Source organism: Gobio gobio (genome assembly GCF_949357685.1).
Source record: "Gobio gobio genome assembly, chromosome: 6".
NCBI lineage: Eukaryota > Metazoa > Chordata > Actinopteri > Cypriniformes > Gobionidae > Gobio > Gobio gobio.
In genome coordinates, this window is record NC_137102.1 from 51,254,723 (window position 1) to 51,310,316 (window position 55,594).

At 39.7% G+C, this 55,594-nt stretch overlaps 5 protein-coding genes across 6 annotated transcripts; 2 read left to right on the forward strand and 3 right to left on the reverse strand.

Moving 5' to 3' along the window:
• Positions 1–368: 368 nt before the first annotated feature.
• LOC307128243 (E3 ubiquitin-protein ligase TRIM47-like) lies at positions 369–10,202 on the reverse strand. The gene is made up of 6 exons (XM_079819947.1): positions 9,113–10,202; positions 8,607–8,702; positions 8,286–8,519; positions 6,118–6,277; positions 5,581–5,634; positions 369–3,932 (listed from the first exon to the last, which is right to left on the reverse strand). The coding sequence occupies exons 1-6, from the start codon at positions 9,695–9,697 to the stop codon at positions 3,877–3,879; spliced, it is 1,185 nt and encodes a 394-aa protein (XP_079676073.1). The 5' UTR covers positions 9,698–10,202; the 3' UTR covers positions 369–3,876.
• LOC307128242 (E3 ubiquitin-protein ligase TRIM47-like) lies at positions 10,189–15,813 on the reverse strand. Its single transcript, XM_079819946.1, has 7 exons — positions 15,614–15,813; positions 14,867–15,455; positions 14,357–14,452; positions 14,036–14,269; positions 11,862–12,021; positions 11,337–11,390; positions 10,189–10,694 (listed from the first exon to the last, which is right to left on the reverse strand). Exons 2-7 carry the CDS (start codon positions 15,449–15,451, stop codon positions 10,594–10,596), a joined length of 1,230 nt encoding a protein of 409 aa, XP_079676072.1. The 5' UTR covers positions 15,452–15,455; positions 15,614–15,813; the 3' UTR covers positions 10,189–10,593.
• Positions 15,814–16,486: 673 nt separating this feature from the next.
• Positions 16,487–20,755, forward strand: LOC307128237 (E3 ubiquitin/ISG15 ligase TRIM25-like). The gene is made up of 6 exons (XM_079819940.1): positions 16,487–17,133; positions 17,654–17,749; positions 17,826–18,059; positions 18,301–18,451; positions 18,655–18,711; positions 19,685–20,755. Exons 1-6 carry the CDS (start codon positions 16,549–16,551, stop codon positions 20,212–20,214), a joined length of 1,653 nt encoding a protein of 550 aa, XP_079676066.1. The 5' UTR covers positions 16,487–16,548; the 3' UTR covers positions 20,215–20,755.
• Positions 20,756–21,725: 970 nt separating this feature from the next.
• Positions 21,726–31,634, forward strand: LOC307128238 (tripartite motif-containing protein 16-like). 2 transcript variants are annotated; one of them, XM_079819941.1, is made up of 8 exons: positions 21,726–21,849; positions 22,303–22,401; positions 22,499–23,093; positions 23,910–24,005; positions 24,102–24,335; positions 24,509–24,659; positions 29,759–29,818; positions 29,938–31,634. In XM_079819941.1, exons 3-8 carry the CDS (start codon positions 22,503–22,505, stop codon positions 30,453–30,455), a joined length of 1,650 nt encoding a protein of 549 aa, XP_079676067.1. In that variant the 5' UTR covers positions 21,726–21,849; positions 22,303–22,401; positions 22,499–22,502; the 3' UTR covers positions 30,456–31,634. The 2 variants fall into 2 exon arrangements, with proteins under 2 accessions (XP_079676067.1, XP_079676068.1); XM_079819942.1 differs by having other exon boundaries at positions 21,741–21,849; positions 22,314–22,401; positions 29,938–31,628.
• Positions 31,635–34,539: 2,905 nt separating this feature from the next.
• On the reverse strand, positions 34,540–36,771 carry fzd8b (frizzled class receptor 8b). The gene has a single exon (XM_079818418.1). It carries the CDS (start codon positions 36,607–36,609, stop codon positions 34,900–34,902), a length of 1,710 nt encoding a protein of 569 aa, XP_079674544.1. The 5' UTR covers positions 36,610–36,771; the 3' UTR covers positions 34,540–34,899.
• Positions 36,772–55,594: the final 18,823 nt, after the last annotated feature.

Consider the following 55,594-nt stretch of genomic DNA (forward strand, 5'->3'; position numbering starts at 1 on the left):
CTTTTAGGGTTTCAAAATTTGTCTCAGACGGCCAAATCGTGGCCAAAATCGCATAGTGTGCACCCGGCTTAAGATGTGTTCAGCATCCTTTGTTGATCCTGGATCAACATTTAATCAACCAATCAGAAGCCTCTGATGTCATCAGCGTGTGCCGACCAAATGCCATCAGTCCATTTGGAACGTTCTCTCCACCCTTACCTCGACTGACTGACAAAAGGTAAGTTATTTTGTCTGTACTCTTTATTTAACTGTCACTGCAGCCAAAAATATGGCAAAGTATTTATTCACTAAAAAGTCCTGAAATTGAACACTTAAATGGCATAATGTGATGCAACCCTGAACATACACCCAACAGCCATGTGCTGTTTAGCTAATCAAGTCAAGTCAAGTTTATTTATATAGCGCTTTTTACAGTGCAGATTGTTTCAAAGCAGCTTCACAGTGTTAAACAGGAAAATAATGCAACAGAATTTAATTCAGCCGTATAGCCGTTCCGGGGAAAACGGTGATGTCATTGGTTCATTTCAATTATCATACAGTGACAATCTGGGCTTATATCAGTAATTAGATCAGTAATTTAGTTTATATGGTTAATTTAGTTTACTAATTAGATTTATTTGGATATTTAGTTGAAAAATATTGTCCCCAACTGGGCAAGCCAAGCCAAAGGCGACAGTGGCAAGGAAACCAAAACCCCATCAGGTGACCTAATGGAGAAAAATATACCTTGGGAGAAACCAGGCTCAGTCGGGGTGCCAATAGCTAAGCTTACTTTACTCCAATCCCCTAATGGCATTCCTTCTCTCTTACATTTGCACACAAATACACATTTCATATTTAGTTTTAACAACTTTATATATTTTTTTAATAAAGGTCATTGTGGCGAGGTGGACGAGCGAGAGACATGGGAGGAGCGAGCGAGATCGGTGTGCGTGATTGAGAATGAACGTCACCTGCGAGGCACACCGGTCTCGAGTCCTCTCATGAGGGAGCAGGGAGACATAAAAGGACGAGCGACTCAAATGAAGGACGAGAGAGGACCAGGCCTGGATTTTAATTTGTATTTTTATTTACGTTTTGTTATGTGTGTGCGGCAGTCGTCCGTGAGGGGCTGCCGCTTTTACTTTCACTTTGTTTGTATTATTTAATTAAAAGTATGTTTATTGTTCGCCGGTTCCCGCCTCCTTCTTCCCACACGAACAAACATCGTTACAGTCATTAATTCCTGATCTTTAAAACAGACTGCTATGATTTTGGTCAGAATAAAGTGTGCCAAAAAGTATATGACATTTAAAAAAAATTTGTAGAATAATTGATTTTTAATCTGATTGTAAACAATATTTTGATAATTGCTTTTTAATACAGGGTAGATTAATTAATTAATGTTGATCCAGGACCATCATAATCAGTTCAATATGGGGTAGATTCACTAATGTTGATCCAGAACCATCATAATCATTTCAATATGGGATAGATTCACTAATGTTGATCCAGGACCATCATAATCAGTTCAATATGGGATAGATTCACTAATGTTGATTCAGGACCATCATAACCAGTTCAATATGGGATAGATTCACTAATGTTGATCCAGAACCATCATAATCATTTCAATATGGGATAGATTCACTAATGTTGATCCAGGACCATCATAATCCGTTCATAATAATACATTTTATTTGTAACGAACTTTACATTAAACAAAATCTCAAAGTGCTACAGATTTAAAACAATAAAAAATAAATGAATAAAAATAAATCTGAAAAATTAAAGTAACAAATCAATCAAAAGCTCTGCTAAAAAGGTGGGTTTTAAGACCACGTTTAAAAGCATCTACAGTCTGTGGGATCCGCAAGTGGTCAAGGAGAGCATTCCACAGACTGGGGGCAGCTGAGCAGAAGGCCTGATCTCCCATAGAACGGAGTTTGGTCCTGGGAGTTTTAAGAAGATGCGGTGAAACAGAACGGAGATTACGTGTGGATGTTTGTGTGGTGAGGAGTTCCTTGAGGTAGGTGGGTGCGTCACCATGGATGCACTGGTGAGTAAGGAGGGAGATCTTATACTCAATCCTGAGCGAGACAGGAAGCCAGTGGAGTGATTTGAGAATGGGGGTGATATGGTCGTATTTGCGCACCCTCATCAGGATCCTAGCAGCGCTGTTCTGAATACACTGCAGCTTCTGGAGATTTTTGCCTGGGATCCCGATAAGGAGTGCATTGCAGTAGTCCAGTCTGGAGGAGACAAAGGCATGAACAAGCTTCTCCGCATCTGCCAGTGTTAGTATAGGACGAAGTTTGGCAATGTTTCTGAGGTTGAGGAAGGAGGTCTTACACAGGTGTTTGATATGAGCTTCAAAAGTAAGTTGCGATTCCATTCTGACCCCCAGGTTGGTGACTGATGTAGAAAAAGTGGAATGTCCTGATCAGAGAGAGCAATGCTGGTGATAACGGATTTCCGGACCTGAAGTGGAGTGCAGACAAGGATTGCTTCAGTCTTGGAAGTAATCATGATCTCACCATCATGATCAGTTCAATATTGGGTAGATTCACTAATGTTGATCCAGGACCATCATAATCAGTTCAATATGGGGTAGATTCACTAATGTTGATCCACGACCATCATAATCAGTTCAATATGGGGTAGATTCACTAATGTTGATTCAGGACCATCATAACCAGTTCAATATGGGGAATATTCACTAATGTTGACCAACACAATATCAGTCCGCTTCAGATATGTTTCTACATGAGGTCAATGTGGAGTAGCATATCAAATTAATTAAATTATAAACCCTTTAATTTAAACATACTCATGTGAACAGATTTTATATACAGTAGTTCTGTTATGTTTGTTTTATGTTTGTTTCGAGAATAGACATGACTTTGTTTTCCTCACTGGAATTCCTACATAACTTGTAATATTCTAAAACAACATTCGGACGCAATAAATACATGAAGGCAATCCTAAAATGGCATTCTATGCATTTGTCGTGTGTAATAAAGTCTGTCAGTCATCTTTTAGAGCGCCATCCTCAGGCTGAATAATGCAAGAACATTAGAATTCTGTCAAAATTGTGTCTGCTGTGTTCAGCGATTACAATATAAAGCTTACAAATTGGTTATCATAAACTAGCGCTAAGACCCAGAATCTGCCCTACCTAAATTTATGTCCAGGAGCCGCTACTGGCTCTGACCAATTAGATATCTTTGTCTTTGGTTCAGTTGTGGCTGTTTCTCCTCCTCTCTCGTAAATTACATGTTATCTGATGGTCTTCTAGCTTTCCCGCTTTTAGCAGAGTACAGAGAATACAGTTTAGTTTACAATACATTTTACACAGATTTTACTAATTAAAGTCAGACGACATTCACACTGATATCAATCACTCCATGCTTCCATTAAATCATTCAATAGGGCATGAAAAATGCATGAATTATGTGTGATCTTAGCATAATAGTCACACATAGGTTGTAGACATGATGTAGAATTATGCAGTTAAACGATCTTTGATTATAAGTCTGTCTAGCATTGTTTGGGAATGGTCTGATGCATTTTTATATGTAAAAACAGTCTCTATAGTTTTTCTATGGATTTCAACCCCATGTTTGGAGGTCATTCAAAGGTCTTTATGAAGAAGAAGGTCTGTTTTGTATCTCTGGTGTTATCTTTGTGCAAGTCACAATGTCTTGTACTTTTGACCGTTAGTCTTTGGTTAACTGCCTATCGTTGACAAAGTTTTTCCTTTAGGTAGAATCATCTCTTTCAAGCTTGCATGGCCTTACAAGTACCTAGTTGGGGTTTTCTAGACTGAATGGCGTCCCAAATGGAAGATCATCTGATTTAGGGTCCTGTGTGTTGATTCGGAATCCAGGTCTTTGGTCACAGTATGGAAGAATCACTGCAATCTGATTCGCTGCTAGATAGAATGCAGCCAACTAAAAAGAAAAGCCAAACATTAGTTCACAAATACAAATATATTGTTTAAATTGTTAATGCCTTGAGTTATTAATAAATGTAAAAACACTATCTTGATGAAAAGTATACTTGTTTTTAATAAATAGAACATTACATAGTGTAAAAATACCAAATAGAATTGTATTTGGTCTCTCTTTTTTATGTAATGTTTATTTAACCAGGAAAATTAAGTGTAAAATAAATTTTATATAAATAAACACACACACACACACACACACACACACACACACACACACACACACACACACACACACACACACACACACACACACACACACACACACACACACACACACACACACACACACACACACACACACACACACACACACACACACACACACACACACACACACACACACACAAATCAGGCATAACATTATGACCACTGATAAGTGAAGTGAATAACACTGATTATCTCTTCATCACTGCACCGGTTAGTGGGTGGGATATATTAGGCAGCAAGTGAACATCTTGTCCTCAAAATTAATGTGTTAGAAGTAGGAAAAATAGGCAAGTGTAAGGATTTCAACGAGTTTGACAAGGGCCAAATTGTGATGGCAAGACGACTGGGTCATCTCCAAAACTGCAGCTCTTGTGGGGTGTTCCCGGTCTGCAGTGGTCAGTATCTATCAAAAGTGGTCCAAGGAAGGAACAGAGGTGAACCGGCGACAGGGTCATAGGCGGCCAAGGCTCATTGATGCACGTGGGAAGCGAAGGCTGGCCTGTGTGGTTCAATCAAACAGACGAGCGACTGTAGCTCAAATTGCTCAAGAAGTTAAAGCTGGTTCTGATAGAAGGTGTCAGAATTCACAGTGCATCTCAGTTTGTTGCATATGGGGCTGCATAGCCGCAGACCAGTCAGGGAGCGCTATTGTTGCAGCTGTCTGTCATGTAAGAAGCATGATGCATCGCCATGGAAACAATAAGGCGATGCCTTCTAGAATATGTAGCCAGAGAATATGGTCATATTTCTGCTAAATAAAGCTGAAGCTTGAAGCTGTTTTGTAGCATACCAAGAATACAGCCGACTGCTGTTATTACTGTAACTGTTATTTAGTGTTAAATTAGGCCTATTCTAGTTGGGTCAGGTGGCTTTGGTTTTACTGTGAATTTGTTAAGTAAATTGTGTTTTGTATTTATTTATATTTATATATTTAAGTATACTTTAAACTTGTAATAAATTGTTTAATTTAAATAATTGAAAAAAATTCAAATTAAAAGCCATTCTTTAATCTCGTCCACCTCATTTTGTGGCTCTTTTTTTATTTTTTAAGTTTCGGTTCAGGCACCTTTTAGGCACCAGTACCGTTTTAAAAGTATCGGTCTGGCACCGGTATCGAAAAAACCCAAACGATACCCAACCCTAATGACACCCCATGAGAGACAGCACTGAATGTGTCTCTCGTGTCTCGAATTTTGAAAAAACTGACAATAGTCAGGATTTTATTTTTGTCTGGGTTAAAATAAGATGGCATATTCATTCCGAAACCCCTGGACATTATATGTTTAAATTTGCTGAAACACTATAGAAACTAATAATCTGCTAATGAACTGCCTCATAACCTGATTAAAAAAACGTGTGTGTGTGTTTTCATAGTGACTTACATGGTGGAATCCAAGACTTGGCTTCAATGCTGGAAATGATGTTGATGTTTTTTACTAAGAAAGTAAACACGTAATTAGAATAGTTATAAAACGTACTACTTCAGACTTATGTGCCATCCAGAAGCTTGCATTCTGCAAGTGAAGCAAGCAAGCTTGTGGTGCCATCCCAAAGAGGCACAAAATCACTTTCATGGACCTGTTCCCTGCTGGTGGAATAACCAGCGTAACTTAACCCGAGTCTTTAGCCATTTTTAAGACACGACCAAATACTTTTCCGTCAAAACTTGACCCGTTAATGCTAACATTTAGATAATCTATAATTAAAATAAATTTTATTTCTATTTTTTCGTCTTTTTTTTTTTACTTGCTATGTGTACTCTGCTAGACTAACTGGGACTTGTCACAGGACTTACATGTTGGATAAAATCATCTGCTAAATGATTTAAATGTAAACATGTATTTTTAACATGCTCAAGCTTCTTGTCCCTTGTTACATAATGTTATTAATTTCTGAAGTAACTGTTACTGTCACTTTACCTCGACCAGATATTTTTTTCTTCTCTTCTTTACAGAACTTCTCCAGTTTTTCTTTCAGTTGAGAGACAGGTTGTCTCACATCTTCATAAGAGAGGGCAGAACTGACAGTAACTCTGGATACATCTGTGGATTCCAGAGGTTCAGAAAGAGACTGGAAGCTCTGGAGAGAATTAAAAAACAGAACACCCCACTTTACATATCAAAAAATGTGTCTGTAGAAAATCACCTATTGTACCTTTAAAGTTGGAGTATGCAGTTTCTGCACTACTAGTGTCACTAAGCGGAACTGCAAAAATAAAGCATGTTGTCAAATAACCTTTGCAAACAACCCTTTCGAGCATCACACAAAGCTCTTAATGGTCTGTAAAAGTGAAGGCATGTCTCAACAGGTAAAAGAAGGCTACTTTCAGTAAAAGGTGCAACATATTAGGAATACTTTAAACTAGAAGTTTACCTTACCTGTCGATATAAACTGATTGTTACTATTAAGAATTTATTCTTACTAGTAAAAATGTAATTGTTGAGCACTACCTCATTATGATAATCGCGCCTCATGCATATTCACACAGAATGGGTGACTGCACTTCTTTAAAAAAAAAAAAAAGAATAACAGCTCTGAGGCTCTAATCTGTTAAAGTAATACTATTTGTTTGTGTTGATTAAATTGAAATTGACATTATAAATTGATTATGCTTTATAGAGAATAAATATAGTTAGGCTACATACTTTAAGTTAAATGTGAATTCACACTCGCACAGAAAAGGTGCATACAGGGCCTAAAACTAACTTTTTTTTTTTCCAACAATGGCTGGTGCCTTAAAAATGTATAGGACATGACTACTTTTTACCAGCCATGAAACAAACAAACAAACAAACAAAACAAAAACGGGCAGTTATGATGACCAAATTTTTTAGATACCAGTGAATTTTCAGGTACAGAAATTTAATCAAATGTAAAATAACACATACCGGTAGTCTTCAATGTATAAATTAAACATAGATTGATCCTTATTAAAGTTTAAAAAGTTCAGTCAAGGGCAGTGAGTGAATAATTATAATTTTTTTTTGATCAGGGCCGGAGCTAAGGGGGAAATTCGTGGGCCATGCCCCCCCAAACGAGTTACTGTGCCCTCCCTAACTCCCTCCCTCCCCACTGAACGAAGAGAGGTGGTTTTAACATTAAGTGACATGGCATCTGATGCACAGGAGCCAATGGCACATGTTGCTTTGCTTAGTGGCACATCCAATGGCACATCCGGTCTTCAATGACATGTGTCACTTAAAACTCGTGACGTGTGCCAGTGGATAGTGACATGTGTCACTGAAATTGTCGCGAAACACTGACACTGAGTCGCGGAACATGTAGCCGTATGTTGTGACACCTCCAGTAGTGACTGACAGATGAGTTGAGCAGCTATACTGACGTAATTGTAACACAAAATCCTAAATAAATAGCCTAATTTAGTGATATTTTAACACTGGCCAGCACAATAACCGAGTTTCTTGAAAATCATTTCTCACGTGTCCAAAAAGGATTACATGCTGAGATACTTGCAATCGTCTTTATTTATACAAGTGCAAAAAAGTGCTCTGTGCATTTCAGTCACGTGGGACCTTCCTCAGTATAGCTTTAATATTTCAAAAAATGCTTTTATGGAATTATGTAATAAATAAAATCCATTTGTACAAATTAACTCCACAATGTAATAAATCATGTTTGACAGCAAAAAGCTAAGTGTTCCGCGACAATGTCAGTGGGACATGATGCAATCCATTGGCACGTGTGTCACTACAACTGACATGTCTCTTTCTGTTGTGGCACCTCCAGTATTGCACCCACAGCTGTCTGCCGGAGTATAATGCAGATTATATATGCACTTAATTGCAGAACGATATCTTTAATTAATACATTGCTGCCAAACGTATGATTTATTATATCACACTCACTCACAGTGTTATTGGATGGTAAAAATATAAGTAACTGGTATCAGACAAAACGTGAACTGGTTTTGATTTTGACTACCAGACAAAACAGATATCTTCTGACAGAATCTGGTAAAGCAATTGAATCTAACAGATGCTATTATTTTATTAGCTTATAGTTATCACAGTGAAATTAGGAGGGTTGTTGCTTATGACAACAGTCCAGTTACTCAGATCTCAGTTACCTGCAGGTAATGTATGTGATCGTCTGTGTGTGAAAGCTGCTCCAGGTCAGCGTCTCTCCTGCTCAGATCTTCAATATCCTGCTCCAGTTGCTTCAAGTGTCCTTCAGCTCGACTCACTTCAGCCTTTTCCTGATCTCTGATCATCTGTGTCACCTCAGATTGGCTTCTCTTAATGGAGCGGATCAGTTTAGTAAAGATCTTCTCACTGTCCTCCACTGCCGCCTGTGCAGAGCGCTGTTAGGACACACACACATAATCAGATGGTTCAGTGGGATGGGAAAGTAGCCTAGCACTGCGCTCCTTAGTGAAAAAACATCTCACCTTGTGAGTCTCCACAGCCTCTCTGAGCTCCTGAAGCTCTTTCTGTCTCTCTTGGACTCTCTGCTGGAATTTTTCTTGTATCTCTTTAACCTGTTTCTAGAGGAGGAAAAAATCAGTTTGTTTGAATTGTTTCTATTGCAACTATCTTAATATTAATTTCAACAATACACTCTAAAAAAATGGTACTCTATGGAACTAAAAGTGGTTCTTTGGCTCGTGATCATAGGGGAAACACTTTAAGTGCTGTAGGATAGCACCAAATCTTGGTTCTTCAGCAGTTCTTTAAATGACTGAGGTGCTATAGCACCGCTACCATATACAGAACCTGTTAAGATATGGTGCTATATAGCACCAAAAGTGGTTCCCCTATGATTACGAGCCAAGAACCACTTTTAGTGCCTTATAGCACAATTTTTGAGTCTAATATTATTGTGTGATAATGTCATCATTAACAGCATAATGACTGCAAGAATCAGCATAGTTTATTTTTATGTGCTTTCAGTTACCTGTTTCTCGGTCCTCTCTGCTTCAGCTGGAACAGTATCGTGTTTTTTGTGTTCATCCATCACACACATCAAGCAAATACATCGCTGGTCAGTGCGACAGTAAACCTCCAGCGGTCTGTCATGTTGAGGGCAGATCATGTCCTGGATTCGTCCAGTGGCGTCGGTCACTTTGTGTCGTTTCCTTAAAGGAGATTCTTCATGACATTTAAAGTGATTTTGACAATAAGACTCCAGACACGTCCGACAGGACTTCACAGCTTTGCGTTTCCTTCCGGTACAGAAGTCACACTCCACATCTCCAGGTCCAGCGTAACTGAGAGCAGAAGCAGTTTGCCGTTTTGTCTTCACTTTCTCAACAATTTCAGCAAACATCACATTTTTATACAAAGCAGGTCTTGGAGTGAAGGTCTGTCTACACTGAGGGCAGCTGTAAACTTTCTTCTGATCTTCTTTATTCCAGCAGTCTGTAATGCAGCTCAAACAGTAACTGTGTCCACAGGGGATGGTCACTGGATCCTTCAGTAGATCCAGACAGATCGAACAGCTGAACTGATCCAGAGTCCATGAAGTACTGGCATCTGCCATTTCACTGCATGTATACACAGACAGAAATAAATGTACAGCCGCTTATACTATGAGAAGGAAACCAGGAAACGAATAAGGTTTCGTTTTCTCTGTAATGAATTTGGCTAGCCTGGATGCCAGCCGAACTTAGCCCCGCCCACAACATTTTTACTCGGGCAGTTCGGTCCATGACAAGACCAAGACCATTAAAATATGGTCAAGACCGAGTCCGAGTCTTGAGTATTACAACACTGGCCAAAACTTCATTTTGATTTTATTATAAAGATATCTTATGTCATTTTACTTATCTAGTGAATGCATCTTGATTTAAGATTTTTTTATTATTATAGATATTTAGACAGGAAACAAGACAAAAATACTACATAAAATATTGTTTGCAGCGTGGGTAGGTTGGTACACTTTCCATATCAGGTGGTACAACTACAGGACCTCATACATCTACTTGGTTGTACCACCTGACATAAAAGCGAATAAAAAAAAAAGAATTGAAACACTTTGAAAAACTATTTAATAACTGAAACTTGTTTAAACATTGTTCATCACTCAAAAATATGCACAACATCAGTTTTGAAAATATTTTTTATAAACCACCTTTTTGGGTGCTTTAATTGTCAATGACCTAAAACTAAAATATTATTAACTAAAAATAAAAAAATAAACGTATTTCATTACGCTAGTATGAAATGAAGAATTTAAGGTACTTTCGATATTTGATGTTAATAATATGGTTTATGAAAAAATGCATTATCTACAGGACTGTAACGGAAAAAAATAATTCAAATTTAATACAGAGTTGATATGGCAAAATGGTTTCTAACTTTCTAATAAAAAAAAATCTGTGCATTTTCATAACAATCAAATTAAACTTTAAAAAAACCCTCAAGATTTCATTATAGCTATTTAATAGCACATTTATTACGCTTAATACAAATAATCTGTTGTTGCAGAAAGGCGTCTTCAGGTCTGTCGTTGTCTGCAAAAATCTCCAATACGGGACCTGCACAGAGCATTCAATACACACAAAAAACACCAGAAAAATAACAGACACTCCAAGGTTGGAGCTAGCTCTAATCTAAACAAACTGATAACATGTGCTTTCTCTAAGTAAGAGGCACAGAGAATATTCATCTGCATACTTTAGTGTTTCAGTAAAAGAAATATGAAAGGAATAAAATATAATATAAAAAGAAAAGAACAATCCATATTTCCTCTCTGGAAGCCAGGCTAAATGAGCAATCACTGTCACTGCACTTCTGGCATGAGCCAGACCCTCACTCACTCATGTTATTTTTTAAGTTTCGGTTCAGGCACCTTTTAGGCACCAGTACCGTTTTAAAAGTATCGGTCTGGCACCGGTATCGAAAAAACCCAAACGATACCCAACCCTAATGACACCCCATGAGAGACAGCACTGAATGTGTCTCTCGTGTCTCGAATTTTGAAAAAACTGACAATAGTCAGGATTTTATTTTTGTCTGGGTTAAAATAAGATGGCATATTCATTCCGAAACCCCTGGACATTATATGTTTAAATTTGCTGAAACGCTATAGAAACTAATAATCTGCTAATGAACTGCCTCATAACCTGATTAAAAAAACGTGTGTGTGTGTGTGTGTGTGTGTTTTCATAGTGACTTACATGGTGGAATCCAAGACTTGGCTTCAATGCTGGAAATGATGTTGATGTTTTTTACTAAGAAAGTAAACACGTAATTAGAATAGTTATAAAACGTACTACTTCAGACTTATGTGCCATCCAGAAGCTTGCATTCTGCAAGTGAAGCAAGCAAGCTTGTGGTGCCATCCCAAAGAGGCACAAAATCACTTTCATGGAGCTGTTCCCTGCTGGTGGAATAACCCGCGTAACTTAACCCGAGTCTTTAGCCATTTTTAAGACACGACCAAATACTTTTCCGTCAAAACTTGACCCGTTAATGCTAACATTTAGATAATCTATTTTATTTCTATTTTTGTCTTCTTTTTTTTTTTACTTGCTATGTGTACTCTGCTAGACTAACTGGGACTTGTCACAGGACTTACATGTTGGATAAAATCATCTGCTAAATGATTTAAATGTAAACATGTATTTTTAACATGCTCAAGCTTCTTGTCCCTTGTTACATAATGTTATTAATTTCTGAAGTAACTGTTACTGTCACTTTACCTCGACCAGATATTTTTTTCTTCTCTTCTTTACAGAACTTCTCCAGTTTTTCTTTCAGTTGAGAGACAGGTTGTCTCACATCTTCATAAGAGAGGGCAGAACTGACAGTAACTCTGGATACATCTGTGGATTCCAGAGGTTCAGAAAGAGACTGGAAGCTCTAGAGAGAATAAAAAAACAGAACACAAACCCACTTTACATATCAAAAAATGTGTCTGTAGAAAATCACCTATTGTACCTTTAAAGTTGGAGTATGCAGTTTCTGCACTACTAGTGTCACTAAGCGGAACTGCAAAAATAAAGCATGTTGTCAAATAACCTTTGCAAACAACCCTTTCGAGCATCACACACAGCTCTTAATGGTCTGTAAAAGTGAAGGCATGTCTCAACAGGTAAAAGAAGGCTACTTTCAGTAAAAGGTGCAACATATTAGGAATACTTTAAACTAGAAGTTTACCTTACCTGTCGATATAAACTGATTGTTACTATTAAGAATTTATTCTTACTAGTAAAAATGTAATTGTTGAGCACTACCTCATTATGATAATCGCGCCTCATGCATATTCACACAGAATGGGTGACTGCACTTCTTTAAAAAAAAAAAAAAAGAATAACAGCTCTGAGGCTCTAATCTGTTAAAGTAATACTATTTGTTTGTGTTGATTAAATTGAAATTGACATTATAAATTGATTATGCTTTATAGAGAATAAATATAGTTAGGCTACATACTTTAAGTTAAATGTGAATTCACACTCGCACAGAAAAGGTGCATACAGGGCCTAAAACTAACTTTTTTTTTTTCACCAATGGCTGGTGCCTTAAAAATGTATAGGACATGACTACTTTTTACCAGCCATGTAACAAACAAACAAACAAACAAAACAAAAACGGGCAGTTATGATGACCAAATTTTTTAGATACCAGTGAATTTTCAGGTACAGAAATTTAATCAAATGTAAAATAACACATACCGGTAGTCTTCAATGTATAAATTAAACATAGATTGATCCTTATTAAAGTTTAAAAAGTTCAGTCAAGGGCAGTGAGTGAATAATTATAAAAAAAATTTGATCAGGGCCGGAGCTAAGGGGGGAATTCGTGGGCCATGCCCCCCCAAACGAGTTACTGTGCCCTCCCTAACTCCCTCCCTCCCCACTGAACGAAGAGAGGTGGTTTTAACATTAAGTGACATGGCATCTGATGCACAGGAGCCAATGGCACATGTCGCTTTGCTTAGTGACACATCCGATGGCACATCCGGTCTTCAATGACATGTGTCACTTAAAACTTGTGACGTGTGCCAGTGGATAGTGACATGTGTTACTGAAATTGTTGCGAAACACTGACACTGAGTCGCGGAACATGTAGCCGTATGTTGTGACACCTCCAGTAGTGACTGACAGATGAGTTGAGCAGCTATACTGACGTAATTGTAACACAAAATCCTAAATAAATAGCCTAATTTGGTGATACTTTAACACTGGCCAGCACAATAACCGAGTTTCTTGAAAATCATTTCTCACGTGTCTAAAAAGGATTTCATGCTGAGATACTTGCAATCGTCTTTATTTATACAAGGGCAAAAAAGTGCTCTGTGCATTTCAGTCACGTGGGATCTTCCTCAGTATAGCTTTAATATTTCAAAAAATGCTTTTATGGAATTATGTAATAAATAAAATCCATTTGTACAAATTAACTCCACAATGTAATAAATCATGTTTGACAGCAAAAAGCTAAGTGTTCCGCGACAATGTCAGTGGGACATGATGCAATCCATTGGCACGTGTGTCACTACAACTGACATGTCTCTTTCTGTTGTGGCACCTCCAGTATTGCACCCACAGCTGTCTGCCGGAGTATAATGCAGATTATATATGCACTTAATTGCAGAACGATATATTTAATTAATACATTGCTGCCAAACGTATGATTTATTATATCACACTCACAGTGTTATTGGATGGTAAAAATATAGTAGTAACTGGTATCAGACAAAACGTGAACTGGTTTTGATTTTGACTACCAGACAAAACAGATATCTTCTGACAGAATCTGGTAAAGCAATTGAATCTAACAGATGCTATTATTTTATTAGCTTAGATAATAGTTATCACAGTGAAATTAGGAGGGTTGTTGCTTATGACAACAGTCCAGTTACTCAGATCTCAGTTACCTGCAGGTAATGTATGTGATCGTCTGTGTGTGAAAGCTGCTCCAGGTCAGCGTCTCTCCTGCTCAGATCTTCAATCTCCTGCTCCAGTTGCTTCAAGTGTCCTTCAGCTCGACTCACTGCAGCCTTTTCCTGATCTCTGATCATCTGTGTCACCTCAGATTGGCTTCTCTCAATAGAGCGGATCAGTTTAGTAAAGATCTTCTCACTGTCCTTCACTGCCGCCTGTGCAGAGCGCTGTTAGGACACACACACATAATCAGATGGTTCAGTGGGATGGGAAAGTAGCCTAGCACTGCGCTCCTTAGTGAAAAAACATCTCACCTTGTGAGTCTCCACAGCCTCTCTGAGCTCCTGAAGCTCTTTCTGTCTCTCTTGGACTCTCTGCTGGAATTTTTCTTGTATCTCTTCAACCTGTTTCTAGAGGAGGAAAAATCAGTTTGTATGAATTGTTTCTGGATATTGCAACTATCTTAATATTAATTTCAACAATACACTCTAAAAAAATGGTACTCTATGGAACTAAAAGTGGTTCTTTGGCTCGCAATCATAGGGGAACCACTTTAAGTGCTGTATAGCACCAAATATTGGTTCTTCAGCGGTTCTTCAGCAGTTCTTTAAATGACTGAGGTGCTATAGCACCGCTACCATATACAGAACCTGTTAAGATATGGTGCTATATAGTGGTTCCCCTATGATACCGAGCCAAGAACCACTTTTAGTGCCATATAGCACCATTTTTTTGAGTGTAATATTATTGTGTGATAATGTCTTCATTAACAGCATAATGACTGCAAGAATCAGCATAGTTTATTTATATGTGCTTTCATTTACTTGTTTCTCTGTCCTCTCTGCTTCAGCTGGAACAGTATCGTGATTTTTGTGTTCATCCATCACACACATCAAGCAAATACATCGCTGGTCAGTGCGACAGTAAACCTCCAGCGGTCTGTCATGTTGAGGGCAGATCATCTCCTGGATTCGTCCAGAGGCATCAGTCACTTTGTGTCGTTTCCTTAAAGGTGATTCTTCATGACACATAAAATGATTTTGACAGTAAGACTCCAGACACGTCCGACAAGACTTCACAGCTTTGCGTTTCCTTCCCGTACAGAAGTCACACTCCACATCTCCAGGTCCAGCGTAACTGAGAGCAGGAGCAGTTTGCCGTTTTGTCTTCACTTTCTCAACAATTTCAGCAAACATCACATTCTTATATAAAGCAGGTCTTGTAGTGAAGGTCTGTCTGCACTGAGGGCAGCTGTAAACTCTCTTCTGATCTTCTTTATTCCAGCAGTCTGTAATGCAGCTCAAACAGTAACTGTGTCCACAGGGGATGGTCACTGGATCCTTCAGTAGATCCAGACAGATCGAACAGCAGAACTGATCCAGAGTCCATGAAGTACTGGCATCTGCCATTTCACTGCATGTATACACAGACAGAAATACATTTACAGCCGCTTATATACACTATGAGAAGGAAACCAGGAAACGTATAAGGTTTCGTTTTCTCTGTAATGAATTTGGCACCAATGTCTGGTGTTAAAGCAACGTAAGCAAAACGTGTCAGGTGTGACTTACCTGTATTTTACTGCAGGTGAAAAAGAACATCCACTATGTGTAAATCTCACAATAGAACCAGGGCTTTTTGATGGGCTGTTACTGATGTTACATATAACACTGAAACTTCAAAGCTTGTATTGAGTAGACTATGCAGAGCAATTTCTCGTGAAGCTCCGTGCCAGAGCACATAATGTTTTCAGAGAAACCCTACCCACACTGTGACGCAGGCAAAACAGGTAACACAGTGGAAAACGCCCCTCTGTTTATGGCCTCGCCCACTGATCTGGTAACTCCTTTTACTTTCCTGCAGAGACCACTTGAAAAACGAAGCTTCACTTTTGGAATGACGTGAATGCTTCACTTTGCCTGTATAAATGTTTGAATCCAGACCACTACTATACTGGTTTAAGGAAGCTCAGGTCCATGTATTAACATTTAAATTACATGATCATATTTTTCCATTTAAACAGTAAAAACCATACAAGCTCTGTCACGAGATCCAGCGCCATTAAGGTGGAAACGGGACAACATAGACTGTTCGATTACACTTGAATTACTTCTAAACAGGGCCTACAATTCACTTTTTAATTGAGGTGAGCAGTGACCTAAGAAAATGTACCGCCCTAAATATTTTTACTGGCCATGAAACTTATGACAATTCTCTATTCCAATTTTGATACGACAGCTAAAATTACTTAGCCTGGTCCTACCAGACTTTCGTACTTTTCATTTGTAGGCTACAGAGAGTCTGACCACTGACAAGCATTAACTTCCTTGAAGGCGGGTACTCTGCTGAAGTTTAAAGTTGTGATCAAAAGGTGAGTCACACCTTACAAACACACCTGTTTTGCACACGTCTCTATAAACAATTCCCAGTTGAGAGAAATCGAAACTTAAGTGTTGTTCAGTTGTTGTTGTTGTAGCCTGTGTGTTCTGTGTGTTCGTGCAGTGAAATGGCAGAAGCCCATATTACACTGGCAGAAGATCAGTTCTGCTGTTCGATCTGTCTGGATCTACTGAAGGATCCAGTGACCATCCCCTGTGGACACAGTTACTGTATGAGCTGCATTACAGACTACTGGAATAAAGATGATCAGGAGAGAATTTACAGCTGCCCTCAGTGCAGACAGACCTTCACTCCAAGACCTGCTTTAAACAAGAATGTGATGTTTGCTGAAATGGTGGAGAATCTGAAGCAGACAAATGTCAAAACAGCTCGTCCTGCTCTTGCTGGACCTGGAGATGTGGAGTGTGACTTCTGCACTGGAAGGAAACGCAAAGCTGTGAAGTCCTGTCGGATGTGTCTGGAGTCTTACTGTCAAAATCACTTTAAGTGTCATGAAGAATCACCTTTAAGGAAACGACACAAAGTGACCGACGCGACTGGACGAATCCAGGAGATGATCTGCCCTCAACATGACAGACCGCTGGAGGTTTACTGTCGCACTGACCAGCGATGTATTTGTTTGATGTGTATGATGGATGAACACAAAAATCACGATACTGCTCCAGCTGAAGCAGAGAGGACAGAGAAACAGGTATGAGCTGTTCTGAGGCTCGTAATCATAGGGGAACCTTTTTTAGTGCTATATAGCACCAATTTTGGTTCTTCAGCGGTTCTTCAGAGGTTCTTCAGCGGTTCTTCAGAGGTTCTTCAGCGGTTCTTCAGAGGTTCTTCACCGGTTCTTTGACTAAGGTGCTATATAGCACCTCTGAACAACCGCTGAAGAACCACTGAAGCACCAAAATTGGTGCTATATAGCACTAAAAAAGGTTCCCCTATGATTACGAGCCTTTTTTTAGAGTGTAGTATAGTATTTTATTAGCACTTTAGTTCTGGCTCTGGGTTATTTGTTGTGTGTTTATTCTTCTAGTCCTTTATCCGAGCAATGGAAAGTTGAACAAAAGTAATTGTTTCATAAAATACTTAATGCAATTCCAGTATAAAAATATCTAGATGTAGTGTGTGAAATCCTATTGAGTCCTATTGAGAGATTTTAAGTTCCTTGAGGAAACTGAAGTCTTCAAATGTTTACAATTACTTGTTCATTCTCTCAGAAACGGGTTGGAGAAACTGTAATAATATTACAGAAGAGAATTCAAGAGAGGCAAACAAAGCTCCAGGAGCTCAGAGAATCTGTGCAGACTCACAAGGTGAGTTTTGAAAAGAGGAGAAAAATAACAGATTGGACGGACTGATTCTAGTAATTCTCTGTGTGTGTCCTAACAGCGCTCTGCACAGGCGACAGTGGAGGACAGTGAGAAGATCTTTACTAAACTGATCCGCTCCATTAGGAGAAGCCGATCTGAGGTGACACAGATGATCAGAGATCAGGAAAAGGCTGAAGTGAGTCGAGTTGAAGAACGACTTGAACGACTGGAACAGGAGATTGAAGATCTGAGAAGGAGAGAAGCTGAGCTGGAGCAGCTTTCACACCTAGAGGATCACATCCATTTCCTACAGGTTTAGAATGATTTTATTATTACGGCTTATTTACTGACATTTGATTTGTATTAGATCAGGTATTCCCAAACTTTTCTGTCAGCTGAACCCTGTAACATAAAACATTGACTTGCAACACATGTTCATGGTTCTCTGTGTCAGAAGATGGTCACATGACATGCAGGTAAGCAAATAAGATGTTTCATATTTACACTGTGTGATTCATATTTACCATATGTCTGTTTGTTTTTTGTATATGTAGAGTTTCCAGTCGGTTTCTCTCCCTCCTGCATCTACAGACAGCACCACTGTCCATTCTGTCTTGACTTATGATGATGTGAGAAGATCTGTAGCTGAGTTAAGAAGTACATTTGAGAATTTCTGCAAAGAGATGGAAAAGTTATCTGGTAGAGGTAAAGTACCAACTCATCTTATTAAAACACAGTACAACAAAATGTACTTATAAATATTGTGTGGATGTCAATACAAATAATAATTATTAACAACAAAATATTGTTAATAATAATTCATACATTATTGTTATTCAAATAAATACATATTATGGATACTTTTATCAGCACAAATCACACTTTAAATATCTTGTTTGTTTCTGTAGCGAAATACATTGAAATCGGCATCACTGAACCCAGAACAAGGGAGGACTTCTTACACTGTAAGTGTTACAATAATACAAATAAAGCAAACACAGACCAATATACATACTTAAAGGTGTAGTGTTTAATTCCTGTGTCACTATCAGCATCAAACAGAATTGCAGTGATCTGACATAGCAGCTTGAGTTTAAGGTTTGGATTATAGCTTCTCCAAAGAACGGCAGACAGGGGGAGTGTTTGACATTTTTGCACCAAGTGTTAATAGCAATAGATTCTATTTCCACTATAAGTGAAAATAGCTGCATTTCTTAGCGATCTGCTATTTACACTAGTTAGATGATATTTATACTTATAAATAGTGGTAGATACTATTTGCACCTCAGTGTTGTTGTGCATTAAACAGTATGTAACAATAAAATTGTAGTAATTACAAAAATGTAACTGATTATATTTGTTAAGATTGTTAAATGAATGCCGCCGTATTCGAACAATAAAGCCATACCTAAACCTACCCCTGACCGATAAACACAGGCTAGACACTTTATTTCGACTTTTCCAACATTTTCTTCCGTTTTATGAAAAATATGCCTTTCCGATCTTATATGTGATGGGAAAAGGGATTAGAGCAAGTTTGGCAAAAGGCGGATTCGAACTTCGGGTCGATTTGCTTCAAAACATTCTGCTGCACGCTTTACAGATGCTGTTCACAAATCAGTGTCTTCCGTCCTTTTGTCTGGTCCAACCAGACATCAGTGGGCGGAAAATAGCATTTGCCAACAAGGCAGGCTAATTGCACTTAAATAGACACTCTGGGAATGTTTTATGAAAGCAGTCATTATTTTCCAATTCTGTCTCATAGTGGCCAGGAAAGTACAATTTACACATTAAATAGGCCTTAACTAAACTTCTAATAAAATCATTTCACTTGAAAACTTGCAGAATAGATCAGTGATCTTGTTGCTACCTTTATCTTTATCACTTAATGCTTTGGGGTTATTTCAACAAATGCAGATTGTGTTTTATTACCATCAGATTCCCAGCAGTTTACTCTGGATTCAGTTTCAGCCCATGAAAACTTCTGTCTGTCTGAGGGGAACAGAGTGGCTACTTGCACTGCCACTATCCAAATGTATCCTGATCATCCGGACAGATTTGATGGTCTGCTTCAGGTGTTGTGTAAAGAGAGTGTGTGTGGACGCTGTTACTGGGAGGTGGAGTGGAGCGGGTCTCATGGTGTGGGAATATCAGTGTCATATAACAGCATCTGCAAGAAGGGTGAGGGGGATGAGTGTAAATTTGGATGTAATGATCAGTCCTGGAGATTGTTTTGCTTTTCCTCTGGATACTTATTTAGTCACAATAACAAAAAATCTGAACTCCTAGTCTCCCCCTGTAGAATAGGAGTGTATGTGGATCACAGTGCAGGAATTCTGTCCTTCTACAGCATCTCTAACACAATGACCCTCATCCACAGTGTCCAGACCACATTCACTCAGCCGCTCTATCCGGGGTTTGTCATAAATCCAGACTCATCAGTGAAACTGTGTCATCTAGAAGTTTAGATCATACAGAGCTTCTACAAATCATTACAATCATATTACAGTTAGTCTCTTATGGAATTAATTGATTAATTCATAATTGATTGTAGTGTAAAAAATAATGACAGTAACATTATATCTGTCAGGGATGTTCAGTCATTTGCTCGTTTAGTTTGTTTGTCGTGGATTTTTAGTTTGATTCTCATTATTTCCTGTTGTCTTCATTCATGTTTCCAGCCATCATATAGTTACTATGCCAATTCATCTGATCTTCAAGTATTTTAGTTTATTATCAGTGTGTATTTAAGGTCCTAGTCTCTCTGCCTGATCATCAATTATTGTTTGATTAAATACCTCTATTTTTTAATTAATCTTCTTCTGTGGACCTTATTCCCTGCCTTCATGACAATATCAGTACCTGCTGTATAATTTTTAACATTAAATATCACAAGTAGGCCTAACTTAAATTCTCCATTTCACCTTAGCTTAATGAAATATATTAAATAATTCTCATTATATAGGCTACTTTTTCACTTGATATGATTTTCCTACATTGCACTTACACAAAACATTAAAAACAACTTGAACATTTTGAAGAAACATCTCTAGATTACATGTAGGCTATTATTAATGTTTGAGTCGTTTAAAAAGATCAGTCGCTATAAAATATTGCAATAAATGTTAACAAAATTAAATCTATATTATTTTGAACTGTTTTGAATTAGGCTATTTTTTGACCACTCGGTATGAGTTTACACTTTCATATGTCAAGTATGACATTCTACAGTTCAACCCCTTAAGATTTGATTGTGGTTTGTAAATGAATCAAATGTGTCGTACTTTATGGTTGAATATATTTAGATTTTTTTTAAAAAATACTGATACTTCTTACCAAAGAAGTGTACTGTGAGCGCCCTCGAGCGGCCAATGTTAACTTTGCATTTTCACAAAATAAGTTTAAGTTTCTCAACGCATAACCAGGAAGGTCAGGTAAAGAGTTGTTTTATTTATATCTTTATGACGGAAAATCTGTTTGACTGTCTGTCAATCTCTGACTGTAGGGCCATTAAAGCGTTTGACTTTGAATCTCAAGTTTTTTTTTAAGATTTTAGGTACGATCAAACAATGCCTGAGCGAATCTCACTTATTCCCTACATTACTCCACTAGTCCACTTGAAGGAGTGAATAAAAACGATTGAGTGTGCCGGAAGGGCTGCCGCTTTTGCATAGTTTGCTTGCTGTTTAATAATCATCTAAAACTAAGCAACCTGACAGTTCCAGTAAAGGATTTATCTCTTTCATGTAAACTAGAATGTATAAACTTTAACCAAAAAAAATAATATATCAATTAAAAATGAATTTATGCCAGCACGGTTATGGTTATCGTGGAGGAATTTAAATTGACATTTTTATATTGACAGACATAGACATCAAGTTAAACCACGAACTCTTAATTTGTTACCATTAATAAAAAGTTATTTGTGTAGGTCACGCATGCGTGTTTAAACTTCCATGACGTAATCGAAACCTACTACGGCGCATGCGTGTTCAAACGGCGACTACGTCACGTGTTTTGATTTATCGTTCGCGCTACCTCTGCGTCGAGGACCTCTGGAAGAGGGCAACTGTAACTATTGAATGTCCAATAAAATAAAAGAGGTACACTTTAAGATTCTACATAGTGTCTATCTCCAACCAACTCCAAATTGCTTCGTTTGTTCTTGATCTCTCTATCTTATGTGTGTTTGCAAAGTTGAGCAAGTAACGTTGCTTCATTTATTCTACCATTGCAACCAGGTTAAATCTCTTTGGTAGAGCTTAAGTTGTTGGAATGTATAAACGTTAACTAGGGTGACCAAACGTCCTGTTTTCCCAGGACATGTCCTGTTTTCAAGTCCCGAATATAACAATTTTATATCCATTCAGAGGGGGCATACTTTAAATGTATTGAAATTAATAAGGAATCTTTGAGTATCTCATTGTCATTGCCGGGCCGAGTGTCCTGTTTTCGGTAATCAAAATATGGTCACCCTACGTTAACCAAATGATTGGCTGTGCTATTGATCTTGTGTTGCACTGTACATTTTTTATTCACAAAACTAATTTCTCCAGACTTTGCCTAGATTTTATGATCAGGGTTGGAGCTAAACTCTGCAGGACAGTGGCCTTCAAATACCAAGTTTGAGGAACCCTCGTGTAGTTAGTCTGCAGGTGAGTACAGCTTAAAACAGACCTGTTTTGTATACCTCTCTTAAGCTCCATACTTGAGGGAAACTGAAACTGTCTCTTTCTTTCTGTGTATGTGCAGTAAAATGGCAGAGGCCAGTATTTCATTGACTCGAGAGCAGTTCTGCTGTCCGATCTGTCTGGATCTACTGAAGGATCCAGTGACCATCCCCTGTGGACACAGTTACTGTATGTGTTGCATTACACACTGCTGGAATCAAGAAGATCTGGAAGGAGATTACAGATGCCCTCAGTGCAGACAGACCTTCACTCCAAGACCTGCTTTAAACAAGAATGTGATGTTTGCTGAAATGGTGGAGAAACTGAAGGAGACAAAAGTCCAAACAGCTCGTCCTGCTCTCAGTTACGCTGGACCTGGAGATGTGGAGTGTGACGTCTGCACTGGAAGGAAACGCAAAGCTGTGAAGTCCTGTCTGACATGTCTGGAATCGTACTGTCAAAGTCATTTTGAGTGTCATGAAGAATCTCGTTCAAAGAAACGACACAAAGTGACTGATGCGACTGGTAGAATCCAGGAGATGATCTGCCCTCAACATGACAGACTTCTGGAGGTTTTCTGTCGCACTGACCAGCGATGTATTTGCTTGATGTGTGTGATGGATGAACACAAAAATCACGATACTGTTCCAGCTCAAGCGGAGAGGACAGAGAAACAGGTATGAGCTGAAAGCACATATATTCATTTGTGCAGTTATTGTACCCAAGTAATTATTGAAGGTAGTGTAGGCAATTTTGGAGAGGCAAGCAATAGTGTCTCCAAAACCACGCCTCCTCCAAAACACATGAACGCGAGCCAGAGCAGAGTCTACAAATCGTCCCGACAGACAACGTTAAACTACCTCATATCTCAAATCACATAACATTACAATAATGATGCACGTAAACAACTTGCAGAGCTCTGACTTGTACCACGTGACTGCTGCTGATTCATTTCGGCATGGAGGACATGAACAACTCTGAGTAGAACGTCACGGGTTGCCATATCTTAAATATGGTAATTACGACATGGCGTGAACACAGCATAAGCTCGTTGTCTTGGTTCAGGAGGAACTGAAACCTGCATACTGCACACACTACAACTCTGCATAACCTTATGGAACATGCTGATGATTTTTGCGCACTCAGGTGTGCAGAGGTATAAAAATGAATATGTTGAAAGGACATAGTATCACTGCATTCGGACCAACATTTTTTGGTCCTTAGACTTCAACAGAAGATATATACATATTTTAATATTTACACCATTTCTATTATTGATTGCTATCAGGATATGAAGAGACTTTTAGTTACTTTAACAAAAAGTGTAAAACCTTGCCTATCCTAGCTTTATTTATGAGATTTTCACACAGCAATCTAAATATTGACATAATATTTGCATCATCCAGAAACTATTTAAACAAGTAGGTGAAAATTGTCCTCACCGAGACATTTAATGTTAAATGTTTAAAGTAGTTTGTTATCCCTTTTTTCAGAAAAAGGTTGGAGAGATACAAGGAACATTCCAGGAGGAAATCCAAGAGAGAGGGAAGAAGCTTCAGGAGCTGAAAGAGGCTATAAAGACTCACAAGGTGAGACCCAGGCTAACCAAGTATCCTACTCTAACCAATCATTTAGGAGCTCAGTGAGTGAAATGTCTGATTGTGTGTGTGTGTGTGTCCTAACAGACCTTTGCACAGACCGCAGTGGAGAACAATGAGAGGATCTTTACTGAACTGATTGGCTCCATTGAGAAAAACCGATCTGAGGTGACACAGATGATCAGAGATCAGGAAAAGGCTGAAGTGAGTCGAGCTGAAGGACTCTTGAAGCAACTGGAGCAGGAGATTGAAGATCTGAGGAGGAGAGACGCTGAGCTGAGGAAGCTTTTACACACAGACGATCACATACATTACCTGCAGGTAACTGAGATCTTAATGATATGATCAATCCAAATTTGATTTGAGCCACCAAAACATCTGCAAGCATTAATGAAAGTATAATTGGCAGTTGTTCTGCTTTGTTGAATTGAATAGCAATTACACAGAATGTTTTATCTTTATTGATGATCTTTATTTTGTATGTCTATATGTAGAGCTTGCAGTCTCTCTCGGTCTCTCGTGGATCTACAGACAACATCAGTATTAGTTTTCTCTCTTTTGATGATGTGGCAACATCTGTCGCACGGCTAAGAGGGAATCTGGAGGATTTTTGTGATGAGGAGATAGAATGTATATATGAGAAAGGTAAAGTACTGGAGATTATTTTTTACGAATGAGTCCTAAACCAAATGAATTAAATTAAATGTCATTGCATTACATTATACTGTACCTTGACATTTTGGAGTATAATATATATATATATATATATATATATATATATATATATATATATATATATATATATATATATATATATATATATATATATTATATATATATATATATATATATGACTTTTTGGAACTTTAGCTTATTCACTGTATCCCCCAGAGTTAGATAAGTCCATACATACCATTCTCATCTCCGTGTGGTCTGACGCACCCACCGCTAGCCTAGCTTAGCACAAAGACTGGAGGTAAACGGCTCCAGCTAGCCTACTGCTCAATAAGTGATAAAATAATACCAACATTTTCTTATTGACATGTTGTGATGTGTATAGTTACATCGTGTACTAAGACTGACGGAAAATGAAAAGTTGTGATTTTATAGACTTATATGGTTAGGATCTATACTCTCATTCCTGCGTAATAATCAAGGAACTTTGCTGCCGTACCATGTGTGCAGCGGCGCAATGATATTACGCAGTGCCTGAAAATAGGCTCACTTCCGTCAACATAACCAACGTGACGACCTGCTTGCACAGAGAGCGTGCTGGGGACTATTTTCAGGCACTGCGTAATATCATTGTGTCGCTGCACCCATGGTATGGCTAGGGTGGCCATTTGTCCAGATTTTGGCGGGACAGTCTGGATTTTAAGCCCACTGTCTGGCGTCCGGCACAGCCTCAAGCCGGACACTCATTTGTCCTCCTTTTTGGAGTTGCGCTGAATCTGCATACAAAACCCGCTCTATAATCTTTATTGGGATGTCTAATGCCGTAAGATCTCTGGTCAAACAAATGATTGGCTGAAAGCGGTGTCAAATAAATATCTGATATATCATTGGTTAAAAACATAAACAAGCCTCCACGACGTGCTGGCTACGTCATATCATAACGTTAACATGCCTAAACGTCAGACCTCATTAATCCGGAATGGACAAAAGAGCACAAATTTATATCAAAAAGCACACGTGTCGCTTTGTGGACATGCCAGCATGGAAAAACATAAAAGTTACTGATGAGCCCCAGGTACGTCTTCCCTTAGGTCATTTTTTCTTGAAGCATCATCACCTCAGGATGATAAAATCTCCGCTGCAGAGCTTTGTAAAGTCTATCATAATCATGCAGTCAAGCATCACCAGTCATACTGTATGAAAGAACTGCGTAAATAACCATATAATCTGGCACAGTACCAGAAAACATAACATTTCTGGACTTCTGGAAATAACAAATAATGAATGCGGAAAATAAATAAATACACATTTCAGTTCTTAACAAAGAGCTGCCTGCTGCAGAGGCTGAACTTCTTTGTTAAAGGGGGGGGGGGGCACTCAGTTTCAGTCAGTCTCATGTCAATCTTGAGTACCTATAGAGTAGCATTGCATCCTGCATATCTCCGAAAAGTCTTTATTTTTATTATAATTATAAAAGAAAGATGCGCTGTTCCGAGTCTTTCCGAAAAAAGCCGTGCGGCTGGGGGCGTATCGTGTGGGCGGAGCTAAAGAATGTCGAGCGCGCGCCGCTGTTACTGTTTTGAGTGCGTCTGAAAGCTGCGTCATCCCTAAAAGCGGGGAAAAACTTTATTCAACATAAAAAATGGCTTTTAATCAGATACAGCCATACATCTATGATCCGGAATCAGACCCAGAGGCTGAAGTTGAACAGGAGCAGCAGCAAAAACGACTAGAGCAGGATGTCGACTATGTGGTATAAGTTACACTAACTATATAATATGCTTAGCGGCTTGTGTTATTTAGAACACCATGTCAAGCGCGAGTGTTACAATGTGTGTGTGTGTGTGTGTGTGTGTTTACGCGTGGTTTGTGTAGACATGATTTGTAGTAAGCGGACTGGTTTTTCGCGTCAGGCTAGTGTTTACATAGAAAGACATGGAATAGTAGCGCATTTGAATGAAGAAGCGCGCTTATTTAGTTCAACATATTTCCCCACTCTTTGTGTATTGTTGTTTGGAGTGCTTTTAAAATACACAAACATACACATATAGTGGCCAGCTAAACAAATGTACACACACTATACATCGCATGCTCCATTGATCAATACGTGATCATGTTTGGGCTACTTGATGGGCATAGGCAAAAACAGACATTTGAAGCAGTCAAACCTGCGGTTCCAACGTTGGGACCTTTATCGTTGGGACCGCTCCATCCTTCAGTATTAGGCGATCTGAAAATCCGTCGTCGAACTGGGCCTTGTTTATAAAACAATCGGCACCGAAATGCAGGGAACAGACATAAATATTTGCGCAACTCAGTTGCTGATCCGGAAAAGCAAATTCCATCTGTACGAGCCAGCGCTTTGGTGGGCGTAGCCTATTGCTTTCACGCTCTCTCTCTCTCGCGCGCGCTCTTCCGGTAGAATTGTCCGTACGGCCCATACAAGGAAATTCTGCCCTGTTGACGTCAAGCGGACCCATGATCGAAAAAAACTTTCCGAAACTTATGACTAACAGGAAGTACTAATTTTGGCAAAGAAATACTCCCATCAAACGTCCACCTTAGCTTTTGAAACTGTGTCCATGTTTAGCATGGGAATCCAAGTCTTTAACAGTGCAAAAAGATCAGTATGCATGAAACAGCATTTCACCCCCCCTTTAAGAACTGAAATGTGTTTTTATTTTTTGAATTCATTATTTGTTTATTTATTTATTTCTGTTATTTACAGAAGTCCAGAAATGTTATGTTTTTAGGCATTGTGCACTTTGCAAGACAGGTTCATCTCAGTGGTCAGTTTTTGAAACTTTGTAGTTTTGAACTTTTGAAGTTTTTGATCAGGAATGAGAGTATAGTTTCTAACCATATCGGTCTAGAAAATCACAACTTTTCATTTTCCATCAGTCTTAGTACACGATGTCACTATACAAATCACAACATGTAAATGGGAAAATGTTGGTATTATTTTGTCACTTCTTGAGCAGTAGGCTAGCTGGAGCTGTTTACCTCCAGTCTTTGTGCTAAGCTAGGCTAGCGGCGGGTGCGTCAGACCGAGTTATGGCACGCACGGGGATGAGAATGGTATGTATGGACTTATCTAACTCTGGGGCATACGGTGAATAAGCTAAAGTTTCAAAAAGTCGCCGTGCTCCTTTAAGACACTTAAAAATGCATAATTGCGTTGGATAATAAAATATCAAACTAAGTAGCATTTATTTTAAAGAGAGTGCACAAACACTTTCAAGCTAAATATTTCACAGAAATAATCTTATTTTGATTTTACTTTTACTTTTAAAAATTACTGTTCAAAATTTAGACAAAAAATATTTAGATTAGGGCTGTCAAAATTAACGTTAATTTTGCCATAGATTTTTTTTTATATATATTTAAAGGGTTAGTTCACCCCAAAATTTAAATTAGCCCTTGATTTACTCACCCTCGAGTCATCCTAGGTGTATATGACATTCTTCTTTCAGACGAATACAATCAGTTATACCGGTATTTAAAAAAGTCTTGGCTCTTCCTAGCTTTATGGCTCTTCCTAGCTTTATAATGGCAGTGAATTGTTGCTCTGTTTTTGAAGTCCATAAAAGTGCATCTATCAATCATGGGCTAATTTTCATTTTTGGGTGAACCATCCCTTTAATAAATGATAATAAATAGATCTAATAAATAGAAGGGGCACAGTGTCATGCACACAAATACATAACACCAACATGGTATTCATTTAACAACATAAGAAGTAACATAACACTAATGTACATAAATGATAAAAAAATAAGCAGAAACATCATTCATACAATTAAATACCATCAAATATGAAGGATCACAGGGAATTCTCTGGGACACTAGGGTTAGGAATTTTAATATTTGTCCGTGGAAATTCAAGAGTTTGTTGGGAAAAAATATGTTTTTATACACTAGTGCTATTGCATGGAATACATTACCAGTGTCAGTAAAAGGAGTTGTAAAATATTGGTTAAAATAGCCATTTAGTGATGCTAGTTAGGTTGTTTTATGGGTGTAAATTGTTAATAGGGATTGTATTGTTTAAATAGGAATTGTGTTTAATGTTTTAAAATTAGTATTTGGTTAGGAGATACTGTTTTTCTGTCACCACTGTATAAAGCCTATATCCTTTATTAAAGGGATAGTTCACCAAAAAATGAAAATTAGCCCATGATTTACTCACCCTCAAGTCATCCTAGGTGTATATGACATTCTTCTTTCAGACAAATACAATCAGTTATATTTAAAAAGTCCTGGCTAATCAAAGCTTTATAATAGTAGTAATTGTTGCTCTGTTTTTTAAGTCCATAAAAAAATGCATCTGTCCGTCGAATAACGTGCTCCACGTGGCTCTTGGGGTTTAAAAAAGGCCTTCTGAAGCGAATCGATGCGTGTGTGTAAGAAAAATATGAAGTAAAGTTCCAGCCGATCGTCTTCCGTGGAAAAGTGTTGAAAGTGCCTACGAGGTGCGTACGAGACGTCTGACGAGTGTACCTGGTAACGGAAGCCTTATGAACGGCAGAGGCACTTTCAGCACTTTCTCCATAAATTGCATATGGAAGGCGGTTGGCCGAAACTTTACTTAATAAAGTTGTAAATATGGTTATTTTCCTTACACAAACGCATCGATTCGCTTCAGAAGGCATTTATTAACCCCCCGGAGCCGCGTGGAGCACGTTATTTGACGGACAGATGCATTTTTTATGGACTTCAAAAACAGAGCAACTACTACTGCCATTATAGAGCTTGGATTAGCCAGGACTCTTTTAATATAACTCTGATTGTGTTCGTCTGAAAGAAGAATGTCATATACAGGGTGAGTACATCATGGGCTAATTTTCCTTTTTGCGTGAACTATCCCTTTAACATCGAGAGCAGCAATGGATATAAGCCAATGGCTTTATTGTGTTTTTATCCTTTACAGTTTTATTAAATGTATGGGATACTTGTAAACTTGTCAAATAAATTTCAATTCAACATAATGAATTAAAAAGATTTTAAAGCGAGGCTTAAAATAGGTTGTGTAAATTAATCACATTTTCAACCCCTCTTGGTTTCTATAGTGGGTTCCATCAGAATCATTTCCACCACACAACCCAAAACCAGGGAGGAATTCTTAAAGTGTAAGTGTCTATAATTATTCATTATAAGCAATCATTTATACAGATACACACTTGCTGTGTGTATCCTAGAGCTTATGTCCTCTTTTAACAGTGTGACAATTAACCTTTTTTATTTCCAGATTTCCATCTGCTGACTCTGGATCCTAACACAGCGAATAAAAAACTCAGCCTTTCTAAGAGAAACAGAGTGGCTACTCGTAAGCACACAGTCCGGACGTATCCTGATCATCCGGACAGATTTGATGTTTGGCCTCAGGTGTTGTGCAGAGAGAGTGTGTGTGGACGCTGTTACTGGGAGGTGGAGTGGAGTGGGGGTGCGGTGGGTATATCGGTGTCATATCAGAGCATCGGCAGGAAGGGACAGGGTGATAAATTTGGGTGTAATGATCAGTCCTGGAGATTGTTCTGCTCTCGCTCCAAATATCTGTTCTGTAGCAATTACAAAAAGACTAAAGTCAATGTAAGCTCCAGGTCTTCTACAATAGGAGTGTATGTGGATCACAGTGCAGGGATTCTGTCCTTCTACAGCGTCTCTGACACAATGACCCTCATCCACAGAGCCCATACCACATTCACTCAGCCGCTCTATCCGGGGTTTTTGTTATATCAGGGATCATCAGTGAGAGTGACAAAATAAGTGTTAGAGCTTCAAGAAATAACGCTGATTTATTTGAAGCTGCATGAGAAACGTTAAAGTCTGTTACTTTTTCATAAGTAAATCTGTACTATAGTCCAAGGTTTAAAGCTATTTTTTTTTATTTTTTTTATTAGAAAGTTAGAAACCATTTTGCCATATCAACTCTGTATTAAATTTGGATTATTTTTTTCCGTTACAGTCCTGTAGATAATGCATTTTTTCATGAACCATATTATTAACATCAAATATCGAAAGTACCTTAAATTCTTCATTTTATACTAGCGTAATGAAAAACGTTTATTTTTTATTTTTAGTTAATAATATTTTAGTTTTGGGTCATTGACAATTAAAGCACCCAAAAAGGTGGTTTATAAAAAATATTTTCAAAACTGATGTTGTGCATATTTTTGAGTGATGAACAATGTTTAAACAAGTTTCAGTTATTAAATAGTTTTTCAAAGTGTTTCAATTCTTTTTTTTTTTATTCGCTTTTATGTCAGGCGGTACAACCAAGTAGATGTATGAGGTCCTGTAGTTGTACCACCTGATATGGAAAGTGTACCAACCAAAAAATATTTTATGTAGTATTTTTGTCTTGTTTCCTGTCTAAATATCTATAATAAAAAAAAATCTTAAATCAAGATACATTCACTAGATAAGTAAAATGACATAAGATATCTTTATAATAAAATCAAAATGAAGTTTTGGCCAGTGTTGTAGTACTCAAGACTCTGACTCGGTCTTGACCATATTTTAATGGTCTTGGTCTTGTCATGGACTCGTGTGCATTGTGACTTGGTATTGACTCCTACTCAAACATATTAGGAATTGGACTTGTTCCCGAGTCCACTCGAGTCCCATTCAAAATAATTAATGATTATAACTGTATGTTAATATTTCTTTAAATTGATGTTTGATTGACACATCCAATGATTGGTGATTTTCTTGTGCGCAACTGCCCAACTGTGCATGACTCCTGCCAGGCTCTCTCCCACACCCGTGACCCGCCCGCTCTCGCTTCTATTTTACGTTGTGTCCACCTGCCATCCACCTGTAGTGATCCCGCTTTCCAGAAAGTCACATTGCTACATTATTTGTCTCAACTGTGTTATTTTAATATATATACTGTTTACAAAGTAGGACAAAAGTGTCACAGAGAAAACCAAATCTCGTTTAATTAAATAATAAAATGAATACAGATACAATGACTGATGACAGTCTCAACACTTAGCGTCTTCCCCCAAAAATGTCTGACAGAAGGCCGCGCGCCCTCTCTCCCTCCGGCACATTCTCACTTTTGCATTAAAAAGGCAGCAGTTTTTCGGCAGTCACTCTTGTGCACGCCGTCCGTAACTAAAATGTGAATCAAATTGAATTCTAATGTTGAATGTGGATTTTCTCGACTCGGACTCAAACCTCTCTGGTCTCGACTCGGACTCAACATACTCTGAACTCGGTCTTGACTCAGACTTGAACGAGCTGGTCTCGACTACAACACTGGTTTTTGTTTAAAACAAGCTTAATTATCTTAGGCTGGGTAAACTCGGCTTGATTTGATTTCGTCCTGCAGCTCAGTCTGGAAACCTGTAATTTCATTTATCCTACTTCTGTCTCAATTTTTTTTTGCGGGAACCAATCAGACTGGCTTATCAACCTGGCACGCTATTGGCGGGGTTTAACACGATGATGGATAGAGAAGTGATGGATCGATGCCTGTTGATCACATAGATATGTATACGTAGATGCCCCATTAGCGACTGTTTCTATGGGCAGCTATACGTTAGCCGTCCGCCATTTTCGAACGGTCAAAGCGTGAACGCGCTTTGTGACTATTCAAATGTTGCCTGTGCGTCTGCAACCGTAGTTATACACAAGCATGTATGAAATGAATATCTATACATCAATAGACTGCAATGACAGCAATAGACTGTTATGATTTCGTTTATCATTAATGGTAGATAATTCTGCATATTCTAAAAAATATTGGTTAAAGATCTTAAAGGGTTAGTTCACCCAAAAATGAAAATTATGTCATTAATTACTTACCCTCATGTCGTTCGACACCCGTAAGACCTCCGTTCATCTTCGGAACAGAAATAAAGATATTTTAGTTGAAATCTGATGGCTCTGAAAGGCCTCCATTGGCACAATGCACGGTTCACTCTCAAGACCCTTAAAAGGTACTAAAGACGTCGTTACAAAGTCCATCTCACTACAGTGGTTCTAAAATAACTTTGTGAATCGGCGATAATAGTTTTTGTGTGCAAAAAACCCTAAATAACGACTTACATAGTGATGACGATTTCAAAACAAGGCATCATGAAGCTTCGAAGCGTTATGAATCAGCGAGCCGATTCATGATTCGGATCGCGTGTCAAACCGCCGATTCAATTTGGCGATTCAAACAGCTGAATCGACTCGCTGATTCATAACTCTTCGAAGCTTCATGATGCCTTGTTTTGAAATCGTCATAACTATGCAAGTCGTTATTTAGGGTTTTTTTGCGCACAAAAACGATTATCGCCGATTCATAAAGTTATTTTAGAACCACTGTAGTGAGATGGACTTTGTAACGACGTCTTTAGTACCTTTTAAGGGTCTTGAGAGTGTAAAGTGCCATTGTGCCAATGGAGGCCTTTCAGAGCCATCAGATTTCAACTAAAATATCTTCATTTCTGTTCCGAAGATGAACGGAGGTCTTACGGGTGTCGAACGACATGAGGGTAAGTAATTAATAAATTTTCATTTTTGGGTGAACTAACCCTTTAACATTTTCTTAATATCATTAATATTGACCATCAGAGAACCCTACAGACACATTGCTCAGCTTTTAATGAATGCAGTGAACTCATTATAAACAAGTTAATTGGAAAGAAATCATAAACCATCAACCAGTCAGCCATCAAAGTAAATAAATTATTATACATTTATTTAAAATATGAAAACACAAACCAACACATTGTCACCTATGAAAGGTGATCCAATTTCTTCGGGAATTTAAATCGCGCTGGGCTTTACAGAGGCTGTTGTTTTTTATACGAGTGATGATTGACAGCTTCTGAAGTGTTTACATGTGTTGACCATTCTAAAATGGCGGCGCGTCGACGTGCCTGGAGAGGTCGAATGGGACATCTACGTATACATATCTATGGTTGATCACGCCTCTTGTGGTCTGATGGGTTGAAGGACTATCCAATTGCGTACAAAGTCATTTGAATTATGCTCAATCACGCCTCTTGTGCAGTAGAAAATACATAGCAGACTCCCCAGACCAATGTTCAATCTTAAAGCTGCAGTCTGTACTTTTTGTGCTCTAGCGGTTAATAAACAGAACTGCATGCATCTTGTGGAAGAACATTGCAGCCGGAGCTACTTCTCTCTGTTTATGTCTATGGCGAGTCACGCTGGGACTGTGCTCCTCCGCAGCGCTTCCTACCAGACTGGTCTGAAATAGTCCCAATATAAACACTTATTATAAGTGTACTGTGTACCATAATGATTCAAGACAAAAAACACGGTTTGGAAAATGGATTCATGTTATACATTCACATCATATAATTTTTGTACATTTTGAACACAAAAAAGTTATGGACAGCAGCTTTAATTTGAGCTTGGTCTGGTGATAGACAAAAATGATCTGCCAACAGGGTAAGAAAAATCTGTTTGGGACAGAAACAAGATTATTTTCCGTACCCCATTGGCAAATTGTTTCCCCCAGAAAAAAAGTCAACAGTACTTTCTAGTGAAAGCATCTTGATTTCAGAATTTTTTAATATTTGGTTTATTTTATATATTTGCCATTATACTCAGTGTCATACTGGAGGTGCCACAACAGAGTTTTAGTAGCACATGCTGTCATGTCATGTCAATCGCTTCCAAAATTTGCTTTTATTTTGAACTAAGACAAATATTCACCAGCTGTCATTTCTTATGACCAATAGATGTCAGTGTCCTTCTAGCTGTGGGCTTACACCTCACACAGGTGCAGTGCTGGTCATCATGACCTTCAAGGTGTTTGTGAGTGTGACAGAGCTCTCTGTAAACATGAAATACACATAGGCAATAATAAAAATGCTTTGGTTAAATTTCAGTGTTTTATTGTCAAAATAGTTTTCTGTCACAGCAAATGATAAATACACACATTTTCGTAATAAATGTTAAACATTCTATGTCGTTGTTTTAACAATAACATCTTATATAAATACATCAGAAAAAAATATTAAAAACCCGTATAACACTTTTAAAGGCACATTCGTAATAACCTGATACACAGGTTTAATAACTTGTAGGCTATTTAGTTTAGTTGAAGGGAACAGTCGTCACACTTTTTACTTCAGTCCAGTGATTTATGTCTCACAAAATGGTGTTAAATAGTGACAACTTGCCCCGGGAAAGCAGCAGTAAGTCAGTTAACAAAGTCTTTTTGAGGAGTTCTGCCTCTTCATCACACTCGCGACAGTGGCATTTGTTTTGGAGGGCACAAAACCGAACTTGCTGTGCCGGATCTCCACGTCAGTCCCGTGCTCGCGTCACTGTAAACTGACCCGCTCGTGTCTTTACTGCCCCACCTGCAGCAGCAGCGCGTGCACAGGACTCGCCAAGAGTCCAGAGTTTTACCCGACCACGTCCACGCGCCTGACGTGATCCCGACCACAAGGCACATGAAGTATTTGAGCATAAAAACTGCGTAATCAGGTTTCGGGGCTTTTTTCTCCGACGAGCAGTGGCACGCGTGCGCTATTTCCCACGCTTCGCGGTTGTGCTGTTCGTAAACATAGCAAGCCACAATCACCATTGCAACGACCGTGTACATCACTGTAAACACCCCGATACGGACCATCAGTCTCTCGAGTTTGTCCGTTTTCGTTCCTCCCTGTTTAATGACGCTCCGTATCCGAAACATAGACACGAAGCCAGCGAATAAAAATATCGTTCCGATAAACAGATAAATCACCAGTGGCGCGAGCACGAAGCCCCGCAGGTTATCCAAGTTCTGGTTGCCCACGTAGCAGATTCCCGCGACCGAGTCCCCGTCCACCGAGCTCAGCGCGAGCACGGCGATGGATTTCACGCTCGGAATGAGCCAAGCGGCCAAGTGAAAATACTGCGAGTACCGCGCGATCGCTTCATTCCCCCACTTCATTCCTGCCGCGAGGAACCACGTAAGCGTCAGAATCACCCACCAGATGGCGCTCGCCATCCCAAAAAAGTAAATGAGTAGAAACACAAGTGTGCAAAGCGCGGGACCCCTAGTTTCATAGTGGATATGGTCCACCTCATGATCCTGGTTGCACGCGACTCTTTCGTGTCCCGCGATGAGTCTGATGATGTATCCCACAGACACGAACATATAGCAGACGGACAGGAAAATAATCGGGCGCTCGGGGTATTTAAACCTCTCAATGTCAATGAGGAAAGTGGCAACGGTGGCGAACGTTGACAGGAAACACAAAACCGACCAAATCCCGATCCAAAATGTGGCAAATGTCCTTTCCTCTTGAGAAAGATAGGGGTTGTGGCACGGCATGGCGCAATTGGGCACCTGCCCCGTCTTGACCCGGTTGGGATGACGGTCATTGCTCACGGTCACCATAGGCGCGCGGCAGTGGCACTCCGGTTCACATGAAGACGATCCATGACTGCTTTTATTTTTCCGCTTGTATGGCTTGGTTGGTTTTGCAGCAGCCGGTGATGCTGTAGCATCAGTTCTGTTGTAGTCCATACACAGAGTGTTTGAGTCCCCCTGCACGGGTAGAACATCGCACCTCATTCGGTCCGGCCACGGGAAACCGTATTGCCTCATCAGCGGCGCGCAACCCGCTCTCGCCCGTTCGCACACACTCCTGCACGGCGGCAAAGGCTTCTTATAGTCCTCAAGGCAAATGGGCGTGTACAGGCTGCAAAGAAAGAAGCGCAGGTCGGGGGAACACTGGATCTCCACGAGGGGCCAGAACTGGTGCACCTCAAGTCCGGCTTCATCCTGTGTGTCGTGGTTGAATTGGTTGGGCATGTACGTGTAGTTATAGCCGATCCCTCTACACAATGGCACAGAAATCTCCTGACAGAGCGGCTCACGAGCACACACGGAGCTCCACAATAGCAGGGAACAGAGCGCGAGAGGAAGCCAGGAGGACCCCTGCATAGGCGAGTCCATCCTCGGTCAGTTGCACGCACCCGCTCCCTTTCCTCTAGGATGCGCTTGCATGTGCACAATAGTCGTCTGGTTACTTAATTCTGTTAATAAAATATATATAACACTATAGAATAACCTGCTGACATCAAGTGCAATCCAGTAGGCAACAACATCTAGTTTGTTTTGACTGTCAAATAGTGGAGCGCGTGTCTATTTATACAAAAGACAGCCTTCGCACGCCCCCTTATCTCAACGCCCAATCGTAGGACTCCAGGGGCTGGACCCAATGGTAATTTAATCAAGCATCCCCCTGAGAGTTTTGAGTAAATGTTTGTGCTGCCGACGGTTTGTATGTCTTAAATTATTTCACCTATGTTTACATCCCACCCTATGTCCAAACACGGGGTTTGTGGCTGTAAACAAATATCGTGGCATGTTTGGGTCGTTCCTAATCTCTCCAGAATGTGTGTCCTCTGGAAAATGCAACTATTGCAGATGGGCTCACATTTAGTCTATATTAATACGATTTAAAAGGAGACTAAAAAAGCAATAGCTGTACCAACGAGACAAATGGAACAATAAAATGTAGTTTTCGTGCCAGTACAACAACTGTGGCCAAAGTCCTGGTGATACACTATTTAATACATGCCCCCAAAATGTATTTGGACACCTATACCACTTTTTAAAATTATTAATTGAAAACAAAATATACCAACTTTCCCCCTTTTTAAGCAAAGTAATTTTGGAATGTGTGTTACATTTGAAAACAATAACCCTATTGTTGAGGAAAATGATTTCTGAAAATTCAGTAATGAAAATAAAAATAAATTTGACACTTAAGACTCAATTCACTCATTCAAAATGTAGGCCAAATACACAGCAACGATGTTGTTGACCAATGCTGAGTTAAATTTGTCGTAGAGAAGATTGCATCCAAACCTTTATAAACACGTTTAACATATCAGTCCAAGTAATTGTTGAAATCTGTTAGAACTTGAGGTTGAGGATTTCATTAAAAAAAAAAAAACATGTAAAAGTCATTGAAAAGTCATGCTTGCAGCATTTGTTTGCACTTGCAATGAAATCCTACATTTTAAGTGTGACTTAAAGGGATAGTTCACCCAAAAACGAAAATCAGCCCATGATTTACTCACCCTCAGGTCATCCTGTGTATATGACATTCTTCTTTCAGACGATTAAAATCGGAGTTAGATTAAAAAAAGTCCTGGCTCTTCCCAGCTTTATGGCATTTACTTGTTGGTTCGTTTTTGAAGTCACTTAAAAGGGCATCTATCCATCATGTAACTGCTTCACACGGCTCCGGGGGGTTAATAATGGCCTTCTGAAGTGAAGTGGCGCGTTTGAGTAAGAAAAATATAAATTTTTAAAACTTTATAGACTAAAATAGCTTCTGGCGGTCAGCGGTAGTGCTCTAGCACTGCTTTGGTGGAAAAGGGGTATCGGAGATATTGCTGGGCAACAAACTCAAGCCCCTCTTCTCTTATATCGAAATTCTTCGCCATTTCTCAAAAAAAATCTTGTTTTAGACTAATTTATGACCGGTGTTTTGTTTTGCTCTATCCACTGCACTTCTGCGTTCGTCAATGTGCATGCGTGCGTCAAGGGTTCAAGGGTTAGCCTACTCTTTTACTTCGCTGACCCGCCAGAAGCTAGCTATTTTAGTCTATACATTTTTAAATCTGGATATTTTTCTTACACAAACGCACCACTTCGCTTCAGAAGGCCTTTATTAACTCTCCGGAGCCATGTGGAGCAGTTTTATGATGGATAGATGCACTTTTATGGACTTTTTTTTAATATAACTCTGATTGCATTCGTCTGAAAGAAGAATCTCATATACAGCTAGGATGGCTTGAGGGTGCGTAAATCATGGGCTAATTTTCATTTTTGGTGAACTGAACTATCCCTGTAAGCGTCCAAACACTTTTTGTGGCCACCGTGACCGAACGCATTCAGACACGCGCGACTCCTCCATCTCGAGAAGTTGAATGCGCTCTTGTTGACAGCGCGCGCGGGGGGAGCGAGGGCTGTCGCGCGCTGCGAGTTCTTGTTCTCACTAATTGCGTCGCTAATGTTCCGTTTAGTGCCCCAGCGGGGCGCGCGCAGCGGGGGGCAATTACTGTACATCCCGGGAAAAGCTGAGTGGTGAATAATCGGATGCCCTGGTTTCCTGCGTGTGACAGACTGCGGATATAGTGCATACAAACACACCTCGTTCATTCAAGTCCAAAACACGTAATTATTTACGGATAGAAGTAGAGACCAGGGCTGGATTTACTAAATTACACTTTTTTTTCCTCCATGCAGTGAATATTTCTCAGGGTCAGTTTATTTTGAATGTACATTTTTGCATAGACACAAACCTTAAAACATTTGGCAACAAAATAGGCTACTGAACCTGTTCACCATAGAGTGCAGCATAATTTTGCAGGCCAATGCTGAAGCATCACCTTGGTCCCCTCAACAAAAAGCCAATAGAAAGTAAAAAAGCTTATTTTATGTTTATGATTCTTACACATTATATACATCAAGGTAATCTTCACAAATGAACATTTTTGAAGTTTAAATACAATCAGTAAAAAGCTAAAGTTAGGTTTTAAACAAACTATATCACGGTCACATGACTTCAACGTCTCTTTCACCAAGCTTCTGAAAAATCTCTAATCTTTATTTAAAATCTACAAGATAAGTTCCAATAAGAATATTTTGTAGACACAACGAGGCTGTGAAAGAGAGTCCTGAGTAGATGAGTTTACCTGTTTGGTGTGATAACGTTTAATGTCCCTCTGTAGTCCTCCTGTTTAGCCACTTGTAGGAACCCCCTTTTCAAGACATGTAAAAGCTTAAAAATTCACGAGTGGGGTTAGCCTAAATGTATTTTGTGTCGTAGAAAAAACTGTGAAATTGTCTTGAGCTTTAAAACCCATCCAAAAAACCCATTGACATCAGGAATATTGAACCGGATGTGTAAACTGGGACTATTAAATATCATAACCTGGGCTTTTATGCTAAATTTAAACAGTAAAACAACTATGAAGCATAATACTTTATGACAGAGCAAAAATGTACAGTAAAAAATAACAGAAAAAATCAAACAATTGTTTTCCCAGCTGAAATCGTGATTAATACATTGTATAAAATGCAACATTTAAAACACATGACATATTTGACTGACATTTATGAACACCTTAGACCTGAGAAACCTTTCAGTATCTTTATTATATATTGAATATATTATTACTGTAAGCAGTGTGGTTTAATTGTGTTAATTTTTTATGCACTTATTGCCCCAGAATCTGTATAGCTTCAACAGTTTTATTGGTGCTTAGTATTTTGTGTGTGTGTGTGTGTATGAATGTATGTATGTATGTGTAGACATGGTTTTCTATCCCAGTGGGGACTTCAACCTGAATGCACGCAGACTCATGGGGACTCGTGTCACTGCAAGAACCTAAATTGAGGTCCCAATGAGGAAACAAGCTTATAAATAATACAGAATGAGTTTTTATGAAAATGTAAAAATGCAGTCATTTTTGTGTGATGGGTTTAGGGGTAGGGTGGGTATAAGGGGATAGAACATACAGTTTGTAAAGTATAAAAACCATTACGTCTATGGAGAGTCCCCACAAAGACAGCGCGCAAGACGTGTGTGTGTTTTTCTATCCCGGTGGGGACTTGAACCTGTACACGCAGACTCATGGGGACTCGTCGTGAGGACCTAAATTGAGGTCCCAATGAGGAAACAAGCTTATAAATCATACAGAATGAGTTATGAAAATGTAAAAATGCAGAACGTTTTGTGTGATGGGTAGGGTTAGTGTAGGGGGATATAATATACAGTTTGTACAGTATAAAAACCATTACATCTAGGAAGAGTCCCCACAAAGATTGTGAACCAGATGTGTGTCTTATTCCAACCCAGCCTGTATTGGTTAACAGTAATAGGCTCACAAGTCTGACCACCAACTTTTCCTTCTCTCTTTCTTTCTCCAGGTAATGATATTACCTTGAGTCTGAATACACACTGCTCTCCCTCCTAAATTGTGTCTGTGACAATTGTTGTCAATTCATCTATTCATTCATCCATGTGATGGGCACAAAATGTAGGTGATTACGATGTGTGCAAGAACTGTGCATCATGTAAACATGATGTAGCCTTATTAGCTACAAAGTGACAATATGTAGCTATTCATTTATGTAGCAGATGCTTTTTAAAGCGACTAAAAGAATACTAAAGTGGTTCATCCTAGTGATACAGAACATGATATGCAATACAAAGTTTTCAAATTGCCAACACAATCTCATGATAATGCATAACTATTTTATGTTTTGCCGAATCGGTGGCTAATTTGTATGAATTCCTATGAGGTGAACGTGATTTTATGCTTACTTTTTTCTAAAAATGTAACATTTTCGTATGATTCACATCATACAGATTCATATGAAATCGCCACCTCATAAAACAGTTGCATATTCCTGTTGGGTTGGGATTGCTCAGAAAAAATACAAGCTAGGATACTTGCTTGTATATACAAACTTTTTTATTCAAAATGTGTTTCCAGAAAGACAGGGCTAAATGTCACCTACACAACACAACTATTTTAGAGCATGAAACGTCCATAAATCTCACACACACACAAACTTTGGCTCGATTCCACATTGAACTGCAGTGATCCACTGTTATGTTTGCTCCTGTCAGAGTCTTCCTACTTCTCTGTCCTTTTCCCCTCTTCCACCTTTCTCAAATGCATTCACCAGATTCCTCACCATGGCAACAAGCCCACCCAGACGGCACCTGGCAGTCTAGTCTGAGACACTGTTATGGGTTTTCCAAACAGAAAATGCAAAACACTCCATCATATGAGAGAGATTAGACAATGACGCATAACTCGTATATACCACTTTTATGTCAGCCCAAGTACTTTTGTAACATTTTAATAGGCGAGGATATTTCTCTGGATATGCTTTAAAAAAAAAATCTACTTTTGTGTCCCACTGAAGAGACGTATACCTGTTTGGAATGGCATGAGGGTGAGTAAAAAATGGCAGTAAGAGAAAATCCCACTTGACCTTTAACCACAGTGTTTTTGCTGTGTTGTGTGTGAGTGTTTGTCTCATTTGGGACACTTATTTTACACCTGCAGAACTGGGACTGTGAATCCAGGCTGAACCCTGTGAACCAGCCAGGTGCCTAATCCATCCTCGACCTACGAAAACATGACATGGGCCACTCATGAAAGTCTGAGGAGAGAAACCTGATCAGCCTAGAAACAATACAGTTGTTGCACTTTATGCCAAGAGAGAAAATTAGACTGTATTTATTGGAATAATACGTGAACCTGAATGCACACTCACTGCACACCGACTCATGGGGACTTGTGTCACGACAACTTTGTCGGGACATTTTGTCCCTATAAGGGTTTACCTAAACCACACACAAGTATTTGTTTCTTTATGTTAATGAGAAATTTGATTCTTTGATGACTTCCATTAATTTCATTTCAGTTTAATGATATTTTCTATGGCCTAACCCCTACCCCTATACCCATCGCAGAAACATGTGCAAAACACAGAGAGAGTGCTAAAATGTCCTCACCAGTTAGTGGTCATAATATTTTACTATATACGTTAGGACATTTGGCCCTTACAAAAAATGCTGTATTGTTTTAACCCAGTGAATGGGTCTTTTTAACCCTGCGGTTGGGTTAGATGTTTGCTTAAAACAACCCAATCCATGGGTTAGTCCATTTTCAACCCAACTTAGGTTGTTTTTAACCCAGCATTTTTTAGAGTGAGCCAAACCTGTACACACACACACACACACAGGTTGTGAAGAACATGATAAAAAGCTTTGGAACCCATTGACTTTCATTGTATGCACAAAAAAATCCTGCACTCTGAAAAATGCTGGGTTAAAAATAACCTAAATTGGATTGAAAATGGACTAACCCAGCATTTTTTAGTGTGTTTCCTTTAAATATACAATATCAACAATCACAATATCAGCAGATTTTTACCACATCTCTATTAATTTAACATCTCTTGATTGATGTTTATATTAAATAGAGAGATAAAAATAACAGCTGAAATTGTGGTTCATGTAACGTTGGAAATGGATCGTCAAATGGAACCCATTGCATCATGGGATACAGTGTTTTACAAAATGTGTTCAGGTTGTATACTGCACTTAGTTGGTCATCGAGAAATTCTATGCAGGAAATCTCCATGTACACAGCATATTGCAGAAATACAAATACGGTGAATGCTTTTTCTGAACATATCCAAAGACTCTGAAGAAATCAGAGGTATGTAAATCTGTGAGGAATTTCCAGGTACAGTATTCATCACACATAGGACAGCAATGTGAATATTTGCATGTCAGTTATATAGTGGAAAAATTAAATACCTTAATAATAAATGTTGCATTAACAGTTAATCTCTGAATGAGACATTGTGAGTGTGTGTGTGTGTGTGTTTGTCTTTGTATACAGTCCTCCACTTCATAATAGAAAGACTGACTGAAAGTATTGCTCTTGTTTTTCTTTTGTGTATCTAGTGTTCTTTCCTTCCTCTCAACGGCTTTTCTTTTTCTATTTGTCTGTCCGGCCCTCCCCCAACTCTCTCTCTGTCATTCTTACGTCTGTTTAGTTTGTCTTCTTCCATTCACCGGTGGCTTAAGACCTCTGCTCTCAGACTCCTCCAGGCACTCACGTCTCTCCTCCCCCTCTATTCTCTCTCTCCCTCTTCCTCATCCTGCTTTCCCCCTTCTTCATTCTCTCATTCCGCTCTCCTCTTGTCCTGGTCTCAAAGGACATAATTAGGCAGCATATTCAGACAGACACATTTATGTCTCCACAATAGCCTTCTCTTCATCCCTCGCTCTCTTTCTAAAGCCTGTTAAATGGCATAGAATAAGATTCTGTGAATGCGTCTGCTTAATTAGAGCAATAAACATCTTCCCAAGAGAAGAGAGACATACAAAAGACATTATCTATCTATCTATCTATCTATCTATCTATCTATCTATCTATCTATCTATCTATCTATCTATCTATCTATCTATCTATCTATCTATCTATCTATCTATCTATCTATCTATCTATCTATCTATCTATCTATCTATCTATCTATCTATCTATCTATCTATCTATCTATCTATCTATCTATCTATCTATCTATCTATCTATCATCACGCTTAAAATTACATCCACCTTTCTATTGCACAAAATGTTCTTTAAAGTGGGATTTTTTTTAGATTATTAAAATGTTCTTCACAATAATAAGTGGTTCTTTAAAGAACAGTTAACTGAATGTTTTTTGGAGGAGCCAAAAATTGTTAATCTTTAGCTTCACTGCGAAACCCCCCTTTTGGAACTTTCATTTTTAAGAGTGTATTTTTTAATTTGGTAGTTACTGTATTGGATACTCAGCTGGTCTTTAAAATATAAAAAATATATGCAAAATAAATCCCTTCAGGGTGATATGGATCACCATAGGTTTTAGGGAGAATGACCGACTTAGTGTATATTATTGCTTTCATATTGTTACGGTGTGTCATGTCGTTTTTAATCATTTATTCAATTTTGTTTTAAGTTGTGGCAGTTAAAATATAATGCATTAAGAAGGAGTGTTTGAGAAGTTTGGATGAATCTCGTTCCTCATTCAGCTTAATTGATCAATACGGTTCTTTTTTTTTTGGACTGATTTTTTTAGTTTTACACTTAAGTCTTATATATTTTGTTACATCCTTTATGTAAATGGAAAGTACATTGTGGGTTACAATAACCAATACAGTTTGCATTTCAGCAAATGTACATCGACCTTGTTGACCTGAAAGCTATATTGATTGCTCTGGATGTGGACTCATGAGAAATTATTTGGATTGACTGATTGATCTTTTTTCGCCTTTTGATTGATGTTAGTATATAATTTGGACATGCAGCTGAGTCAGTTCCCTAATAATTACATAAAACGGTGTAAAAACTGAGAGGAAGAACAAGCAGAGGTTAACGCAGCTACTGATAAAATATATAGGCCTATGATGCTGTTAGTCTCTTTGGATAAAAGCATCTGTCAAATGCAAATGTTGGCAACATTAAAGTAAATTCTATGTCTTGGGCTTTATTGGTTTGAACACAAACAGTCATTTGAAGGTTTAACAAGCATCGGGTTGGTTATGGCCCGCAGGTCTAGCTTCTCACTGGCACTCTGCCCAGACACACACATCGAGACGGTCTGTTTTACTTTAGTGCTATATGTTTAACATATAGCTTTGAATAACATATGCTTGGTTTAAATATGTGTCCAATTTCTGTATTTAAGCTGATGTAGCATGTCTAATTTGTCACCTAATGGTTCTATAATATAATCAAACTCATTTTAGTCAGTTTGTTAATCTGAGAATGCTTTCAGTTTCAAACACTGCATGCCAACACAAATTCATTATGTGATGAAGGTGTCTAATGAGTTTGGGAATTACCAGCAAAAAGAAATATTTTGACTACATCAGGGTGCGTGTGTCCTCAGTTTAAGTTGAACAAGGACATTTTATACTGTTTTGAGGAAATCGAAAGGTCAGCCAAAACAACCCTACCACACACATATACTCTCATTTACTCATACACACACATGTGCAAATAAAAAACAACTTGTAAACATTGATTATTGTTCATATAGCAACAGAGATAATTCTTAAAATAATTATAGTTTAGGCTATTAAAGTAGCAATATATATATTATTATTATTATTTTAATTTTTTTTAATATAAATGAATTGCCATAAAACAAATGTAAACAAAAATGTAATGAAGGTCAACAAATGTAATGTCACCAACAAGCCAGCCGCGTCGCTAGACTTTTATTTACTGCTGGGAAGTAAAATGCTATTACTAAAATACTACTACTATTGCCTGAGACAATTTTCCCCTGACGATATTTTAATAATTATGTCGTGTGTACGGTATTTTTTCTCTCTCGATTGTTTATAATCAGGTGTCCGATTCGCGAATGAGTCACTCTTTCGAGTCGGTTCTTTTAATTGAATCTGTACGGTTAATGATTAATGAATCAGTTCGCGATTCAGTCTAAATCATGGTCTAAATCCATTGGCGCGGTTACTCGGTCTGACAGAAATTGAATACTTCAGAACACACACAAAAAAAACCCGAAAATAGTGAATGAAGTGGATGTTTACCTACAGTCAACTGAAACAAAACCTACAAACGTCTTCAAATCGTTTGCCAGGGGGTTTAAAAGTCTTTATTGAGGTTGAACACCAGCACGTGCGGCGGCGTCTGAACGACTCAGTACTGAAGGTAAAAACACTATAACGTCAAAAACACTACAGTAAGTTACACAAAAGCACTTAAAGTAACGTTACCAAAACAACCATTGTACCTACCATAATATAACAATTCGACACCATCACCATACCTGTGTACTTTTTGGATGGGTTAATTATTTAGAGTAGGCTAACTTCAAGTAACACGTAAATAAATATTGAAGAGGACAAATATGCTAAATATGTAAATAATGAATGTAGTGGGATATACTCTTCTGCTAATGTGTTAAGCAAACGGTCCATTCATTTATTTTCTTTTTGATGAGTCAACATCGACAAAGTGAACGTTAGATGATAAAATATTTTTAAATTATAGCTATGCAGATTAGAAATTGAACGAACGTTAGTCGTGAAATCGTGGTCCAGTAACGTTACAGATTACATTAGAAATGCAGTAGGCTACAGCAGGGTTTGAAATATTACATCCATACACTGACTAAACCTTCTGGTCATTTTTAATGTCTAAATTTGACATTAGAGTTTCATGCACTTTATTGTATTGATTTTTTTTCTTCAATTTTACATTTGACAGCTTGTAAATCTCAATTGATTAGTTAAAATGAAATTTGGAAACTTGACAGGTCTTGCAGCATGATGTTAAACTTGCTAACTATTTTAAACTGTTTTGCTAATTGAGAGTTATAAGACAAGGACTAAAATATATCTTATAAATTAATATAAATATTAAACTGTTGATCGAAAAAAAGTTCCACATGCCCACTACCCAATTACACAAACTTAAATAGCATTTAAAAAGTCATTAGAATAATGAAATTAGCCTATCATGTCATTGGTAGGGTATTGATGTTTGTTTTAGAGTTTGATTGAATGAATCTTTCAGGAGATGTACTCGGATGTATTGGTCAAGTGAGTTGTGTATTCAAGACCCATTACCCCTCTGTGTGGTCTGTGTTTGAGGGGCGAGGGTGGATTCAAACTGCCCAACACTAATCTATGTCGTCAGGACTCTAAACACACATAATGAGATTCGCCTCCCTCTTAATGAGGCTGATAATCACTGTTTGACAACCACCTCACACTAATTGTCAGCAGATGTTTGTGTATTTGTAAAGCTGTATTGTGGTGGTAATTAGGACTAATGTTAACTAAAGAGACAGACAAGCTTTATCTAGCCCTTGTCTAACACAAACACACATATAAAAGCCACCAGCTTCTCATGTTTGACTGAGCTACAGAATCAGATTTCTGATTAAGTTTACTAAATTAAACTTATTTGGTTGAGAGAGAATTTCACTCTCAAGTAATTTAACCTATTCCCTTTAACGTGTTTCACTTTTCGTGTTAAATTTTTTTTTGCAGTTGTGACTTTTTCCAAGACATGACGCTGTTAAATCCTGCATGGATGAAAACAAGGCTGTGAGGGATACATTTCCAGTCTTTTACAATGGCATGCACTGTACCATACAGAGGTCCTAGGTCACATGTCATTTTCAAAATTCACAACATTTAAAAACATTTTATGGAGTTTTGTCTACTGCAAGTTAAGTAAAGTCAGCTGAAGAATTGGCATAGAACAGTACAATCCATTGAACACGGTACTTTTGCCCCTCACAGCCTCACTTTCATTCCTGTCAGAAATTAAATATGGCACAACGTTGACTAAGGTCTGTAACAAGAATTAAACAAACTCCGGACACGTTATTGTAATGAGAATTGGTGAGAAATTTGAGATGATTTTGTTCTTCCAATGTGTCCGAATTTATTAGCTAATTATGAGGGACAAGTAGCATTTAAAGGGGATGTCTAATGTTATTTTGTGCATTCTGACTTGTTTACACTGTTAAAGATTTGGATTCTCATGCTAAACATGGCCATAGTTGACGGCCAAACATGGCCATAGTACATATATTTCTGTTCCAAATACACTCCTCCAGGACTCAAATAAGTTTTTTTTAGTATGGTCCTGTATGCTGTAATAAAGGGTAGAATTCATTGTATGGGCACTTCTCCCGGATGAGCGTGTGAGCAAATCAACCAGAGCGAGAGCAAGTGCAGCTTCCCTCGGTTTACGGAAGCCGTCGGTAGCGCTGTCATTTTGTTTTTAGACCACAAAATCAAAAATGTCCCTAAAGAAGTGTGTTTTTGGTTGTGAGGGAAAGATAACCTTGTTCAGCTTCCCAAAGAACCCAGCGTTAAGGGAACAGTGGATGCAGTTTGTTTTTCCGGAGCAGCAACGGAGTTCTGCAAAAAATGAATCATGGGTCTTGTCATTTTCACACACAAAAAAATTAAGGTGTTAATTAAAAATGGTATACCGGTATATATTTTCTTAAGAAAATTGTGGTTCAGTGTTGCATAGAAAAACATTTCACTATTAAAACCAAGAGATACATTTTTCTAATTTTTTAATGGAAACCCAAAAATGAAAATAATGTCATGTATTACTCACCCTCATGCCGTTCCACACCCGTAAGACCTCCATTCATCTTCAGAACGCGAATTAAGATATTTTTGTTGAAATCCAATGGCTCAGTGACACTCGCTGATTCATAACGTTCCGAAGCTTCATGAAGCATTGTTTTGAAATCGGTTATCGTTATTTAGTTTTTTTTTGGCACACCAAAAATATTCTCGTCGCTAATATTAATATTGAACCACTGTACTCACATGAACTGATTTAAATACACTCTAAAAAAAAGGTTCTATATGGCACTAAAATTGGTTCGTAATCATAGAGGAACCTTTTTAAGTGCTGTATAGCACCAATTTTAATGCTTCAGCAGTGGTTCTTCAGCGGTTCTTCAGCAGTTCTTTTGCTAAGGTGCTATAGCACCACTACCATATACAGAACATGTTAAGATATGGTGCTATATAGCACCAAAAGTGGTTCCTCTGATTACGACGAAGAACCACTTTTACTGCCATATAGAACCTCTTTTTTTTCAGAGTGTATGTTTTTAGTGCATTAATGGATCTTGAGAGAGGAAATGTCATTGCTGGCTATGCAGGCCTCACTGAGCCATCGGATTTAAACAAAAATATCTTAATTTGAGTTCCGAATATGAATGGAGGTCTTACGGGTGTGGAACGGCATGAGGGTGAGTAATAAATTACATTATTTTCATTTTTGGGTGAACTAACCCTTTAAGCAATTTTGAGGCTTGAATTGAGGAATCCATGAACTGCCACCTTAACGTGGTGGAGGGGTTTGAGTACCCGAATGACCCTAGGAGCTATGTTGTCCGGGGCTATATGCCCCTGGTAGGGTCTCCCAAGGCAAACAGGTCCTAGGTGACGGGTCAGACTAAGAGCAGTTCAAAAACCCTTATGAAGACAAATAAAACGAGGACCGTGACGTCGCCCGGTATGGCGCAGCCGGGGCCCCACCCTGGAGCCAGGCCTGGGGTTGGGGCTCGTATGCGAGCGCCTGGTGGCCGGGCCTTCCCCCACGGGGTCCGGCCGGGCTCAGCCCAAAGGAGCGACGTGGGGACACCTTCCCGTGGGCCCACCACTCACGGGAGGGACCATAAGGGGCCGGTGCGAAGCGAATCGGGCGGCAGTCGAAGGCGGAGGCCTAGACGACCCGATCCCTGGACACAGAATCTGGTTCTTGGGACATGGAATGTCACCTCGCTGGCGGGGAAAGAGCCTGAGATTGTGCGTGAGGTTGAGAGGTTCCGACTAGAGATAGTCGGAATCACCTCCACGCACGGCTTGGGCTCTGGAACCACACTTCTCGAGAGGGGATGGACTCTTCACCACTCTGGAGTTGCCCATGGTGAGAGGCGGCGGGCTGGTGTGGGTTTGCTTATAGCCCCCCAGCTCTGCCGCCATGTGTTGGAGTTTACCCCGGTGAACGAGAGGGTCGTTTCCCTGCGGCTTCGGCTCGGGGATAGGTCTCTCACTGTTGTGTGTGCCTACGGGCCGAACAGCAGTGCAGAGTACCCGACCTTCTTGGTGTCCCTGGGAGGGGTGCTGGAGAGTGCTCCGACTGGGGACTCCGTCGTTCTACTGGGGGACTTCAATGCCCACGTGGGCAATGACAGTGAAACCTGGAGGGGCGTGATTGGGAGGAACGGCCCCCCTGATCTGAACCCGAGTGGTGTTCAGTTATTGGACTTCTGTGCTAGTTACAGTTTGTCCATAACGAACACCATGTTCAAGCATAAGGGTGTCCATCAGTGCACATGGCACCAGGACACCCTAGGTCGTAGGTCAATGATCGACTTTGTGGTCGTTTCATCTGACCTGCGGCCGTATGTCTTGGACACTCGGGTGAAGAGAGGGGCGGAGCTGTCAACTGATCACCACCTGGTGGTGAGTTGGATCCGATGGCGGGGGAGGAAGCTGGATAGACTCGGTAGACCCAAACGTACTGTGAGGGTCTGCTGGGAACGTTTGGCCGAGTCTCCTGTCAGAGAGATCTTCAACTCCTGCCTCCGGCAGAGCTTCGACCAGATCCCGAGGGAGGCTGGAGATATTGAGTCCGAGTGGACCATGTTCTCCACCTCCATTGTCAAAGCGGCCGCTCGGAGCTGTGGACGCAAGGTCTCCGGTGCCTGTCGAGGCGGCAATCCCCGAACCCGGTGGTGGACACCGGAAGTAAGGGATGCCGTCAAGCTGAAGAAGGAGTCCTATCGGGCCTGGCTGGCTTGTGGGACTCCTGAAGCAGCTGACGGGTACCGACAGGCTAAACGGACTGCAGCCCGGGTGGTTGTGGAGGCAAAAACTCGGGCCTGGGAGGAGTTCGGTGAGGCCATGGAAAAGGACTATCGGCTGGCCTCGAAGAGATTCTGGCAAACCGTCCGGCGCCTCAGGAGGGGGAAGCAGTGCCCTACCAACGCTGTTTACAGTGGCGATGGGCGGCTGTTGACCTCAACTGGGGATGTTGTCGGACGGTGGAAGGAATACTTCGAGGATCTCCTCAATCCCGCCGTCACGTCTTCCATTGGGGAAGCAGAGGCTGGGGGCTCAGAGGAGGACTCGTCCATCACCCAAGCTGAAGTCACCGAGGTGGTCAAGAAACTCCTCGGTGGCAAGGCACCGGGGGTGGATGAGATCCGCCCTGAGTACCTCAAGTCTCTGGATGTTGTGGGGCTGTCTTGGCTGACACGCCTCTGCAGCATCGCGTGGCGGTCGGGGACAGTGCCTCTGGTATGGCAGACCGGGGTGGTGGTCCCTCTTTTTAAGAAGGGGGACCGGAGGGTGTGTTCCAACTATAGGGGGATCACACTTCTCAGCCTCCCCGGGAAAGTCTATGCCAGGGTACTGGAGAGGAGAATACGGCCGATAGTGGAACCTCGGATCCAGGAGGAACAGTGTGGTTTTCGTCCTGGTCGTGGGACACTGGACCAGCTCTATACCCTCTACAGGGTGCTGGAGGGTTCATGGGAGTTTGCCCAACCAGTCCACATTTGTTTTGTGGATTTGGAGAAGGCATTCGACTGTGTCCCTCGCGGCGTCCTGTGGAGGGTGCTGGGGGAATATGGGGTCCGGGGTCCTTTGCTGAGGGCTGTCCGGTCCCTGTATGACCGAAGCAGGAGTTTGGTCCGCATTGCCGGCAGTAAGTCAGACTTGTTCCCGGTGCATGTTGGACTCCGGCAGGGCTGCCCTTTGTCGCCGGTTCTGTTCATAATTTTTATGGACAGAATTTCTAGGCGCAGCCAAGGGCCGGAGGGTGTCAGGTTTGGGGACCACACGGTTTCGTCTCTGCTCTTTGCAGATGACGTTGTCGTGTTGGCCCCTTCTAGCCAGGACCTTCAGCATGCACTGGGACGGTTTGCAGCCGAGTGTGAAGCGGCTGGGATGGGGATCAGCACCTCCAAATCCGAGGCCATGGTCCTCAGTCGGAAAAGGGTGGCTTGCCCACTTCAGGTTGGTGGAGAGTTCCTGCCCCAAGTGGAGGAGTTCAAGTATCTAGGGGTCTTGTTCACGAGTGAGGGGAGGATGGAACGGGAGATTGACAGACGGATCGGTGCAGCTTCTGCAGTAATGCGGTCGATGTACCGGTCTGTCGTGGTGAAGAAAGAGCTAAGCCGTAAGGCGAAGCTCTCGATTTACCGGTCAATCTACGTTCCAACTCTCACCTATGGTCATGAGCTTTGGGTCATGACCGAAAGGACAAGATCCCGGATGCAGGCGGCCGAAATGAGCTTTCTTCGCAGGGTGGCTGGGCGCTCCCTTAGAGATAGGGTGAGAAGCTCAGTCACTCGGGAGGAACTCGGAGTAGAGCCGCTGCTCCTCCACATCGAGAGGGGACAGCTGAGGTGGCTCGGGCATCTGTTCCGGATGCCTCCTGAACGCCTTCCCGGGAAGGTGTTTCGGGCATGTCCAACCGGGAGGAGACCCCGGGGAAGACCGAGGACACGCTGGAGGGACTATGTCTCCCGGCTGGCCTTGGAACGCCTCGGTGTCCCCCCGGAAGAGCTAGAGGAAGTGTCTAGGGAGAGGGAAGTCTGGGCATCTCTGCTTAGACTGCTGCCCCCGCGACCCGGCCCCGGATAAGCGGAAGAAGATGGATGGATGGATGGAATTGAGGAACCGATTAAGGGGGAAAAAAGGCTACCTATTTATTTTTAGAGAATTTTTTCAATTATGCAGTTTTATTTAGAGACACAATTGTTAGTTCCCAACATGCTTTGCATATGACTGGAAATGGAGCATTAATATTGAAATGAAGTGTTATTTATGTGTTTTTAAGTGAAGGGAAACATCTGTCAATGTTTAGTGATCAGTTATGTTTGACTTTTGAAATAGTTTCTGTTAAGTTGAAGTTTTGATCGTTACCATTGTGCAGAAGAGTAAATCTTATGGTTAGGTTGTGGATAACTGCATGAATACAGATAATATGATGCATGTTGCTTTGTTCAATGAGCAATAACTTTGCTAATGCCAGTGCAGTAACAAGTTTGTTTCTGCTTGTGCTGTGCTAGCAGCATACAGTCTATTCAGTACATCATGACTCAAAGTCAAAAATAAACAGGTAATTTCCATTCACTCTAATCCACACCCTTTTTTAGAGTAAACTTAAAATAAAAAAGCTCATTCCACTAGGGCTGTTATCTCCAAGTCGATTAGGCGATTATTAGTCGATACGTTCTGGCTCGACCAAAATTCTGGTTGGTCGATTTTTTTGCCGCGTTCATTTCATCAGTTTTGCCGCTCATCAGTTTTGCTGCGTTCATTTCATCAGGTGGAAAGCACTAATTGCTAATGGGGGTGTTTTCAGAGCACCCCTGTTTCACAGGTAACAGTCTGTCTTCAGAACACCCCCCTTGTTTTTACTTCTTTTGGATTAGCCCAACCCACTGGAGAAGAGAGACAGATTGAAGAAGGCTACTTTGCAGTATAATATTTTTTTAATTGTGAGAGCATTTTCCTAGTCAGTCCTCTTCTACCATGTCAACAAATACATTGGCAGTGTGGCAGCATTTAAAAAAAAATAGAAAATGGGAAAAAAGTTGAATGCAAATTTTGCAAGCAACAGTTTGCATATCACAGCTTGACGACAAACATGTCATATCACCGAAAAACGGTAAGCTAACTTGTCTGCGTTAGGTTGCCCCATCTGTTTTGAGTTGCCCCGTCCCTTTTATTATTGTGCAAACTGCAAATTTATTTCTAATATTATTTATTGGATTTGGGCACTTTATTTTTTTATTTGGAGCCTAATGCGCGATGCGCTGTGCCCACTGTTTGTATTAGTTTTGAGCCTATTCTTTATTTTTCAGTTATGCACTTTATTTTGTTTCTGCTCTTGATTTGGCTTGATGAATAAATATTCCTTTTTTATTAAAGTGGACGTGCCTTTTGTGTTTAAGAGTAAAAGCTTTACGTTAATAGTCTATTCGTGTCTCAGCTGAGTCGTGTCATTGGCTATGAAATTGCGCAGGTGCACGTGATGCAACGCTGTCAGAGCCGACAGACTCGTGTTTCAGACTCATTTCAGTGCAAAATAATCAGGTCAAAAAAAACGATTTAATATACTGCAAATAACCTACTAGTTTTTTATGTTTATTTATAATTCATTTAGGCAGACAACAAGGCTACCTAGTACTGCGCACAGTGCGCAGCAAATTAATTTAACGTTTTTATTTGTTTTTTTTTACGTAAAATTTCAGGACTTCAGTCGACCAAGATTTTCTTTGGTTGATTACAGCCCTACATTCCACTAAAAATATTAAATTAATTGTTTCATAGACTAAATAATTTAAGACATTTTACATGATTTATTCAGGTAGATTGCATTAAAGAAATCAAGCCTTAAAGCTACTCAAAAATGTGTAATTTGTAACCATAATTTTTTTAAGTAAATAGCACTGGGCATGTGCCGGTATCAAATTTTCATGTTGTGATTATTTGCTGACGCTTTTATCACGGTATACGGTATTATCACGATATTGAAATAAGTTGCAAAAAAAGTGTTGTCATACTATAACAGGTTTAATAACTTTCTTATAACAAAAAGAACCAACAATAAATAGAATAAAGCGATATCCAAAAATGTATAAAGTAAACAAATATTTAACGTGCTAAAGGATTATAAAGAACAATAAGTATCACTTTACAATAAGGTCTCCCTAGTTAATGCATTAACATTAACAAAGAGTGATAAGCTACAGAAGTTATTATTATTTGATTAAGTTAGTTAAAAAAAGCAACTGTTTGTTAGTGTTAGCTCAGGTCCAATTAATTTACAACTTTTGATTTGAATAATGTCAGTTTGTTAACCAATAAATTACCATTATTTAATTATGTTAAATAATGGAGCCTTATTGTAAAGTGTGTGACTGAACAATAAAGAATCAGAACATATTCAAACAATATCTAGGGCATAGTATAAAATTGTAACGTACTGCTCTGAGACAGATGGTTTAGGATCCAAACACAGCTTTATTAAGAGGGTTATCCACACTCGTAGTCAACACACAGGCAAGAGGTCATAACATGTAATCAGTCCAATAAGGCAAACAAGACAAGAGAGACAGGCAAACGGGTAATCCACGGAACAGGCACGAAATCCAAAACCAGAGACATGGGAGAAAACCAGGGAGAATGCTCAGAAATGCAGTATAGACAGACAAGACTTTGCAGTAAATGACAGAGTGAACATGGGTTATATAGTATGTTTACATTTCACTGCCAGTTGTATATTGTGTATATAACTGTGTATGTGACAAATAAAACTCTTGAATAGGCTGGGGTAATGAGGTGATGAGACACAGGTGCAAACAATGAGTGATGATGAGTCCGGGCAAAGGATTATGGGTAATGTAGTTTGGGATGGAGTGACAGTCGGGGGTGAGGTGCCCTCAGGTGGTAATCAGGGGCACGCTCACTGGTGAATTGTGACATAGCCCCCCCTCAAAGGAATTAATTGTCCAGGAGGGAGGTGGAGCAGAGGCAGAACCGGGGGCGGGATGGAGGGCCAGGCCCGTGGAGCGGAAGAGGGCCTAGAGACTGAGGCAGAGCAGAAGTCCAGGAAGGAGCTGGCTGGAGAGATGACCAGAGTGGCGCAGACCAGACAGATGACCAGGGTGCCGTGGGCGGCCAGGGCGGAGCAGGCCGGGCAGATGACCAGGCTGGCATAGGCAGAGCAGGTGGCCAGGGTGGAGCAGACGACCACCACAGCAGCGCAGATGGTCTTGGAGACCCCCACGGCGGAGCAGACGACCACCACAGCAG

Bases quoted from the DNA above. Each gene is read 5' to 3' on its own strand.
- LOC307128243 (XM_079819947.1), bottom strand. From the start codon at position 9,697: ATGGCAGATGCCAGTACTTCATGGACTCTGGATCAGTTCAGCTGTTCG. The intron at 8,520-8,606 runs GTGAGATGTTTT...GTGTCCTAACAG, and splicing joins AGGCTGTGGAGACTCACAAG to CGCTCTGCACAGGCGGCAGT. The intron at 5,635-6,117 runs GTAAAGTGACAG...TTACTTTCTTAG, and splicing joins GAAAAAAATATCTGGTCGAG to TAAAAAACATCAACATCATT.
- fzd8b (XM_079818418.1), bottom strand. From the start codon at position 36,609: ATGGACTCGCCTATGCAGGGGTCCTCCTGGCTTCCTCTCGCGCTCTGT.
- LOC307128237 (XM_079819940.1), top strand. From the start codon at position 16,549: ATGGCAGAAGCCCATATTACACTGGCAGAAGATCAGTTCTGCTGTTCG. The intron at 17,750-17,825 runs GTGAGTTTTGAA...GTGTCCTAACAG, and splicing joins AATCTGTGCAGACTCACAAG to CGCTCTGCACAGGCGACAGT. The intron at 18,060-18,300 runs GTTTAGAATGAT...TTGTATATGTAG, and splicing joins ATCACATCCATTTCCTACAG to AGTTTCCAGTCGGTTTCTCT.
- LOC307128238 (XM_079819941.1), top strand. From the start codon at position 22,503: ATGGCAGAGGCCAGTATTTCATTGACTCGAGAGCAGTTCTGCTGTCCG. The intron at 24,006-24,101 runs GTGAGACCCAGG...GTGTCCTAACAG, and splicing joins AGGCTATAAAGACTCACAAG to ACCTTTGCACAGACCGCAGT. The intron at 29,819-29,937 runs GTAAGTGTCTAT...TTTTATTTCCAG, and splicing joins CAGGGAGGAATTCTTAAAGT to ATTTCCATCTGCTGACTCTG.
- LOC307128242 (XM_079819946.1), bottom strand. From the start codon at position 15,451: ATGGCAGATGCCAGTACTTCATGGACTCTGGATCAGTTCTGCTGTTCG. The intron at 12,022-14,035 runs GTAACTGAGATC...TATTCTCTCTAG, and splicing joins ATCACATACATTACCTGCAG to AGCTTCCAGTCTCTTTCTGA. The intron at 11,391-11,861 runs GTAAAGTGACAG...TTACTTTCTTAG, and splicing joins GAAAAAAATATCTGGTCGAG to TAAAAAACATCAACATCATT.